Source organism: Coloeus monedula, assembly GCF_965178545.1.
Source record: "Coloeus monedula genome assembly, chromosome: 1".
In the NCBI taxonomy this organism is placed as follows: domain Eukaryota; kingdom Metazoa; phylum Chordata; class Aves; order Passeriformes; family Corvidae; genus Coloeus; species Coloeus monedula.
This window is the reverse complement of record NC_138781.1, coordinates 136391206-136452153: the sequence shown is the minus strand read 5'-3', so window position 1 is coordinate 136452153 and position 60948 is coordinate 136391206. Positions and strand designations below refer to the sequence as shown.

At 40.4% G+C, this 60948-nt stretch overlaps 3 protein-coding genes across 10 annotated transcripts; 2 read left to right on the top strand and 1 right to left on the bottom strand.

Annotated features, from left to right (window-relative positions):
- Window positions 1–3121: 3121 nt before the first annotated feature.
- On the bottom strand, window positions 3122–31623 carry PTDSS1 (phosphatidylserine synthase 1). Of its 8 annotated transcripts, none has more exons than XR_014226967.1 (13): window positions 31366–31623; window positions 26066–26157; window positions 24523–24567; window positions 22309–22433; window positions 19137–19295; window positions 16394–16545; window positions 14357–14498; window positions 13306–13413; window positions 11704–11769; window positions 8733–8832; window positions 7509–7577; window positions 6915–6984; window positions 3122–5595 (listed from the first exon to the last, which is right to left on the bottom strand). XR_014226967.1 is itself a non-coding variant. In XM_082294150.1 (13 exons), exons 1-13 carry the CDS (start codon window positions 31542–31544, stop codon window positions 5483–5485), a joined length of 1425 nt encoding a protein of 474 aa, XP_082150276.1. In that variant the 5' UTR covers window positions 31545–31623; the 3' UTR covers window positions 3122–5482. The 8 variants fall into 8 exon arrangements, 4 of the variants coding, with proteins under 4 accessions (XP_082150276.1, XP_082150277.1, XP_082150278.1 ...); XM_082294150.1 differs by having other exon boundaries at window positions 13301–13413; XM_082294151.1 differs by having other exon boundaries at window positions 3122–5592; window positions 13301–13413.
- A 257-nt stretch (window positions 31624–31880) lies between these two features.
- MTERF3 (mitochondrial transcription termination factor 3) lies at window positions 31881–47412 on the top strand. The gene is made up of 8 exons (XM_082290235.1): window positions 31881–31894; window positions 32303–32651; window positions 34833–34985; window positions 35963–36152; window positions 39161–39308; window positions 40550–40621; window positions 43385–43546; window positions 45280–47412. The coding sequence occupies exons 2-8, from the start codon at window positions 32324–32326 to the stop codon at window positions 45472–45474; spliced, it is 1248 nt and encodes a 415-aa protein (XP_082146361.1). The 5' UTR covers window positions 31881–31894; window positions 32303–32323; the 3' UTR covers window positions 45475–47412.
- Window positions 47413–47970: 558 nt separating this feature from the next.
- UQCRB (ubiquinol-cytochrome c reductase binding protein) lies at window positions 47971–52594 on the top strand. Its single transcript, XM_082278906.1, has 4 exons — window positions 47971–48049; window positions 49201–49272; window positions 50991–51157; window positions 52356–52594. The coding sequence occupies exons 1-4, from the start codon at window positions 48031–48033 to the stop codon at window positions 52431–52433; spliced, it is 336 nt and encodes a 111-aa protein (XP_082135032.1). The 5' UTR covers window positions 47971–48030; the 3' UTR covers window positions 52434–52594.
- Window positions 52595–60948: the final 8354 nt, after the last annotated feature.

Below are 60948 nucleotides of genomic sequence, written 5' to 3'. Positions count from 1 at the left end.
AACAAAAGTACTTTCTCCAGACCCAAACCAGGTTCCTAGAGCTAACCTGATGCTTTATGCATACAGCTCTCATGTACAGGGAGGTTACTGGCTTCATTGGTACAATATAACTGCGAGCAAGCCTGAAAGCCTACTCACTATCTTCACACTGTCAATGGTAAGCTGTGCTGACAAGTCTGAAAGGTGTATCACTTGGTCCAAAAAAAGCTGGAAGTAGCAGAGCCTGATTACCAGCTGGCTTCTGGGGGGGCTCATACAAATGAAACCAGCACAGGGGAAGGCACCTGAGGTGCACCTGCAGCCATAGCACTGACAGATGAGTGAGCAGGCATAAAGATAACAGACCACGTACCCTGCTGGGCATAAGCCAGGAGTCTGGTTGTCTTTGTACTTTTCAGCCCACTGTATGAAGAGCTTATGCTTTTCTAGTCCTACTTTCTTTCCGTAATATGCATGTGCCCAGTTCCTGACAAGACACACTAAAGCTAAAGCAAAGTGAGTAATGTGAGCAAGGTGTTTGTCCAAAACACATTTCCACTCAACTGAGAAACTGCACCTTTAGGGAACTACCTTAAGTTGCTGAATTAGGACCAGGGCCTGCCATGGCTCCAGAGAACAAAACTGTGGTGTGGATAAGAAGGAAGAACACATTTGCAGACAAAGGGAGCCAGAGTACTGCAGGAGGTGTTTTGAGCACACAAGAACTAAAATCAGCTCAGAAACCTCTGGTTAAACCTGTGTGTTCCTTAGAGTGCTCCAGTATATACCAGAGGGAACAGGCAGCTCAGGAGAGTAGTGCTTAGACCCATGCCTATGTTAACAGGATGTAGCTGAATGTGAGCACTCAGACACCAAAGTAAGCACACCAACACCTGTTTCAATGATGATGCCAGCTTTTGGCTCCAGCTTCTAGTCTGTGCTGAATCATATGATCTTAATAGTGTGCAAGTTGTGCCAGAGGGCGACTAAGCACAAATGAAGCCACTAGGCCCATGTGACACTGCTGATTAAGCTATACCCTCAACAACTAAGAAGACATAAAACAAAGATTGATCCTTCAAATGTAGTAGAGCTCCATGCTTCTAAAGGAGCACATTTTTGAAGTGTTGCTTCTTAAACAAAGTTTCTTCCACTGTTCCAATTTTTTTTTCCAGTATTTTTAATGCTTTAATGAAGAATGAAAAGATAAACACTCCTCCCTCCCCAAAGTAGTAAGCAGTGTTCTGAGAGAGGTCGCTCTCATAAATTTTTTAATCAGGTAGTCTCCCACCCTTCAGAAGAGGTTTACAAACTGAACACTTGACTTTTACCTGTTCTTCCTAGACTGTGAACAAGCTTAAGTCCTTAAGTTAGGCTATTCCTAACTTAACTACAACCTCAGAATTTATGGCCTCTCTGTAAACCAGTATTCTAAAAGAGAAGTCATGTTGAAGAAAAGCCCTTCCCAGCAAATCAGAAAGTCATGTTATTCAATGTCTATACAGAGAATGAACTGAGGAAGAAAAGGAAAGCCATGCTGCTTTACAAACTATACATCTTACATCTGGCTCTGAAGAACAATCAACACCTCACAAGAGGTTCTAGGTATAACAAAACTGGAAACTGCTGTTGTGGGAACTGTCAGCAGAGGAAGCCAAAGCAAAGAGTTTCTAGACACTCAGTGGCACCTTTATACTGGCTGTTTACTTGACGACAGCCTGTCCTATAGTCCTTGTAGAGAAGGCCTCATTTCTTCTTTGAAGGTCTGTCATGAGACCATCTTGCAACTCAGCTCTCCCATCCAATAGTAAATAAAATCCAGAAAGAGCAGTTAAGACAAGAACTTATCTTGTACACTAGAAAAACTTCAGAAACGATAATGCAACTGTTCATGTTATCAGATCTGCTGCTCCAAAATAATAAATTACAGCAAAACCTTAGAGTGCACTGTAGGCTGCTCAGGAACCACTGCATTTTTCAAAATTCATTTACTTAGAATAAAACATAACAGCTTCTAAAGGCAGTATGTCATCATTTCCTATGCCTTACAGGTACAGACAAACACACACTGGGTGACATGGGTTGATTTACTCAATTATTGCAAAATACAATACTTTGCAATCAATACAGAGCAATTCTATTCAAAAATTATTAAATATGTGGTAACATCTGTGTCCTCTTGTGATAACAAAGTAAAAAAAATTAAAGTTTTAACAGCTGGAACATCAAGTGATGATCTTCACAGAAGAGTAACAAAAGTATTGGTCAAAACCACGCTCCAAACATTTAATTAGATGTGGTGTATGATCTATGCAGCAACATTAATACTGGAATTCAGTATTCAACATGAGCTCTGGTTCATTGTATACCTGTATTTTAAAACTCCCCATTTTTTATTTAATCTACTACTTAAAGTTCTTGCCACTACCCTCTGCTTACACCATGCTGCCTCGAATTAGCCTCCCTTCAATGACTGACATTGATGGACAGCCTCTGGAGGGCCAATTCCAATCTCTCCATAGCAGCACGGGAGATCACTAGAGGGCAGAGAAAGAAAAGAACATCAGAAGCAGGGAAGTAGGAATAAGAGGCTGTGACAGAACAAGTAGTTAAAAACAGGACAGTGCATCCACGACTGCTACAAAACACTATTCAAGCAGCAGAACTCACACATGGATGCTTGATGTTTAACAGCTCAGTGATTTGTCATTATAGGTGTTAAACACATACAGAATTCAGCAACAGCACAGTAATTGACAAAACTCAGATCACTGATTTTACAGCAGTGATCAAAAGCACCTTTCCAACGCCTTTCAGTGCAAAGCTCACATCCAAAGTGATGGGCTGAAAATACAGTTGTCAGTCAGTGGAGGACTTGTGAGAACACATGTGAATTCCAGCCAGAACTGCTGATAGAGGAGACGAAATGCCTTTTTTCAAGCAGCATGTGAATAGTTTACTTAAGTTTCCCTTCTCCCTAGCCACCTCTCTCTTAAAGTGAAAAAAAGAAAAAACCCCAACACACCCCCCCAAAAAAACCAAAATAAACCAACCCAAGAAAACAAACCCCCAAAACAAACAACAAAAAAACCCCCAAACCAACACCCTCCCAACCCCTGCCAAACCAAACACCACACGACAACCAAAAAAACCCAACAAAACACAAAAAATTTTAAGTAAAAAGACTTAATTGGAAATAATTTAAAGGTGTTGTCAAACAACGTTTTCTCAAGGCCAAGGTGTTGTGTGAGTATACAGAAGTCAGCTTCCAAAAAGATGACATTGCAATATTTCTCTTTCCAGTATTTTTAGGGTGCAGTTTAGCAATGTGAGCACCAGGTCTGCATTTACAAAATGTGTGCTTGTCCCCACAGGCAGGTAGATGTTGTAGTTCAGCATCTGTTTACACATGTAAGCTTTGTATACATAGTTGGTGTGTATACCCCTTGCATGTACAAAATAGGTTCTCACCTTCAAAAACCACAGTATTTAAAATACCTAAACCATCAGACTTCAAACCTCTTGCTTTGGTATTGAATCAATAGAAAATTTACAATGCCATTCTTCAGTCTTACACAGACTGAGTTTTTAACCAAGGAAATAAAAAAAGTAACAACTCTCAGTATCCAAAGAAATCCACAAATACATTCAGCAGTATGTAGTACATTTTACAAGTACGAAGGCAGTATATGGAATTGCTATAGTATGAATGAAAACCAAGTAGTTGTAGGAGAGCCTAAAAGTCTTAACTTATTTTTTCATGAAACATTAAATGTCACTGCAGCAATGATGATATAGCAGCTTCTACTTCATTACTTTCCAAGATGTACACTCCATGTTTGATTGAAAAGCAGGATAGGAAATTAAAGGCCTCTGAGGAGCTCAGCAGCAACACTTAAGTGCACTGAAAACACTGATCATCTATGGCACATAGGAATTGATGGATTACACAGGATACTTTCTTCTATTTACAGTATCATACACTTGTATAAAGTCTCTGCTGCATTTTTTCTTTAGTACTTAGCCTGAGGCAAATCACAGTAACATTACTCAAAGAAAAAGGAAATCCCATTTTCTCATAAAGACTAAGTAACTAATGGGTATTACTTATCCTTACTTAAGCTACCTACCCCTCTGAATGCCTTGAGTCCCAAAATTTAATTGGCACTAAAACATTTTGGTAACTTAATACAGAAACTGATTGCTCATGATTGCCTACCTCTTGACTTAATCATTACATTCACTGCTGGAGAATTATCCACTTTGCTGGATGTCACAGTTAATACATTAAAAAAACTCAAAAGAACACCCAGACAAAAAGTAAACCACCCCTCTCAAAAAAAAACCTGCAAGAAAGAGTGACTTTGCTGTTGAGTATCTGATGCATGACAGGAAACACCAAAAAAATGGGGTATATCACAGTGACATCATGCTGCCTCTCAGACACCAAAGACTACAGCAAATCTTCACAAATAATTATGTTTATGGAGACAGTAAGCAACTCAGCTTCAGCAAAAAACTGCCTTATCACCAAGCTCAGTAGGGCATGCGAGCCTTCAAAGCAGTTCCTGACATCAGTCTGAAGACAATAGGATTTCTGGGTCCAGCTGGGATGGAAGCAAATAGAAGGAAGTAGGAAGAAATATTGTACACAATGTGGCACAGATGACAAATGACATATTTACATTTGAAAATGCAAAACATACTACAATAGAAGAGGCAAAACAATGAAATAACATGACCTCTGTCTCTGAGGACAGGAGGCACGGCCCTGTACTAAGAAGCAGATTTTTATGTATGTATTTTAAAAATTTAAAAAAATTGAATGTGCATGAATCAAGCAGGACAACAATGTAGAACAAAAAAACCTCCTGTGTTTGAAGATCAATTTCACATCCTTTACAAGAAACCTGGACCCATCTCCTTCCTGGCAAAACCCTGACACAAGGCCTAAAGACCCTTTAAAGAAAAGCAAGCAATATGAAATTTTTAAATACTTACTAACATTTGTATGGAAAAGTTTTGTTGTGAGACTGAGAAAGAAAGGCAGAGTTGCTTTTAGTCAAAGGGTTGCATACTCTTCTAGAAAACAATTAACACAGTAAAACAACCCCAAAAAAATTCAATCAACTATGCCAACTGACTATCAGTTTACTAACCTTTGGGTATAAGTCCTCAACTAAGATATTAAAAATGAACTTGCAACATCTGAACACAAAATAGGGAGTACCTGCTATGACAAAATATCATTTTTTTCCAGTATACCCTTCATGAACTTTTGGTGCCACATGCTGAAGAAAATAGATTTACATCAGTGAATGGGAAGTGTCATCAGGCAATGACCTGCATGACACTGGTGGCTCCATCTTCATCATCCTTTTCTTCAACACTTCCTTTTTTAAACTTTAATTTTAGAATTGATCTTCCATTTGGTAATTCAGAGCCAGGTCTGATCATCTTTGTCACCTCTGGTCACACTGTAGGATGTCTTTAGATACCATTCTTATTTCTTGCCAATTCCATTTGATACTTTTGATTTGGAATGTCGATTCCTCCTTCTAGATGAATGGCTTTCACTATTGACTGGATGTTTTGGTGGGCTACTGTCAGCACCTGCTGAGAAATAAATATTTATTTAATACATATAGATATTTATATAGTTGACATTGACAAGCTGCTATCTGAAAGACAGTAAGGCTTTTTAGAGCTACAGTGTTTACAGTATGGATTATTTCAGGCTAATACAAACTGGTTGATACTTGTACTCCATCTAGTGGCCTATTTTTTTTAAAGCAATTCTCCTGTAAAATTCCACCCCCACCAAAAATCAGAAGTTTGCTACAGCAGAGGATAGCGGTGAAACATCTTCCATTTTAAATCATATCAATAATTAAACCTGCACATTTTTCTTAGTGGCAGGTACTACTATCAGAAATTAAGAACTATGTAAGCAAGGTCTTTTAAGGATCTTTCAAGAGTACACTTCTAGATTTCAGTCTTTCATATGACAGAACATAAGTTTGATTCTGAGAAAAAAAAGACAGACAGTGGGGACCAAAACAAGGAATCAAGAACAAAATGTGAAAGAAGCTGAAGCCTGTAATTAATGAAGTAACAGGAAGTTGCAGAGAAAGAGTTTTTTTGGTCAGATTTCTCCAGCATGCATAAATGGGAAAAACATTCTGAGTGCAAATGATTTTTCCCCAAAATATAAAAGTCCACAAATTTACTAAACTGAGACTAAACATCCAGAAAAATCATGTATGAAATATAAAGAAGATCTGCTGTAGGTGCTTTTCAAGTAGATGATAAATAGGAAATATTTTTAACTATACAAATACCTGGAACATAAACTCTGACAGATATCAGAAATTCACACATGGAAGTTATTTGTTCAATAATCAAGACCACCCGAAAAAGCCAGTGGAGGAGAGAGATAACTAACCTCTAGTGTAGGGAAAAGTAGTCAGAAAGAAGCTGCCTTTGCTTAGTGCAGAGAAAGCAGCTTATGATCATAGCACTGCACTGACAAGGTAACTGTCAGTAAGAACACCAGCTCCAGGGCACATTGCTGACTATTTCTTAACAACAAAAAATAAAAGTACAGTTCACATTCATGTGTTTCAAATCAAACATGCAAGGTTCAGAGAGAAAACCTGTCTGCAACAGTTATGAAATGCACCTACACCTACAATAATGGCCTGGAGGAACAGGAGAAAAAAATCAGTTGATACATTAAAAAATAAATACATTTCCAAGAATCAGAATTTTAAAAAGGCAGTGAAGCAAAAAAGCTTTGCAGATGATTTATCTGCATTGCTCCTGCAGAGATGTTAAAACAAGACCAGCTGAAACTAGGTAAGTTTCTCAAGCCTTGTTTTCTAGTGCTGAGCCTTAATGATATTTCAGGAATATAACTACAGAAGTACCAATACCTCTGCTGAATTTAGAATGAAGCCAGGAAGCATCTGGACTGTATGGACTGTCTTCACTTTCTGATAAGGTCTGCAAAAACAAGGACACATGTCATTGGGACATTGGTAGTTCTTGTCATCAGTACTCCTCCCATTTGCAACTGGACTTATAAAGTGTGGCAGAAGTCCTCACAAAACATTCAGACAGTACTTGGGACTTTTCCCTTCCTAGTTAGAAGGCACCACATAGATGACACAATAAGAACTCACCACTTGCCATGTGATCTGTTGTGTAACCAAGTATTCTTAATATTCCCCTAGCATTCCACCTGTACAATGGGAACATTAGCTAACCATTCATCCTTGAACGCTTTGCTAAAATTACAGCCTCATTTTGAGCAACTAAGAGGACAGCATTCTTTAGAAACCACAGTGTAATTTGGGATCTGTCCAAGGCCTGCTGAATTCAGAGTTCTTTCTATTGACTTCAGTTACACTCTAGACCATCCCCCCTTATCCCCATTTATGCTAGCTCTGGTAAAGAATTCCAATACCTAAGGCTTTGGAGTTTTAATTCTGGAATAAAACAAAACCAGGTTTCTTTTGTATGGGTACCTTTTCTCGGTAGCCGTAGTACTCTGCGTACCAAACCATACCATATAAACACAGGAAAGTCGTGAAGGCCTAAACAAGGAAGGAGAAGAACGAAAACAACAAAAAAATCTGTAAAACTTTTTCCAAATTCCTTGGCCTCAGAGTCACTGGAGACACTGCATTTAGACTTTCATGCTCTGTTTCTCCCTGCATCTTCTGTCAGGATGAGTAATACTCATGCATCAACTTCAAGCTACACATAGATCCCGCCACCATGGGGTATGGAGAACAATTCTCAATGGGAGCAGGAAAATACATCCAGATCACCCACAGGAAACACTACCAGCAGGATTTCTGTCCACACTCTGCACAGTCCTCATGCAAAGGCAGTTGGTAGGCACTTGTAGGTATATTATCAGGAACAACCAGTATGGGAGAAAATCGAATTCTCCTTCTCCCTGCCCCATGCTTCAGGCTACATTATGTACTTGGTTTTGTGGTGCTCTGATTTGAGAAGCAATTCAATACTTTTCTCCTCTGAAGTTTCAGGAAACAAATCATCATGCTAAACAAGAGAACAATAAATTCTGACTCCCCATCACCTGTTCAAACTGTGTTCCCAATTAGAAGGGAGAAGTATTTATCTGTCAGCCCATTATAAATGCCTTATTTTTCACTGACAATGAAAAATGTGTTTGGCATCAGAGGTACAAGTCTGGGAGGAGAAACGTCCATTTACTGTTATAAAATGGGCATTTCATGCTGCATTTGCAGTAATCACACAAGTACAGAAAGTTACAGGCTTAGTTAGAATGATTTGCTTGATAAATGAGGGCTGTTTATGTAGCTGTTAGACTTGAGTGTGGCACAACATGCATTGCTTATTAACACTATCCATTAACTCCTGTTTATTTCCAGCAGGCACTACAGCAAGCTCCACCAAAGTTAGGCTCAACTGAACTGACATCATCTCTCATAAAGATAAAGCACCCTATAACTAGTGTTTGTTTCATTGTTAAGCACCAGTAATCTGCTATGTCAAGAAATGAGAAAAAGAGTTATTCTACTCCCTTCAAAGTGAGTTCTAAGCAATCTAGCATTTGCTTTTCCTAGGACATGCACAGAGCTCTTTACCAGCATTCCCCCACAATGATCCCCTGCTGCCAATGTTCCAGAGAGGAAGCTATTTAGATGCTTTCAATGCTTTTGTCATGCTTTATGTTTCACATGAGAAATCTCACTTACCACACAGAGAAGCCAAAACACAACATACAGTATTTGTGTTTTGGAAAAAAGATCTTGTCCAAACTTTATGCACACAATAGCTTCGAGGAAGGCAATTACCCTGTGGGTAAATGAAAGCAGGGGGGAGAGTGATTAAAAACACTAAGAATTTAACTCACATGTTCACAACTCAGACCCCAGACTGTCAACTCTGAACAAGCACTACCCTCTAGCGAGCACACACCTCCCTGACATCACCATTAACTGAAATTCTTTAGAAAATGTCTTTCCTTTCTGTACTTTTTTCAGCATAAACAGCACACAAAAAGTGATTGACTGGCAGTTCACTGTTCCATGGGGCTCCAGGGGAAAAGAAGGAGAGTGTGCCAATAGCAGAGAATCTTTGTGCCTACCAGTGTGCTTCAGCTCTCACCAGATACAAATTTCTTTTCCATGCTGAACATCCAACAGACTCCCTTTGCTGGATGAACTAGAACTGTGCTTTGTTTATTTCTCAACTAGATATAAATTTAGTACAATTCTAAATTGTCTACTTGTTTGCTTCATATGTATTTCCCATATTTTCACATATGAGAAAATTCATATGAAACAACATTTCAAATTCCCTGAGAATCCATGCATTTGCTCTAGTTTATCTGTAAACTCAGAGGATTTGGGGAGAAATGTGAGAGGAAAAAATTCAGTTTTTACTTTCCTCTCTGACATCAAAAGAATCAAAAAAAGTATCTTCATCTCTGTCCCTCCTACCAGGTGTTTACATCTTTTCAGGTTCAAAGCTATGAAGGCTTGTCCACCACTTGTTTATGAATCCAAAGTTCCTATCATCTGCCATGGAAATAAATTTAGTTTGTATAGGTCCTGAAGAGAAAGCTCCGTACATTTAACAACACAAGTGTAGAAACGTGACACTGAAAATGAGCAGTAAAAGTGTAGAAAACTGACTCATCTCAATTTGACATCTCAATCTGAAGCAAATAATGAAAAACACTATTGAAGTGTAATACTTTTAGCTTGTTCAGTAGAGACTTTAGGGTTGTACATCCGAGCAATGCATGAAAACTCCTCCTCACCTACATGCAGACACACTTAACATCAGGTCAAGTGTTCCAGTCTTCCAAGCTTGACACCGCAGGACACATTCCCTAGCAGCATTCTCCATAACCAGTTCACAAAAATGGCTCTACTGCCTCTCAGAGAAGACTCAGTTTCCCCCATGAAAGGGGGAGGAAAGATGTGTGCCTGACTAAACCACTGGTATTGCAGAGATGGTCCTGGTACAAGTAATAAATGACAGCTTTCCCTGTACTATTTAATGTGACTTGCAGCATGATGAGTGGGGCCAAAACTTAAAACTGTGGAAGTTAACACCCAATTGACCAATATACAAATTAATGAGATGCATATTAGCAAAAAATTGAGAGCAGTATTACTCTCCTGGGTCACCAACTATTTTTCTTTCTTGGTTTTATATTATTCTTACTGATCCAGCTGCAGAGCAAAAAATAATTAAACCATCTACAGGAGCAGGAAGAGAAAGACCACCATCAGGTAACTAACGTGTCATAGGCTTATGATACACTCAAAGGTATAAACAAAACAATAGCCTATTTTCAATAAGGACTCAAAAAAAAAAAAATACAGCTGTTTGCCCTGCACTTATACATTCTTTGTTATTCCTGTCAAGAATACTTGGGTTAAGCACATTTTACAATAGGGCAGCTATTACAGTTTATGAAGTGGTAAATCAAGAGAAGGAAGCATGCTAACAGTGAAAGGTGTTAGCGTCCTACTGAAGGGTGATGAGAGTACTCCATAGAACTAAATATGCTAAGTTTTTATTCAGTCAAAATGGTCTTGTAATATCCTAACATATTCCTTTTTGAAAGGCTTCATCTTAATGAAAATAGTGCAATTTCAGCAGGGCTGTTGCATTGGCCTTGTTCATGCTTTACATCACTTACTGTGCATCTATCAAGAGTGATGCAATAGTATATGTCAAGTTGAAAGGAAACAGTTTCATACAAATGAAAGGCACTAATTTTAATTATACCCATAGTTAGGCTGTTAAAAATTCCATTTTTGCCTTTAGAACTGTCTTGGTTACCACAGATATGAATATTCTATCTACTTCTTTTAATTGCTTCAGAAATTATCTTCTAGATAGTCAAAATTACTGGAAAATTTCCTCTTTTTCAGCAATCAACCGGAACTCCTAGTGATGCTCTGTTTTTTTCTAGCAGATTACAGAAGTAAGCAGTAGGAAGAAGAACACTTATTCCACACACACTTCCCACTATTAGATCAGACTGTGGGTGGATGTTCTATTGCAGTTCTTGTTAGGTGATCATACAGACATATTTGGGTATCTATTTATTGACACACATGACATTTAACATGTTCAGTGAGAGCTTTCAGCCAAGGATGATGGGTTCTGTAATCCTTAACCATTTTTCAGAAGCAACCATGCAAACTTTTCATTTAAAGGTGTCCTCTAAGAGACAAAGAGATTGCAGCCAAGGTCACCATGGCTCATAGTACACTCAGAAATAGTGGATAACTGTGGTTTGTTTCACTGTCCTCTGCTGTGATGCTGCTAACAGCAGCAATGCCCACCTTGGCAGACAGGGAAACATTATTCTCACAACAATGAAGCAAAGGCAACCTTTGCCTTTGCAAATCAAGCAGAGGCAGAAGATTTGTCCTTCTCACCTGACTGAGAATATGGGCAGAAAGGCCAATGCTACTTTGAAGGAGCCTAGCTTTATCCAGCAGTTCCTAGTTCTTCCTTCTGTTGTCCTTACTCATTCCACCACTTCCCATGATGTACCTCCAAATTCAGAATTTTCCTTTCCTCTGAACTTGCAAAACCAAACCAAGACAAAGACTGGCTTCATGGGAACTGCCTGTTCCTATGCTGGACCCACACTTAACATTTGTCCAAGTGCTTCAGAAATGCAGCAAGAACACTTACCCGAACACCCAGCACTGAGTTCCCACCCTCTTGCACTGTGTGTCTGTGAGGTAAGCATAATATTGCCTGAGAAGGGAAGCAAGAAAATTATTCAGTGAAGTTGAAAGTCCCCAGAATATTTACATTTAGAAAGCAACTTTGTGTTACAGACATATCTATAGTGAAAATGAAGTGCTGATGGTTAAATTCACATGCAATCATTCTGGATGTCTACCAGATGGTTTCAATTCTAGCAGGACAGATTATCACATATATCAAATAGCTTGAGACAACACAGAAAACAATCCTGAGAGCAAAGACTGGGGAAGTACCCAAACTAGTAGGCTAGCAACATTTGTCTTCTGCCTCTCCACTGAGTCTCCAATTCTTACAGGCAAACTGCAATAGCTTCAAAAGAATTAAGAGCATCCCTAATTTTTTTCCACAATTTGTCTTTTATTTATTAACAACTGCATTTTCTTGAGAAATGTGGGTTTGAATCTTGAAAGAATATGGCTATTCCCTATCTTGTTTGAATGGTCTAACCACTGACATATTTTTCTCTCAAGAACAGTAGAATTTTTCACTATTTTGAAAACAATATGGAAACCATTCTGCTCTGTTCTCTATGCTCCAGACATTTAAGAATTTAGAGAGTGGAATTCCAAAGAAATGGAGTCAAAGTTCTTGTTCTCAGTTTCTGATTTCCACTGACAGATGGGGAAGACAAGTGTTATTACTCCAACAATACAAGGATGGCCAAAAATAAAGACTTCTATAGGTGTGCAACTGCTACAAAGAAAAAAAAAACCTTAGAAGTCCACCTATACTAGAGCTCACAGGGTGTTTAGTGTGATTTAATTAATAGTGTGAAATCACTGCACATAACTTAAGACACTAACAACAGTATCTGAGGAATAAACCAATTCGTGGCTGCCATTTAGCTGTCCAAGGTAACATCGCTTTTTACATGAATGGAGAATTCTCTGCTTCTAACTTCAGATCTGTGTGCATTCTGTCTACCTCCAACTATGTAATAGGGAAAAAAAAAAAAAAATTAAGGGACTTTGCTAACAAGGTAAAATCCCACACGTGACCAAAAGCAGATTCATGTTCCTATACAGCTGTTACTCCTGCATATATACTGTTCTGTTCTTACAATAAGCTACTGCTTGATCTTTTCTTACAACATGCTAGTATTTCCTGTAGACAAACAGAATAAGGAGCTGTTAGAAAAACCAACAGCTATACTTTTCCTCATCTACAGTTTTGGGAGCACCTGACTCATTAACTTGAATACTTTCATATGCAGCCCTCGAGGATAACATATGCAGCTAACTCACAGAACAGGGAGATGCTACACAAACAGGAGAAGGAGCAGACTGGTTCTGCATCCCTATGGCAACACAGTTGTTTATGCACATTTTACCTCAACAGTTTATTTGTCAGGAAATACATTTTATTGAAAAGAGATGATTGCTTTTTTTTTTTTTGCTGGTGGCAAAAGCATGCCTTTCGTGAAATGTGCCATACTTATTCACAAATGATATGTAGTTCTTGGATATCTAGAAGTTAAGTCACTTTAAACTGAAAAAAAACCACCAAAGCAAAAAATTACCTTACAGTGGGTGCCGTAATGATTCCTATGAAGAGAATTCTCCCCCAGCTTAAAGGGTGGCTTGCTTGGAACACAAAGATATGTTTCAAAAAGAATGTGTTCAACTCAGTTAGCTAGATTAAAAAAAAAAAAAGCTGGTTAATAGTGTTCAACTTATATAACTCCTAATGAGTTAGTACAGAAAATATGCAAAGATTAATACGGAAACTAAAACATAGAAAGAAATCTATTTATATTCTACGATAGTCCTGCTGGTTAGATTGAACATTGAAAGAGTAATTCCTGCTCTAGGACAAGCAAGTAATAGACTAGTAAAACAAAAAATTCTCCCCTAGACACCTCTATGAAAGTATTTTCCCCTCTTTCCAGAAACTCATTAAGGGACCAGACATTAATGCCCACTGCAGAGGTCTTCTGATAACTTGCATATCCTAAATCAGATATGAATGACAGCAACTTTGGGAGAAAAGCAGAAGAGATCATATATTAAAAATTAAAAACCTCCATAAACTATATTTATGGTTTTCCTTTAAAAAACTAAATTAAGAAATTTTTAAAAAATCACAAAAGTTTTAGTTTAAAGCTATCAAAGCATTTGTGACATATTATAGTCTTGCTGGATTGATGACAATATTCTGAGTATCACTGATCCATTCAACAGTCAATGGGAAAGGAAAAAAAATAATCCAAAAAAACCAAGGCCAAACAAACAAAAAAACACCCCCCACAAGAACCAAACAACCCCCCCCCAATCAACACAACAAAATCAAAATAAATCACCATCCCAAACCCCCACTGTCTAGAAGTTTTTAAATCTGTGTCAAATGCAAAATGCCAATATAGCAACATTTGGCTTTTTCCACAGACTCTGTAATTACACTCCTGAACTACCACGAAACTCCCATGAAAGTGCCGTGACCAATTCTGCATTATCAATCCATTTAACTGTGTATTTCAATAGCAGACATACATTGCATTAGAATATTTTTTAGTCTAACATAGCCAACAAGTAAGTGAGCTGATGGCAGCTTTGACTTCATGGAATTTATTTCTTACCTGCCAAATGATCATGAAAAGGTAGATTCCAGCCACTCTCTGAAATGAAGACTTTGGGTCAAACCAGCGGACATATGTCCAGCTGGCTGGGGTGAACTGTAATACAGCTCTTTTGATTTTCCCTGTGGTTGTGTGAATGTCCCTGGAAAAAAATAAGGGCTGGAGTAAATATAATGAATATGCCAGAAGGGAAAAACAAAAAGGCAACAGCCCTGTTACTGACGTTTTTGAACAATCACTTTTTTTGATCAACAGCAGAGATCTTCACAGACACAACTATATACCAGGCAAGGGGGAATTCAGAAAAATAATCTATTAAGCATTTCAGTCAAGGTGCGTATTCTGCTATGAAAGTCCACTCTTCTCTATCCTCAGTCAGTAACTAACTAACTACACAACACGTTTATCATTCTCTTCACAAAGAAACAAGGACAGCAATTCTGCAACCTCCTTGGAAGATCTAGAGGTTTTTTCTTCCTAGTCTATGTTGCCACTGCTCTTATCCCAAACACTCCTTGTTCTAGAGCTCTCTGACATCAATCCTTCAAGAATCTGTCAGATTCATTATTCATTAACTGTATAAGGGGCTGGCTCCACAAGTTTAATAATACTACACTTCCAGCACATATAACCCCTGCTGTTTTGACATTAGATGCATGTGGACCTCCTGGAGAGGTGTGATAGCGCTGTTGAAAACTAGAAAGCATTTAAATTCCATTTTGAGAGGGGATCTTAATGGAGGCTCATCTGACATGTATTACCGATTCTTGCTTTTGATAATATTAATTCAGATGAGCAACAGCATCCAAAGAACAGGGCATCTAAGAAAAACTCAGAGCTTCCTTTGCTGAAGGAAGAGTAGCAGGACTAGAAGTCAGTTTTCATCCTGTTATTCCTCTGGCCCTTCTGGACAAAAAAAGACTCAGATTTCATATTTCCAGTATTTGTGTTCTTCTAGGCTGGAGGGAGCTTAAGTTAGGGAGAATCTTCTAAACTTTAAGATCTCTATCTATTAAATGAAAAAAAAAGAAAAAGGAATTAAAAGGGCACAAGCTTCTTATTTTTGCAGCACCTTCATGTTGAAGGTCAGAAAAATCTACTCATGCATTTAAAAGAACATGAGGAAAATTATTCCACAAAGACAATAAAGACTAGTGCCATAGTTAGTCTGTTGTTTCAACTTTCAGTGAATTCTCTAAAAATAGAAGGACCATCAACTCTGATAGAAATGCAGGAAAACTGAATTCAGACTAAAGGCTGGATGGTTCTTAGAGTAGTTAACAAAACTGTGAGTAAAAAAAGAAAGCAGTACAGAGATTCACACAAGGTACAAATTTGGAAGTCGAGATCTGAGTTCCTTTTCCATCTCTCAAGGCAATTCACTGCACTTGATCCTGTTTCATCTATACCATTGGTAATAGGCAGATAACCACACTTGCTACCAGCTAGCAGGGAAGAAGCAGGAGAGGGGCTAAAAGCTATGGAAGAAACCACACCTGGACAGCTAGGAACTGACACTTACTAGGTCATAAGCTGTTGCCCTTTTACACAACAAATGCCTCTTTATTTTACAAGTACTCCATTTATTTTAGAGGGTCAGCAATGAGGCAAGGCAATTACCAGCACGAGTACAATCAGCCCCATGCCCCTCCTGCAATTACAACTAATGCTGACAGATTGCCACACTAATGCATCACCAAGGTGAGCCCAAATCTAGTTTAAAAATGTATGATGAGAAAACCGTCACAATTTGTTTTGCTCCCTGACTTCCTCAAAGTTTTATGTATACAAAAGAAACTGAAAATGCAAATAGCTTTACTATTTTGTATTGTCTATCGGCATCAATGCTTGTAACTAAAAATTGCAAAAGAAAATCACATATACAGTCATATTTACAAACATATGCTGTACAGGAACATTACTATGAGATTGACATTTAACATGTAGAATAAAATTGCAGCACTGTTAGCACAGGCAGATTCCATGCTATTTTTATACATGCAAAACAATGTTTATCAAGCTTTAATTTAGACCTACTTGAAGCTTGCCCAGTGATAGGTCCTCATCTCCAAGAAACGACAAACTACCATGCCCAACCAGATGCCACCCCCGTTACAAAGCAGGATGTCCAAAATGACTTGATCCCACCAGCATTCAGCAAAATTAGGCAGAAGGTGCATGAAGAAGAGCTATAGAATACAGCAAAAAGATTCTGGGTGAGGAACAGCACAGAATTCATATAAATTTAGTTTTTAAGTACACATTCAAAAATCAGCTTTTCTGTTCATAGCATACTTCAAGGACGTGAGCCACAGCCACTGAAATTTGATGGACATCCTCCCATTAACTTCAGAAGGCCTTGGACAGAACCACGAAAGACATCAGAAGTTTCCTTCTCACTGTTTCCTGTTGAGGCTATGCTGTATATAAGGGTATCATCAGCTGTTGGCCTCTCAAAGATGATACACCATACATTAATAGAAATGTATGAAACAAGCAGAACTACTGAGTTTCTTGGAGGAAATAAGGTGGTTTGTGCTTCAAAAAAATAAAATGAAGAGAATCTTTGTTTCATTTTTGCTAAATAGTTTTAAGCAGTATGTTTTCCAAACCAGCAACAAGATGCAGCAAGTAAAATGGATGCATTTGTAACAGCTGTCAGTACTAAAGCATGGTGGTGCTCAGGACTTAAGATTTTCTATTTCAAAACTCTTTCATTTATTATTTTCAGAAAACTTAGTGAACGCAAAAAGATTAAGAGTTCAACAACATTTCAGACAACATTTCAGCAAGCTTTGCTGCTATACTTGATACAGAATGGCTCAAGAATTTAAGAGGACATTCCACTCTACTGATGGAGTGAGGAGAACAACTAGCTGAAGTTAAGGCAAGATATAAACATATTTTACCCAGAGCTAGAAATGTATTCAGTGCCTCTCTTTCTCCTTTAAGAAAAAATAATTCTCTTTTTCTATGAGAAAAAACACTGCAATCCAAAAAATAGACTGGAAAAATTACCTATGGACAGGAAATCTAGGTAGCCATGTGTTAAGCAGTCCCTCTGCAATACTCAAGGAGATAATTAACAAAACACACAGCAAACTAAAAAATGTATCTCCACAAAAACAGTACAGTTTTTGTCAGTTAATGTACATACACTGAGGCTGTGGAAGATTATTGGTATGATTTTGTAATAAAGTATCTTTTGTTAAGAGCTGTAAGCATGAAGTATTGAAAAAATCAGATTTGAGAAAAGGAACAAGAATATTTTCTGTATACAACAAGAATGAATGCTGGCCCATTTACAGTACATTACAGTGACTAATGCTGGCAATGACAATTCCTTTGAAAACTCTTGAAAAAGTGTATTAAACCCACTTGTTTTTCTTTGACTAAGCTATGTGAATTTCAACCTTTTCAAAAAAGAAAATTTGAATTTCTCTTCAAGATGCGAGGGATACAGTGTTGTTCATTATCCTGTTAAAGTTTCCTTTTCATCTTTCTAATTAATTTAACCTGAGAGGGGCGATAGCCTACAAATGTCAGTCAGATCCAAGCAAAGACACCAGAAGTTACAGACAAAAAGGCAGCAAAACCCAGAGCACAGGTGTTTGCCTGACAGTCTCTAAGGTTCTCTAGCTGCTTCCTCAGAATTAGAGACCAAGGTCTGCCTGCATCCCAACTTTAATCCAACAGTATGGAGCATGAGCCAAGTCTCCCATTTCGGAACATGGAGGTGGCTGAAAGCCATTAATGCAAATAGGAGCTGCTCAGCTCAATCCCTGTGTAACGGCCCTGATAACTTCTGGAGGTTTCTAATTACTCTCCTGAATTATCTAATTCATCAAAAATCCATTTGAGTGGTGATAACATATCTGTATGTTGAACATTGTCCAACACGTTGTCTGTTCCAGTAATCTGCCTTTCAACAAGGGGAATATTAGACACCTGATGCTGTGTCAAATTGAAGACAAGGGTTGTGAGATGAACAGGAAGAGTATGAGTGAAACAAATCCAAATATATTCTTTTGCAGAGGGAAAAAATGAGTACAATAACTAGCTAAGGTGTTTTTTGCAACTGGGTACTTGTGAAATCCTATCTTAAGCAATCTTAAGCAGCACAGTATCCTTCAATGCCACAGAACAAAAACATGTTTTGAAGAGGAACTCATGGCACCAGGATTTTCAAACCCAAAAGTTTAATTTTAGACGAATACATTCTTATCTATGTCTCTGAATTAGAAATGCTTTGTCAGATAAGCCAAGCATTCTCAAGACAGCAAGCTTTACAGAAAACTGATTTTAAAGACTAAGTTCAGGTGTTTACATCAAGAAAATCCCTCAACTCCATTTCACTTGTACGTAATGCATGACTGTACACAATGTGTGATATTGTTGTATGTGAGCTAAAGGGACCATGACAGTAGATCACAGATATTGCAAGGTGAAAAAGGAGAACAGTTGCTCTGAATCAGGAAATATGTGAAGTAGAAAATGTAGCATGATCCCCATAACAGCAGAAAAATAAATTATGAATGGCATAAATAGGCTGGCATAGACTTCCCTTCTATTCAAGCAGTAATAAATCACTTACCTAAAACCCAGCTTGCTACTGTCTGCTAATTCAACTGCATCAATTACTCAGCATCAGGTTTATAAGACTTAAAATGTAAATCTATACTGAGAAGTAGAGTCATCCTTCTAGTAACAGTCACGCTTCCCCCAAGAACAATTCACATCTTGTATCTTTGCTGATAATTAAGATAAAAGAGGGGCGTACCTCAGTGAGTTCCCAGGTGATGCTAATAGTCCAGCACAGCCCATAGCTGCGGATCAGCAAAGCCTTCATAGCCCAGCCCCAGAAATGTCCAAAAGCAAATATATCAAAGTGGCTGAGGATTCTCTCCCAGGTGATAACATGACAGTTCACTGCATACTCCTGTCATGAAAATAAAAAACCCACAACAAAATTACTCCATCGACACACAACTTCAGAAAGAAGAAACATCTTTCTATTCAGTGCAACAAGCCTGGAATTATAAGTGTATTAAAATTAGCATTATTTCATGTTCTTATCCTTCTAAACTCTGGCAGAAAAATTCCAGTATTAAGACTCAGTGCCACCATGGTACAGCTCTAATTTAAAGGGAAATAGAATAGACCTTGGTGCCTGAAGAAGCATGTAAGTAACAGAGAAGCAACAAAAATAATAACAATAAAACCAGCAAACAATACTCCAGAAAATACTTATTTGCCTTTCTTTCGAGTTCGATTTGAAACCACCTTTCCCCACATTCATGCTGTCTGGTATTCAGATGTGGCTCATCAGTGGCTAATCCTCCCCAGTTTCTGATGTAATGTTACTCATGCCAGTGTTTACTTGAGTATCTTTTGTGTCTTATTTTCTTCATGAAAGCAATTTCCCAGAACCCATTCATATCAAGGAAGTTCAGTCACAGGCCTGGACTGAAAAAAAAAATTAGGAAAAAATCAAAGGGAACTTGCAACTGTTTTGTCACAGATGAGCAGCAGATTCCTTAAGAATATTAATTAATATTCTAGTCAACAATGACAAAGGAATTGGGTTCTCTTAACATGTTGCATAGCAAGTGCTAGAAATCACTGCCCAACAAGAAAAAGAATTTGTATGCCAGCAGGAGGCTGCAGCTGTGGGGTTCTGTCTTGTCACTGAACACAAACTGAACTATTGCTAACAGGAAACACACATTTTAAAAAAATCTCTGCTCTTCAGTCCTCCTAAAATACACATTGCCACCTGCAGGTGACAACGCAGCACTGCTCAGTGCTATTGAACCAAGAATTGTCTTTCAGGCCACAACTATTGCTAATCCTGCACCAATGAACACTGATCACGTTGAAAAGGAGATAGCAGAGAAAGATTTAAATCCTGGCCACCATGAAGAGAAAAACGCACAATTTCACACAAAATCTTCTATCAGCAGACAGATAAGTCCCACTACGGGATGACAGTTAGAGGTTATATAAGCTACTATAAGTAACCCTTACTGCTGGTGCTTTCTCCAGCACGCCTGTGCTGCTGGTCAGAGAAAGGTGCACCGCCTGTTCTAAGGATGGCAAACCTGCAGCTTTAGTGCACCAAGAGAACTGAAACTGGTTCATTTGCCAGCACAAGAAGCATGGAATGCACAACAGAAGGTGCTGGCTCCTTGCTACACCACCATACCTATGATCAGTGAACACAATGAGGCTACTCCAAAAGTAAGTTTTTTTCTTGCTTTTTTGATTTTATTTTTACTGTGGCTTTTCCCTCTCTATCTTATCTTTCCAGATGCAGTTCTGCCAGCCATACAGGGAAATGTGTTGAACTTTTGTTTATACCCAAGCAACTTTGCCAGTCCTGTGCAAGCGACCAAGCTGCGGCCTTCATTATAGCTGAGCTTCAAAACTTTACTCCAATTTTAAATGACAATGTCAGGATTGCAAAGCAGACCAGGGCAAGTTTCCACTGACTGCCACAGTCAGGGAATCTGCTGTACTGTGGTTCAGTGCCAGCAGTAATACCAGTCCTCCTCTAGTTAGAACCTATTTCTAATTTAAATGACAGGAGAGCCAGGTGAATCTGATAAACCGACAGATTCCTTGTCTCAGCTCCCTTTTGCTGCTCAGCAACACCACTGATGCCTGTGCTGGGGCTCCATTTACCCACATGTCCTCCCCCCATCCTAAGGGCAGCTGCCCATGCCTCTCCACCACCACAGGTGATTCCTGCAGAGCCCAAAGTCACCATCCTACTCCTCATGCTGGAGTTGCACAACACGTATTGCTGACAGGCTGAGGTCCATTCCCTGAAGCATCGGGTTTTCCAGGCAAGGAGGCTGCACGCAGATCTCACTACCAATCAACTAATGTAAGCTTACTGCACCGTAAAGATTTCCATTCCCCCATGTGCTACAGGGCAGGAGTTTGCAGCCACTGTTGATAAGGTGCTGTGCACTGGTTTGCATAAGCAGTAAATTGCCACGTGTGAAAGACAACCACTGAATTTCCCTACTCATGAGGAATGAGCCCTATAAGAGCACTATACAACAGGTGACCATGGTGGACAGATGCACAAACCCAAGGTCCAGGGAGCATGTTGGTCAGGTGGTGAGGAGTAACTTGATGCAATAGTGAGGAGGGCAAGACTGGCAACTATTTCCTCCCCATACAGTAACCCTCTTCTGCTTGGTGCCCAACTGCTCACACAGTGTTCTGTTTGCCTCCCTATAAAACTCACACCCTTCTCCCACGCCTCCTTTTACAACCTCAGCTCTCTGTGTTTGTGTCCCCACCTGAAGGGGAATGTTCTTTGTATGGAAAACTCTTTGCAAGCTGCTCAGTAAGCAAAAGAACAAGCCTGGCTTTCTGTGCCACTCCAGATTATTGTCTATGGAAATAATTTCCCAATGGTAACAGCATCAGTGCTCAGCTGACTGACTGGAAGGGAGCAGAGTCCTGCAGTTGCCATACACACACATGCTCCACAAGCTCCATAGCATGACAGTAATGTACTAAGCTCAGAGCAACAAGGCAATACCAAAGTTCTTTGACTGCAGCATTGTGGCATCAAAAAACCTGATCTGGGACACACACCATACAGGCTTCATTTAGAAACTACCTTGCTAAGTCTGTTTTCAGTATCCCTGCTCATGTATATTACCAAAAGGAATCCAAAGCCACCCCACTGCAAACATATATCATATTGCACACTCATCCAAACATTTACATTACAAAAAACCAAAATACTGAGAAGACTGTTTTTCACATCAGCTGATTTCAATGTAAATAAATTGTAGTTGACACAAAGGACTTGTTAACTGTCAAGTATAGGAACAAACTTGCACTGCTCATGCCAGCAAATTCAGATTTATCCCTTCCTACTCATGTAAAACACGCCTAAAGCATGTACAATGAAGTGCATGGATACATACCATAATATCTGCTTCCCTTGTGGCATATCGAAGATTAGGGTCCAGCCAGTACATCACTGCTTTTACCTGCTCAAAGTTAAGGAAGAGCACGAACACCAGGAACAGAAAATAGAGCACACTGAGACCTGCAAAAAGACTCAGTTTTAAAATCATGTTCACTCACAAAACCGCTTGGAACACAGAGTCCAAAAATCTGCTTTCAAACAGTTGTTCTACAAATGAATTCCTATATGCAGCACCTACATGCAGAAAAGCTGAAGAGACACCAGTCAGATGGCAATGCCTGAGCACTCAGCCCTTCATATCCCCTCCTCTGACAAGTGATATAATACATGGTAGACTGCATGAACCCAATCAAAAGAAAATCAGTCTAATCAGTTTAGACATGTGTAGCAGAAGGCTGTGATCAGGAAGCTCTTTAGTAAGAGATACATTAGGATCCAGGATTGCATTAGCTCTGTCCCTTTGCTTTAAGTATTCTTGGTCTCACTAATGCAAATTTATGCAGATTTCAATATAAAGATCAACTTAATAATGCCACCTGGAAATTCTGAGCTGCTCTGGCAACATACAATAATTATAAATATACACTAATGCATATCTGAGTTACTTTTGTGAGCTGGAAAATTTGCTTCTTGAACCTTTTAAAGATAAATATGATCATCATTTATTTTCACACCATTATAAATTATTAAACACTATTGCATTTGGGAGTACCAGTTCTCTCCTCCCTGTCTGAATATGATTTTTTTTTTTAAAGAAAAACTTGTTACAAGTTGAGTCCTAGGTGCAGATCTGTGGGTAGCTGAAGCTGCTGTTGGGAGCATATCTTTACATTATTCACAAGTTCACAGATATCCAAGACCACATTTGGAGGAGGTGTATAACCACTATTTCCACAGCCTCAAGCTTACTTGTATCCTGCAGCAATGTCACAGAAAGCAGAAAGATTAACGTGAATAAACTTAGGATCTACCATCCAAGATAAATTACAGCAATCCTAAAAAGGCATTTTAAGCTATAACCAGGACTCACATGTTGGTAGTCCCCAGCACATGCTAGAAATATCTATATGGTCCTCTGCAGTCGCAGAAACAGAAGGGAAACAAATGTCACCCTGCTAAAGGAAGCACAGCCTGCAGGCCAGGGTGCATCTGGAAAGTTTGAGGACACACCAGTCTTGCCCTTCGTCTACCGAAGGGGCCTGAGAACTGAAGCACGGCTAAATGAACCATGCCAGAAGAAGAAGAATTACACAGGGAAAAATGTTGCTCCTGATTTTGCATGCAGCCTTTTCCCAAAAGTACAGGGGTCAAGCTCTGTCAGTATCAACATTGAGAATGACCTTTTACTTTACATGTGCTGAAACTTGCAGTGAGCAGTAGGATCTGTGTTTCCTAAACTTCCCAAGAAGCAGGTTTGTTTAACAAATACTGTCTAATCAGCAGTATCCTCTCACTGTCAACAGATGAGTAATCAGCTACTTTGGGAAGCTACTTATTTTTAGATATAAGGTGGCAGGAGAGAGAAACATTCAGTCTGCCTAAAAATGATCAAATGTGCAGTCTAGCATATATTCTGTGAACCCTGAATTATTTGAAATTAAAATTCCTCATGTTTTTGCTGTGTAATTCAGATGTTTAAGGAGCAGGATTTCACTCGGTTAGTTTTGTGGCTAACAGAATTCTTTTTCAAACCATGAAGGCAACTGATATTTACAAGTACTTTTAATGCAATAAATTAAGAATATGAATATATACATGTCAAGAATATGAATAAATTTAATGCTATGCAATGATACAATTTAATAAGCATATAAAGTAATAGCATATTTTGCTAATAATGAAAAGAAACCACCTACGCAACTGGATTTAGAAGTCAGACAGTATATGGAGAAGCTGGGCTTGGAAGAGATGACAGTAGGAAAAGTGTGGGGGAAGGAGATTAGGAAGCACAAAACAGGATTAAAACAGAGTATCAGAATGAATAATCCCTTTTTGGTGATTTCATTTACACTATCCTGACACAGAGGACCTACAACAATATTCCCAAACATTACTAAGAATAGATTATAAGCAACTGCTCAGAAGTGGGAGGGAAGTGACATTCACACAAGTTTGATGCACAATTATGTTTCATGACAATTCCATTCATCAGAAAGTTAAAAAGGCAGGTCCTGCAAAATCAATGCAAAAGTCAGAAACACAAACTTACCAAAAACCATCCTCCATATAGCAGGGTGAGGACGTGTAAAGGGTCCTATAGACAGTAAACAAAAAGAAAACAGTTAGTAAGAACCACAAAATTTATTTTTGAGTATGTCTCATGTGAGTACTTGGCATGAGCATGGATCAGTTCTTCATCAAACTATGTAATACACCCAAAAGCTGGAGCTCTACGTTGTTGAAAAACAAAAGAACAGCAGATTTCAGAGTGGAAAAAGAAGACTGCCAATTGGTAACATGAACACAATTTTTCACTGTTTTTATGGAGTCATTTCCAGAACAGTAGCATGCTGTTTGTTCAGCTGACACCACATCTCAGGTGTCACCTGAGGATGTCCTGACCTGGTTTCCAGACTGCAGCTTGCTCCCAGTTAAGACATCCCACACAAATTTGTCTGTGTTAACAAAGAAAGATGGTGCTTAGCCTTCAGACCAACAAGAAATGTTACCAAACAGGCCTCCCGAAATTTCCAAAATGAACATCATATATAGCTGACAAGAAGGAAGACACCTATGCTCTTTACCAGTGTCAAGTTTTATTTACTTTAGAGCCAGCGATGAAACTGATTTATTAGATTAAAAACCTCTCAGCTAATGTGAAGAGCAGAGAAGATAAGTCTGGTGAAACTGGAAAACATCTAAAGATGAATCGTACATTTAGGTAGCAAGAAATGGCTCAACAAGTATTTTCTGCACATGCTGCAGGCCACTCTTTCATAAAGTTTGTTTTTCTCTGGCATTCAGTTTTTCAGGCAGCACTTTGTGAAAAGTGTGCATATAGGATTTTTAACATATAGGAAAAACATGTCCCAACTCTGTAGTACAAAGCTGTCCTGAACACAATTACTGTTTTTTCCTGAACACTGCCAATTGTGAGACAGTTTAGACTTGAGCAAAGAATCATGATTTTGCTGACAGCAATAAGTAAAAATTAAAAAACTAAAACAGACAAATCAGGTAGAAGCATTTCTTTCACAGAATTAAGTGACACACGAACTTTCTTACATTTTTGCACATTCTGCTCCTCACATAACTACTAAAACTTTTGTCCAACTTGAACTTCTACTGGGCAACTGTGGTTTTACATTGTAATGCAACTTAAACCATTTTTTCTATCATTATCTTCTGGTAAGGTGCTTTATGTAAGGTGTTGTGTCTGAGAATTTTTAGAATTACACTTCTGTTAAAACACACTGAGGCAAAGTCCTCAAACATTATTTAAGGGTCTGTTAGCATCATTACTTAGCAATCTGAGCAGTAACTGCACATCTGCAAATAGAACACTGATTTTGAGAACTCAACTTCCTGGTTGAATACAGACTATAAATAATAAGCTATAAATAACACTTATCTCTGCTCAGTATGACTACAACCCATTTTAGACTGTTCCTTAATATAAAGCAATTCAAAAGAGTAAAGAAAAAATACCCTGAAAATTGGTATTTAAATGAAAGTCAAAGTAAATATAGTGGCAATGAAGAGTAATTCACATTTAAAAAACATGAAGTATAAGCTGTGTAAACCTTACTCACCATTAGGAAAAGCTAGAACACTGATGATTAGAAAGAAGAAAATCACAGAGAGGATACCCCTCCAAATATTATCCTCTGGTACAGAATCATCCCTAAAGAGACAGACAACACAGTGTTGAAGTACACTATAAGAATGAAGTCAAAGGCTCTCAAGATATATTATTTAAATAAAGAATACATAGAAATTAAATCTAAGAAATATGCATGCTAATTATATAACAAGTTAAGATAGTAATCGCACTGAATGATTTTCACACTACACTTCTGGGTGTCCCTTTCTTACAAGAGGGTTAAATATTTAATAAACACATGCAAGCCATTTAGCACTGTTAGAAGTCAGTGTAGAAGCAAAGACCAAATTTAACATAAGGTGAAAAAAATCTTCCTGCTTTAATGTTTATAGAAACATCATCAAATTACTTTTGCACAGCAAACAGACCTAAACTAAAACCTCTGGAAGCCTGGATGCAATTCCTAGGTTTCCCTCTGCTGTTTTGGTGCTACTTGCAAAACCTTTCACTTCCCTTTGCCTATCCCTAATGCCAAATGCCTGAGATGAGGGAAAAAATAATGATCACAATCAGTCTTTAGAAATAATGAATATACATCTTAGAATCTGTAACAGAGACAGCACAACTTAAAAGACCCAAGGAAAAATATCAATTTGCTTTTAGATCTATTAAGCCAAAGCTCTGAATATAATATCAGGTATTATTTGTGCTACTGTTACATTATAGCCAGAAGAGAGACCTACGAATTCAGTTTGGAACTCCAAGGCAAACTTGACAGAGCTCTTTGTTTTCAGGCAAGTAGAATATGGTAGCAAGATTAACAAAATAACCCTCACCCAACTCTTCTAACCAGCAGACAGCTTCTGGGATAATAATACAAACAGAAACAAACTTCAGAGTATCGTAGTATAAACAGCAAATATTTCATAATGTATCACCACTACAACTGAAGTCAAAGTTTTACCATCTGGATAGTTTTCATGTACTTAGGATCAGTTTATCCATTTAAGTATATTTCTTTATTTAGTCCCAACACAAGAACAAAAAAATTCCCAGCGACTTTAAAGATATAAAGCTGTTCCTGGCAGAGCATCTGTCACATTTCTGGATGGTTCAGTAAAGAATCCATGACAGCCTAAATGCTCTCCACATTAGATACTTGCTGCAGTTACAAAATATTTCTCACTTAGCCAAATTATTTCTCTTTTCCTTAAAACTGAACCTTAAGAATTCCACAGCAGGCTTTCATCACTGTGAGGCATTTAAGCACTGTGTTAGTTTAAATGTATGGAAGGAAAAAGTGCATTAAACACAAATGGTTTCTCTGCAGGCCTGTGGGACTCCCCACAGCATTTTTTTAAAACCAGCCGAGTCCAGCTTTACCAGTCATTTTCCAGCAGCCATGCTGCACATGCTGACAGTTTATACCAGCTATAAACCCCAAGTCCCAGAGCTTAACTCTGGCTCCCTTGGCAATCCCAAGAACCTTATGCCATCCAGTGCTCTTCCTCGCCAGAGCCTCCGGCTCTGATGGCTCAGACAGCAAAACCACATCCCTCTTTTAACACATGCAAATAACACACGGGAATGTGCTGTCATGGCTGCCACCAAAAGGATGACTTTTTTTTTTTTTTTTTTAGATAGTACAAATAACTACAGTCTCATCACAACAATTCATCACAGCCAAGAAAGAAGTGAAAGACATTGTGATCACATCACGTAATTGCTGCACCAGGTGGGATGAAAGGTCCTCACCTTTGCATATCAGGATTCTGAGTACTACTCAGCTTCAGGAAAGCTGTCTTAGTCACATTGGCACCACTTCCCCCCAAAATCAACAAAGATGTTTGCAGTGTTAAACTGCATTTCATTCCAAGTGAGTGGCAAGGCTTGCATTTGGCTTGCAGATACATTTCACAAGGGACAGATACCTCATCTTCTTGCCAGAAGCAGGTAAGAACAGGTGGGACCAAGAAACTTGCTGCTGTGCACTAGCTGGTATAAGAATTATAGTGTTTATGTGGAAAAACTATTTTGGGGAATGCCAAAAGGAAAGATACAATCACAACTAGCTGCAATCAAGAAAATGTGCTAAATCATCTCCTCACTTAGCCCCAGAAACGTTGACTCTGATTTTGAAATACAAGCATTCATGCAGCAAAACCAAGGTTTCTAATGCTTACGTGGGAGGATAGATGGAAATTCTCTCAATTTTAACCCACTTTACAGAGGCATTTTTCAATTATGTGGCTTTTTAGAGAAGAAATAATAAAAACCAAAGTGTATAATAACTGCATAATCTTTATCCCTCTTCTGTTCTTCTCCAGAGCACTAGATCACAAAAACGTCAACTAGTGAGTTATTATATCACACACAAAAAAACAAACAAAAGAAAGAGGATACTCAATCAAGGAAAAAAACTAGGACACTAAATTTGGAATGTGGGAGAGGGAGAAAAAAAGTCTTCCATAGACTCAACCAAACCTAGATACACAATAATCCAGTTTAATCAAGTCCATTAACCAAGGGACATGGAAGGCAAAAGCCCTACATTCTCATAGGTCTTACTCCTGCTTCCACAAACCCCTGCACCTTCACACCAGAAGCCACTAGTCTGTCACTTTCCTCAGTCCTACTGTGTCCCACAAAATATCCCCTCCAGCACTCACTCCTGCTAGTTGCCTCTGGGCTCAGAGAAGGCCACATATCTCTATCTAGGGTAGAAGAGGACAGGGAAAGCCAAAGCCACTCCACATCTCTGCCCCAAGGTGCAGGATGGAAGCAGAGGAGCCTGCGGCTGGCTCACTGAGCAGGAAACCAAGGAAGCTGCAGCCATTGTCAGAAGCACTGGAAGTATGTGCTTTAAACAGAATACCCTCTATTCCCCACTTTAACATAGAAAAATTAAACACACATTTCTTGTTCTAGATTATTATTATCATCATACCTGAAGATTACTGCTATCTGAAGTTCAGTATCACCCTTATCAAAGACAGTATCAGCTACACTCAGTGATCCTAAGGAGGACTTCATGGCTTGCTGCATACAAGGGAAAAGCATTTTCTAAGTTTCTCAAAACCTTCCACATACTTTTGAGACAAAACAATTATAGAAGAGACAAGAAAGACTTTAAGGAACACAGCATTTCCTCTGTCTATGGTGAAGTTCCTGAAAAAATAAATTTTACTTCACAACATCAGCGTGAATCTATCATAGAAAATCCCCCACTCAACAAACTGACCACGAGAGCTACAGAGCAACTGACAGCACAGGGGAAGCAAAGAATCACTTGTGACACTGTACTGGGAAGTCTACAGTGCCTTGTGCCCAGGAAGTGGAAAAATGAACAGTCAGTGTAGACTCCATGCCATAAGCTGATGGAAACAGAAAGACCAGACCTGGGAGAACAGATTGTAAAAGCATGTGGGGAAGATCTCCTCTTCCCCAGTTTCTCAAAGAGTGCATATGGTTTGGATAGTGCCCCAAATAAGGCACAGAGGCAGCACTCTGATATCATTCAGGAGATTTATGAAACTCCTATAATAGTTGAAAATAGCAGAAGGAAGAGAGGGGAGAAAGTAACATCAGTGTACCTTCCACAACCTGAGGAGAAATAGAGAAGAGTTAAAGAGAAGTCAACTGGTATTTAAACACAGGAAGTGAGACAGAGATAGAGGGAAGAAAATGAAACTGAAGAAGTCAGTTAGAGAGATAGCAAAACAAATGGAAAGACAAACCAGCAATCCTCTTGGAAAAATTCAAACAAACATCTCAGAAGTGAAGCAATTTTATTTGGGCCTAGAAGACTCAATAGTGCTAAAATTGCTTCTTGGCTCATCCTCTGCTTGAAAGAATGAACGGCAAAATTCCTTCCCCAAAGGTGAGCAACCAGTACCATTAATCCTTCAGAACGACATAGTGATGAGAATCTCTTAGTGACTCACAAGTTTGACCTAAATTAGCCCTTCAGAGAGAAAAGTGATCAGGCAAGTGAAATGAGGGCATGAGGAGCACTTGTAGCAAAGGTCTGTAATTAAACATTGTAGCAGAGCACAGAAATATGTCTCTGATTTTAGAGTTAGAAGGGATCCAAGCAGAACAAGGGATGTGCTCACTGAAAGTATCTTCCTTCGGGCCATACACATGTAGAAACAAGAAAAGGCATACCTCAGACCATTTGCAGTTACACTGTTTTACTTTTCCTTATGCTCCTGTCTCAACTTCAGCCAGGTTTGGCCATTATTTCACAGCTGATGAAAACTATACATTTGTATTCTTAGAATAAAATATAAGATTACACACTGAACTGTGTATCAGGCTTAGCGACAAATAATGATTTTTCTTACATCAAATGGAGAGTTGTCATGAAGAAACGTTTTAAGGTCACTTTTAAGGGGAGAATTCACCACCATAAGAGTTTAAGCCACAGGACCATTGAAATCCGTGATTGTGTACACACAATGCCACAAAAGTTTAAATGAGCCTAAAACATACTGCACTACCTAGCCAAAACCTCTCAGGAATCACTGCCTACAGACTACACAATTTAATCTAAAGGATGATTATGCAATCATCTTCACATCCAGTAGGAGGCAATAAAAAGTATGCACAACTTCAAAAAAATACAAGATACCTAGACTGCACTGCTATACCCTTTGCTTTCCAGTAAGGCTCCCGAAAAACCTGTCCATTCCTAGCAGTACTGCCATGAATGACTGCAGGGGTAATGCCCACAGAGCCTTTCGTGTGGTGCGCAAAGGATGTGGCAAAGCCCATCCGTGCCAGCGCCTGAGCCAACCTGAGACTGGCCACAGCCAGTGTGGGGTACAGAAGTGATGCCACAGAACAGTCACTGCCGTCCACTGCACACCTGGTAAATCATCTACATGAGTGATGTTACTGCGGGGCTGCTCGATAGCCTAATAAAGCCCACTTTTGGCAACTCCTTGTAACACATATTTTAGTAGAGACTTCAACAGAGATCCTCAAAAGGATTAACAAGTTCTCGGGAAACCCAGTGGGGATAAACCGCTCTGGAAAGGAGGGGAGGATGCCCGCTCTCCCCCACGGGCCTGCCGAGCAGGGGGCGCGGGGCGCCCGGCGGTGCAGCACCCGCCCGGGGAGCGCACCGCAGGCCCGGCACGGCACGGCCCGGCAGGAGCCGCGCTGCCCCTGCTCGCCCCGGGGCCGGGCACCGACCGCCCCCCATTCCCTGCCCGGGAACCCCCTGCACCCCGGGGCTGCCAGCACCCAGGGGCGGGGCTGCGGCTCCCCGCGGCGGCCGCGTACCTGGTGAAGGCGAAGGCCATGAGGCTGAGGATGGTGAAGCTGAGGAGGGTGATGGTGTGCGGACGGTAGAAGAACTCCAGTGTGATGTCCTCCACCTGCTGCTCGTTGATCATGCGGAAGTGCAGGCGGTAGTTTACGTCGTCCTTGCTCAGGGTCCGGCTCCCCACGCACGACGCCATCTCGCCCCCTCTCTCCCCTCGTCTCAGAGCAGCTCTGGTTGCGCGGGGCGGCGCGGCTCGAACCAGCCCGGCCGCCCGCGCCGCGTCCCGCCGAGCGCAGCCGAGCGCAGCCGAGCGGGCCGAGCCGGGCAGCCGCGCCCGCCGCGCCGAGGGGCGGAGTTCGCCCTGCCGCGCCCACGCGGCTAGGGAGGGAGCAACGGAGCGCGGGAGGGGGGAGGCGGAGCCGCGCAACAACTCAGGCAGAGGAGGACGCTGCGGCCTGCTCCCCCCTCGTTTCCTCCGAGTGGTCTCGCCCGGGCTGGGCGGGCAGCGGGGCGCACACGTGGGCCGGGCCGCGCCGCGCGGCGCAGGTGAGGTGATGGCGGCTCCCGCTGGGCCCGGGCCGGTCCCCGGCACTGCCCCTTCTCCCGCAGGCTGCGCGCAGCGGCTGCCGGCGTGGGGAGGGCGGCGAGCGCGGCCCAACCCAGCCTTCCCGCCCTGTGGCGAGTGTGCGGTGACGCGGCTTTACGCGGAGGGCTCCGTCCCCCCGGGAGGGTTTAGGTCCTGGCTGGGCTTCCCCCGTGCTCCCAAGGGAACGGCTGTTGTGCAGGGCGGCGGGCGGTGGCCTTCAGACCCGGCTCCTCCGTTTGTTGCCCGTTCAAACCCTTGAGGCAGCTACCTGTGCTTTGTAGTGAGGAATTGCTGTAACGACCAGGGGATTCACGCTGCCGGCGTGGCAGGAGCGCCTGTGTCACTGCGCACTCCTTTTCTCCCAGCAGGATGCTGTGCTGAGGTGCAGGATGGCTGTGTGGGCTCGGCAGGTCTCCCGCTGGTGCTGCCTGCTGAACTCGGCCCGTGCTGTTGAGTTTACTCGGAGGCTCAGGAGTCGCGGCTGCACCGCACAGGCCTGCCGGGAGCTTGCCTCGGTGGCTGTGCTGCCCGCTGGAAAGGAGGATGTTCTGTGGAGACTGCAGGCATGCAGGCACGTTTCTGTAGGAAGCTGTTCCCCGCCCGACAGCGCCAGGGATGGATCCTTCTCTTCTCCCGAAAGTAACTTGCCTTCAGTACAGCTGGAACAAGGAAAAGCAGAAACATTACCTGATCTGAATGCAAAAGCACTGGACGAAGGTAAGAGGCTTTAAGGGATACCATTTCTCCCGAATCTTCAAATTATGTTTTTAGTATGCTGCGGTTTAACCCCATCTGGGTTCTCCTTTTTTGGCCTGCTTGCCTAGAATATGTATCTGGAGTTCCTGACTTTCACTTATTATTAGCTTCGTAGTTAATTCAGATTTTTATGGTCAATGTAGCATGCAAAGAATACCTTTAAAGTGATATAAACTGTATAATGTTTTGGGTAAAAATGTAGGTCTGGAGCTGCCGTTTGAAGGACTTTTCATAACCCTACCTGCATCAGCTCAGCGTTTGCCTTTTCCTCACAGATGTACTGGCGCAAACAAAAGGGTTTTGATTTGGGGTTTATAGGGTGTTTGGTTTTGGTTTTTTCATTGAGCGAGGCTGGGAGATTCCACGCCTCAAGCAGCTCACACAACACAGCCGTTTGAGTGATCAAGGAAGAACAACAGGAGGCAGCAGTGTAAAGCCTCCTTAAGCACTGCCCTGATGAGAAATGCTCGTCCAACTGTCTTCTGAGGAAAGGAGACGAAAGGAGATAAGCACAACGTTGCCTTGGTGTTGTTGCCCTGAGGAAATTTACTCACTTTTTTTCCTACTTCTATCTAAATGAGGATTATAACATTTCCATTCTTTCAAATTACTTTGGGTATGCTGAGGAAACTTGCTCTGAATTACTAAGCAGCCTTGTATGTTCAGATTCTGCTTTGAGCCCAGCCAACTTGGATTGTACAGAGCTTATTTTTGGGCTGTTTCAATGCTGCAGTGGAGACCTGTCTGTGTAGCTGGTTCTGAAACAGTTCTGGTCCAGAATGATGGGTCAGCCAGCTTGTGTGTGGCTGCATCTGTGGTGCAGTTTATCCACATGCCAGATTTTTATCTCCAGCAGACTGACTGGAGAATGTGTGTGTGTGTAGCATTTTGCCCAGCTGACAGTCTATATAATGGAATAAACACAGTTGATGGCTTTTGAGGGTTTTGGTAACTTGAAGTATGATTCCCAATAGGAAGTATAAAGACCTTAAAGTGGCAATAAAAGACATGCATGCTTCTGGAATTGACTATATTGTATATTGGTTCGATCCTCAATAAGTTGAAAGAAAACACTTGATATTCCTATAGATTCCTAGGAAGTTCCTGTCTAATGTGTCAACATTGCTGAAAACATTTTATTGTGCTTTTGTTTCTGAGCCTGTGAGAAAAAGAAGTGACAAGACCTTGAACAGCTATCGAGCTAGTCTGTGCAACTCTTCCTGGAACATTAGGCACATCCTAATTACTTTGGAATCTGCATGAGTAGAGTTCTGGTGTGCCTTTGTTTTCTTGACATGCAAGAGTGTTACCCTGGTCTCTAGGAAGCCATTATACAAAGGTACAGGGCACAGAAAATCCCCTTCCTGAGGAGTTTATAATCAGGGCATCTGATCAGTAATCAAAGTGATGATTGAGGTGGATGCTAGCAACCAGCCTGCAAATGGTAATCTTAATCTTACTGCTGTGAGCTCCCATCAATGGAAAAATAGATCTGTTTAGAGAATTTTTTTTTTTTAAAGACCCTGAGTTCTGTGACTTGGAACACTTAAGGGGAAACAAGCATAATAATGTTTGCTTTGAAACCTTAGTGAGTAGGAAATTGTTCCTTTTGCTATTAGAGATAGTGGCAGTCAGCTGCCTTTCTGTAATGGGTAAGACACGATAGTTTGGCTGGAGTTGGCTATGAAAGTTAAAACAGCTGCATTTCAGGCATCAGATTCAGGAAAGCCACAAAGTAGTGGGCTTGTCAGGTTATGAAAAATAATCTTTGCAGTAGCCTTTTATCTGGCTATGATCAAGCAAGAGTGCACTTGTGAAGGCATGAAAGACCTTTTGCAGAAGGTGATGTGATCTGTTGTCTGCAGTGGTCTAGGCAGCAGGATGAAGGCAGGCTTGCTGGGTACTACTCTCAGATTTGGCCATATGAGTAAAAGTTGATGGGCAGTGACCAGGAGATGGAACAGAGACAAAAACTGGGAGTAGAGTCTATGTTTTTATGTTTTCAAATAATAGGTTGGCTGTTTATCACATGTACAGTGTTCCTGCATTTTGAAAAGGATTTTAAGAGATTTGTGTAGCATTTGGTGGAAGCAACTTTGTCTTTCACAAAATGCATTTGGGTCTTCTATATTTGTTTCTTAGACTGGGATGACATCCCACCTTCATCTGCTTTGGAAGTGATTTCCGAGGAAGAAGCTGTACAGATCATTGCAGAACCTCTTCTCCCCATTCAGTCTTCCACGCTCCGAGATTACGTTGATCACTCAGAAACCCTTGAGAAACTTGTCCACCTAGGTATGTGTGATTTTGTTTGTGTGGTCTGCCTATGACAGGAGCTTTGGAGATCTTTTGTGCTTTGCTCTTACCGGTTACCTTGTAAACTTGAAAATGGGAACAGTGACCAATAGCAAAAAGCAACAGGATGTTATCCGGGGTAGATGGACAAAGAGAGGGGACTGTGTCACTAGCAATGCCATACTACTGGGAAACAAAGCTGGCTGGTGTTAGTCCCTTTGTGCTGTGGGTGGTAGAAGGAGGCATCTCCCACAGCTTCAGGAGGTGGGGAGGACTGTGTAACTTAATTTGTCTTTCTTCTTTTGGGCTGGTTAAGGATGCTTTAATTTGCTGCAAAAGAATTTGCAGCTCTCCATCCTTGGAAGGAAGGAAAGAGAATGGTTGCTATGCATAATCTTAGGAGTGAGGCACAGCACACTGGAGAGGCAAGAGGGAAGGGATTGAAGAGAACCTTACTTCTCATCAAAAAATACTTGGACTACAGAGATACCTGAGTTCAAGGTTGTTGACCACCTTGTTGCCCAAATGTGCAAGGAATACTAGAAAGAGGTTGGAGAAATTATTATTTGAGAGGGGGAATCTGTCCTCACGTAGTAACAAATTGCTGTGTGTGAGTCAGTATACAAAGTCACTTCACTGCAAAATTGTCCCCTTCCCTTTTGTAACAGATTGGGAAATTTCATGCACACATACTTCTGTGAAACAAGAGCAGGTTTCTAAATGTGGCACGTGCAGGATTCACTGCAAATGTCTTCCTTCAAAAAATAAACTCAGCAAAAGCTTCTAAAATGACCACTTATTTTATCTGGGGTCTTTCCACAATAAACAAGGTGTTGTGGCCTTGCTGTGTTGAGCAATAAAAGTATGCAAAATCAGTGCAAAAAATTGAGTAGTCCTATAAATTCCAACATGCCTTTGTGAAACATTTACAGAAAGCAGGGTCTGTGTTTAATTAAAACAATTTCTGTTTGTTGTAGGGGTTGACTTATCCCAAGTGGAGAAACGTCAAAAGGCAGGTCAGCTGTTACTGACCTTGGACTTTGAAAAAGATGTAAAAAAAATACTTCTGTTTCTTAAGGATGTGGGTGTAGAAGACAATCAGCTGGGACCTTTCCTGACCAAAAATCCATATATCCTTGCTGAAGACCTGGAATCTTTAGAAACCAGGTGAGCCTTTTAAGTAGCAGCAGGGTGTTAAGCCCCTTGGCTTGAAGATCTGGTTTCCCAGTTGGCTTAACCTTGTCTGAAGGAACCTGTGCTGCCTCTGTTCTTACTCAATCTCTGGCTCCGTGTTCTTGTGCCTCCCCATCTGCTGGCACTAACATGTGGTGGTATCATAAGTCAGCACCTTCATCCACCTGAAAACTGCCTATCAACAAATTTTACTGCTCATCCCTGTCTCTCTGCCACAGGGGAAGCAGTTTGCCATCTTAGGCCGCTTGCTTTACTCATGTCAGCTTTCATTCCAAAATGTCATCCCTTAGGCTTTACATAAATTTGTAGAACAATATTAAACTCTTCAGTCACAATTTGAAATCATGAATTCTCGTGAATTCTGCAATAAAAGAAGCAGACCAGATCTCTTCTGTGTTGACATCTAATAGCAGCAGGAAGTTTTGGTGATGTTTTTTTCCTGTTGTCCAGCTGAAACTGAACACAGCACTACAGTGAACTAATTTGTGTGTGTCTGTGTTCGTTCACACTTGTATGGCCCTAAACTGTTCTTCAGTCCTTAAAATTAACTTTTATTTATAATATTACTCCAAATTCAATGTTTTTTTTCAGAACAACTCGTGTGTATGTACATGCCTTTCTTAATGAACTCAAAACTTCCCAGTATTCAAAAATCCCAGAGAAGAAAATCTGTTGTCTTGGCTCTTGCAGGTAGTAGCATTTCTGTCTGAAACAGAAGTCTGGAAGTACAGATATTTAGAAACAGGCACATGAGTAGACTCTTGTATAACGTAGACCTGACTTCTTTCCCCTCTGTTCTTCTAACCTCCTGTTCAGTAAGTGGCCTTTCAGAAACAATATAAAAAAAAACCCAAAAACCCCTGTGTCATTTTCCAGCAGTAGTTTTGAGTCTAGATATCAGAGCATATAGCTTATGCTCTTCTGAAGAGAGGTGTTTTTTTTGTGATAAATATCCTAACTCTTCCATGAAGTCATATTTTATTTTCAGTGACACTCCTGTGGTGGTGGCTGGTTAGTGAAGTAGGGGCTAAACAGAGCAATCTGATTTCTTGCTAATTTTCTGCAGTATGATTCTTCAGTAAGTTTGCCACTGGTGAATGCTTTCCTGCAAGCTTTAAAATAAGTGTGCTGTAAAGGCTGTGAAGTGAGTGTGTCTCAAATAGCTGTCTTTTGAAAGCTGAGTATCACCTTTGCATAAACAGTTCGGTGCAAATGGATGTGGTATTGGTTACATCACTCTGGAATGTTTTATTGCTATGGATTCCATGTTGCCAGGAAACAAAACACAAATTTCAATAGGTTTGGCATTTTACTTCAGATAAACACTGTAAAAGTCAAAACATTCCATAATTCCTAACAATTTTGACAGTTGCAAATCAGTGTCTGTACTGCAGCTGCACCAGATGCTTTGTTTTACGCTGGTGTTAATGATGACTTAAAACTGTTAACATGCTACATAGAACTGCTGATCCCTGTAGTAGAAGGAGGGCTAACCTTGGTGCCAGCACTCACATAGGTATCTCAAACTTTGGCCAGGTTGGAGAGTTGTGTTCCTTTAACATACTAGTTTCTAGAGTCAGGTTGTTACAATCTTGCCATCCCTCTTTTAAGTTTCTTGCCTTTCCAGGAAGAAATGCTTCAGGTATGAATTTTAATGACTTGTTAACAGAAAGCAAGTGGAGTCAGGACAGACGAAAGATTTTATTTTTAATCTGTTCATTTAGCTGTTTCTGGGATGCTTGGAAGCTGTGCCAGTTCCATTGTCATTGTCTGGAGCCTAGGCTGCTACCTTCTGTGGTGGGGTGCCTGCTCAGTTAGGAATTGGTCCTCTAGAGCTTGTTCTTATATCTTCCGTCTGGAAGTTTTTGGCTTGTGATAGCTTCATTTTTGAGCATTTGTGGAAAGAGGGAAGTTGTAGTGACTGGAAGGTAATTTTATTTTTTTTCTCTCCACAAGACATGGTTTAACATAGAGCCCATTTTTTGCTGAATATCTGTTTCTGCAGAATTTTCTGCAATCCATTTAGTATTTTAATTACTACCAGATAAAACCAATTCTTGTATGCTCTAAGTTGATCTGACTGCAAATATTTCTCATATTGCAATTACTCTTGTATATAACCAGATGAAACCTCTCCAAATTGTACTTTAGTTTTTTATGTGGTGGTATCTGGCTAAATTGTGTCTCTTTGTGTGCTGTATTTCCCCTCTTCATTCCTTTTTTTCTGGAGCTATGGTAATCATCTACTACAAGTAGTACTTGATATAGGATTTCACTTTCACTGAATTCAACAAAGTTTGGAAAAAGTTTTGACTTGGAAAGAAAGAAAGAAAGCAAGCAAACTCTGCTAAACTTCAAAACTTTAGTCAACTCCTTTTGCTTTCTGATGACCAGATGTTTGTTACTCACTCATTAGACCAGTGACTGAAAGTATGGACCTATTACAGCAAACATAACTTCAGCTGATGAAGAAATGTATTTTTCGACAATATCTCTACACATAGCATCATTGTATGATTATTGCTACTCCAAGGCAAAACAGGGATGTATGAGGTATAGTACTCCGTTCTTTCAGCAGTAGAAATGGAATTCATTAAAATAGCAAAATGCTGTATATATTTTCTTGTCCATACCCTATGATGATCTATTAATGTGTTTGCAATCTAGGAGACAGGCTGGTAGTTAAATGTAGGTTAACACAGTTATCTGCTTAAGTACAGCTGGAAGGAATTAAAATCTGTCTTCAGTATTGACATTCTGCTCTGAGGTTTATTTTACTTCTAATTAATTGGAAGGGAGGGTATTTTGCTTTTACGATAACTGCAGATTTCACTCTAATTATTTTTGGCAGGGTTGCATGTTAATGCTAGAACATCTGTCCATTTATAAGATATCACTGAGGAATTTAAGCAAGTACTGAATAAATGGAGGCAATAAAATTTTCATCACAGGATTTTATTTTGTTTTTGTTCTCTTTCTAGAGTGGCTTACCTAAAATCAAAAAAATTTGGTAAGTCAGAAATTGCTCAGATGGTCTCAAGAGCTCCATATTTGCTGTTGTTTTCAGTGGAAAGACTGGATAACAGACTGGGTTTCTTCAAAAATGAACTTGGTCTCAGTGCAAAAAAGGTAAAGACTCAAGTGTTTAGGTATTTTTTTAGTGACAGTTGTAAGGTCTTGGAATATGAATACTCCAAGTGTTTGGACGTTATCAACAAACATGGTGTTATAATCAGTAATGTCACCAGAGGGTTACAGGAGGGTAACATGGTTTTAACTGTCTGTGGAAGTGATAAGGACACCTAACATTCAAAGGACCTGAAGTACAGTTTCTGAAGATGACCTGCTACAGGATAGTGTCAAATAAGCATGTGTATGTCCAGTTTTATTATTTGAGGTGGTTCAGAGGACTGAATTAATTACTGAAGCAGCAAGCAGCTTTTTTAACTTCTGGAAAATTATTTGGTGCTCTTCATCTCTTTAAGATACTGTAACATACTTAACTCATTATTTAAAAAATACTCTAATCTGTGAATATTATATCAAGATAAATGCCAAATTATATGCTCAGCTCACCAAGAGTGACCTCTGGGTTTGCTCATGAGTGCATACCACATTACTTGCTTAGCAGGTATTCAGCACCTTGCTTAGGGATCTTCAGGGGAGGTAGTAGCTGCACTTGCCTGGAGCGAGTGGGCGGTGTTAGTTGTGTCCTGCAGTAGGTGGGGATTGCAATGAAGGTAAAATTCCAAGTGGAATCTGGGGTTCTTCTATTGGCTTCTATTAGCTGAGCAGCCATAGCTGTTACAGTGCCTGTTGCTGGCCTTTCCATGTTTGAGGTAAAAGAACTCCCCAGAAAAGGGTTTAGTCACTACCTTGTACTCAGGGTGGATTACAAGCAATCAGACACCTTAGGGAATGTGGAGTAATTTCCTGTAGTGCTGTTAAACTATGGCCTAACCAGATCCTGAAGTTAGTTCCACTGCCACTGGAAAACCCTTTTATAGCCTCTATTGTGTAGTGTGTTGTTTATTTTTTCTAAAAAGATGGGAAGAAACAACTTGAGGGCTGAGAGAAAATGGGCACTTGAGCATACTTTCTCCTTTTGATGCATGCTTTTACTCCCTCTTCCTGTCTGCTTTACAACAATTGTATTATTTTTGTTTTCCAAAAGAACACATTTGAGTAATATTTTGCATCTTAATATACTGCTGCTTCATGCAAATTCATCTTTGGTGTACACATAAAATAAAATACATCCCTCTTCCAGCTGCAAAAAAAAGTTTATATAGGATCTTTCTTTCACAGATAAATTTACAAACAAGCTTTCAGGAATACTCTTTTGTTTATGTGTTTTTTTCTGATTGTAGACAAAGGATCTGGTAATTCGTCTTCCAAGGCTATTGACTGGCAAATTAGAGCCTGTAAAAGAAAATCTTCAGGTGAGCTTATGAATAGATATTAGAAGTGTATTGTATACCCATATAGTTTAAGAGTTGTCAGAAGATAAAATTCCTGGAGGGGATCGTGCACAGAAAGAATTTAATGAAATGATTTTAGCGGTGATATAAAATAACTGAAGATTTTCTTAAACAATTTATTTTCCTCTATAGTGTGCAAGCTTACCCAATACATGGAGCATTATCTTACTCTGTCTTCTACTGTGACGTAGTGCCTTCCTGCCAAAAGTTGCTATATGATGACATAAACTGTTACCCATTTTTTAATGAGTAGAAAAATACTCAGTCTTTTTTTCTCCCCCTTAATTATTATGGTCTTTTTCATGGATTGTTCGTAAGTATTTAGGAGCAAGAAATGTGCAGTTGATTCTTTTTCTCCTGGCAGGTAACTAGTCTGCCAAAATGTGCATTTGACACCTATTGTCTGATAGCAGATGGTCGTTATTAACAACTGTTGGGTAAATAACTTCAAACCCATGGGGACTCCTTTCCCTTTTGAAAATGTAACCATGTATTGGTTTAATTACTGTGCTGTAAAGCCATTGAGGCCAAACAGCATGATGTAGTGTAACAATTTGTGAAATTCCATTATCCTATAACAAATAACTATGAATCAAAATGTAAAGTTTTCAGACAGACTCTCTGCTCTGAAACTATTAAACACTAGAAATCTTGCAATCTGAAATGTGTGTGTGGTAAGGGAGGAGACTGGAAAGTAGCAGACTGTTCTAATTAATTGTGCTTTCTTTTTAACACACAGTGTTTCCAAAGGCTAGGGATCCATTATTAAAATTAATGTGTTTTTAAGATCCTCAGTTCTATGTGACTATCTTGTTTACCTACCAAGAAATACGCAGTGTAGCACCTCTGTTTTTAAAATGTGTGAGAGAGGGAAAGAGAGGAAGGATTTTTAGGTCCTCACTGTTGGAATCTACTATTTCTTAAAAGCTCAAGCCTTTCAAGGGGTTGGATTCAGAATCTGTGTTCAGACCTTTATGTCCTAAACTGGTGGTGGGAGGGACAGTACTTGGAAAGTGAAATCGTGTACCAACAGCTCAGAAATGATGAGGTTGTATCCCTCATTCTGAATGGACTGTTATTTAGAAACAAGTGCTGTAGCTGATAACGCTTGTCATAAGACCAGTCATGGACTAAATGTGCTGAAGGATGGCTTAGTCCATCCTCTGAGAGTTTTATCAAGCACAATTACAGATTCACTGACAGGGTAGAACCTGAAAGCTTGCATTTCTACTGCTTATTGTGGGAATAATACATACTTTGTTGAGTATTGCTGAGGCTTACACAGTAAGGATATTAGCATGTGTCGCCTAGAGAGTTATTGAATATTAAATATGATTGCTGTCAAACTGAGTGCAGTCAAAGCAACTTACACTTGAGCTCACCGATCATGTCAAGAGGGAGCTGTTTCACATCACAGAGTAGAAGATAAAAGCTCAAGATTCTTGCCACAATTACCTCTACTGTGGGCCCAGCTTTACATCTGCTGTGATTTAACACAGGGGTTTTAACTCCGGTTGTGTACCTTGATGCAGGAAGTTACCCCTGCCAACTCAGGTCCATGGAAGATACCACTCATGGGCAAACACTTATTTTCATACTTGAATGCTGTCTTAGTTGATTGGTATTTTGTGTGGTGCACAAATATTTATAAAGCAGAAAAGTTAAAACCAGGAGTTAAAAGACCTGATTATAGTTGCCTCTAGAAACAATTCCCTGTAAGTCCTAAGGTAAATTTGAAACCGAGATTCTAAGCCCTTCCCTTTGACTTTTACAAGCAGTTTTGGAAAAGAGCTGCAGTCTTGGCACATCAAACTGGGCAAACAAAAACACCACCTTCTTGCCACTCGAAGTGCCTTAGTTTGATATGAAAGTCTGGTTATGTTAACTGGCAAGCACACCCACTTCATAACTGAAAACAAGCTGCTTGTAAGTGTCACTGGAGGATAGAAGAAATGACTGAGTTAACAGATACTCTTGTATGCTGAATTCTTTCTCAACAACTCAATGAATTGCTTGCCATTCTGCACTTTGGGAGGAGTGCTCATGAATTTATTGAAAAAATGTGTTTTGTTTTCCTTTTGGGAAATCATAATTGAAGTCAAAGCAGTCTCTGAAAAAGACATCTTACTTTAGACATTAATGAACTGTAGAATAAATTGAATACACCACATATTCTACACATCTCTTTTAGGTTCAGCTGTCTTAAGTTGAAGACTATAGAAATTATACTCCCTATTATAAAAATGTAACTTGGATACATTAGCAAAAGAGGCAACACATTAGCAAAAGTAGGCGCTAGCTATTTGATTGTTGTGTTTTACAGAGCTCAACAGCTTCACAAAAAGAAAGTCTCTTGACAGCTTGGTATTGAAAATTATAAAGGACTCCTAGGAGAGAATTTTTATGCTTGTAACTGCCATACATATGGAGACGCATTTTTTTTCTTCATATCTCAGACAAGCTGAAAAATACATAACATTCACAGCAGTCATCTTTATTTTGGGGATATTCTATAAACAAATTACCCTTTAATCCAGAATGATAAATAATTTGCATTGTCTGACTTGAGAAGAACTGGAGTGGCAGATATTACTGTGGTTTGCCTTCTTGTTGCTGTTTGACAAAGGGTAGAAGAATTTTGCATTAGTTTATTTCAGTGGTGCATTAAAATAAGCTAAGTTTCCTGTAGCTGACTTACGAAGACAAAATTGTGCTCTTTTTCAGGTTTGTCAAATTGAACTTGGTTTTCAACGTAATGAAATTCAACAGATTGTGTATAAAACTCCCAAGATTTTAACTGCAAGTAAAAAGAGACTCAAACAGACATTTGACTACTTACACAACATAATGGGTATTCCCCACCACATGCTTACTCACTTTCCTCAGGTGAGCTGTTAATCTGGGAATAAATTGTAGGTGCTCTTGTCACAGTGCTTCACTAATGTGCTGAAGGTGGAGCTTTGCTGTATGCAGGACATATGTGAATTCTTCAACTAGCCTATGGCTTTTACTCTAATTGGGATAACTTTTATTAGCAATCCAGAAACCATTGAAGATTTCAGTGTGGAAGAGCTGCTTTTTTTCCCCATAGCGTATGTGACATCCCTACCCCCAGTCTTGTGAATTTATATGTTTTCAACAGAAGTAGTCATGTTCATCTCTTCTGTATTCATGCAAGAGAGATTACTGCCTACTTAGGGGTTTGCCTGTCGTGAAATTCTGCCTAAGAGACACAAGAGAAGACAGATTATGCAGATCTGTTAATTAGATAACATATATATATATATACACACACACACACACACACACAAATATTAACATTTCTTTTAGGTCTGTCTACTTAAAAAATAAGCTTTAGAGATTTTAGAATCTGAAAATACAGTGTAAAGGTAAGAGAAGTTCTGTCCATTAGGCAGTCAGATTCTCATTGGTCTTCTTATTGCTGCAGTAATTGCTAAAATACCACAGGACTGAAAATAGATTAGTTCCCTGATTACTATTTTGGGGTTTTTTTTCTACCTCCTCATTACTGTTACTTCCTCACAAATTAAAATCTGAAAGTGTTAGTCACTTCATTCAATGCTGACATGCAGTTGCACTATCTTCTTACCAGGTAAAAATGAAAGCACAAATTACAGCTTCTGAACAGCAGTAATTTTCTTTCTAAGGCAAGTCCAGGTTTTTTTTGTTCTCCTGTCTTCTGACTCCCTCTTAAAATTCAAGGAAGGCAGAGGAGGAACAGTAGTTTTGTTTTTCCCTCCTTTTTCAAATTGGTTTGCATCCTTATGGAATTCTTCTTTCATCAATGTAGTCTCTTCTTTTAGTAAAATCTCTGCTTGCTCTGTGTAACATTCCCATTTGCACCATTATCTCCTCTGTAGCATCTCTCTCTATTCTGTTGTACTGCTCAGAAATGAACTTAGATCTTTGCTTTTATGACTTAGCTGTGCATCTCGTCTTCCGCATTTCCCTCTCTTTTTAGATGTTCTGCTGATTTCTTTTCTGTTTCCCCTACTATTGTTCTCATTTTTGACTGTCTAGATTTTTTTTTTTGTGGCAGGTATCTTCAAAGGTAGGCATTGCTGTGCAGCAGAAGACAAAGGGTTGTTTTGAACCACCACACTGTGCCTTTTTGGCTGTGTTATGATGACAGGAGTCACAGCCACTCACCTTTGCCCTTGCCACTGTGCTATTTTGTTGTTTGTCTTATGCCATGTGGTCACCTCTTCATGTCATCCTTGTAGCAATGCTCATTTGAATCTGATGCTACAGAGAAATGTTCCCTGTTATTGAATATCTCCACTTTCTTGGCTTTGATTACACAAAAGTAATATAGTTGTTCTATAGAATCGACTCTCAAGCACAGTAGGTTTTTGTATCACTCCCTGTTTTCTGTTGTGTGTGTATGTCAGCATATTGTATTGAAGTATTTTTTTAGAGTTTAGATAATTTATGTATAAATGTAACCTACCTGGTGTTTGACATAAATTAAAGGAAAATAAGTGTATTATTTGTTTTCTTCCTAGATCTTCAGTTTGTCTAAAAAAGGCTCTTATTTTTGATGCCTCAGAGTCTGAAATTTAGACAACCTAAAAACTTCTTCCCTTTTTTCTTCTTAGGTTTTCAACTCAAAGCTATTACGGATCAGAGAGAGGCATATGTTTCTTGCATTCTTGGGAAGGGCCCAGTATGACCCAGCACAACCCAGCTACATCTCTCTGGATCAGCTAGTATCCTTGCCTGATGAGGTGTTTTGTACAGAGATGGCCAAAGCTTCTATGCAGGACTTTGAAAAGTTCTTAAAAACACTTTAATTTTTTACATGTGTTACTAATTATAGAATTAAGTTAGGAAATAAACATACTTTATAAAACTACTTCCCTTTAAGGTCTCTTAAGTTTTTAATTACTGGTGTAAGAAGTGTGTAGGATTTAAAGGCTCACAGTAATACTGATAGTAACTTAAAAACATATTTCAGAAGGATTGAGTGAATATGTTGATTGCTACTAATGCAAGCTTTGTAATTAATCTCTAACTTAATTCAGAGTGGATGATGCAGCATGCTAACTGAAAGGTAAATTCGAATGGATTCCTCTTTTTTTCTTTTGATAATGGCAGAATTTTGGGAGATTGGAAAACTGGCTAGTGATTTATTCCCTGTCTTGCCCTCTGTTGTCTTCTTTCACCCTCTTCCCCAAAAGTTAGGATAGCAAGATACTGGGGTAGTGAGGTAGTGTTGTGTTTACCTGCTTGAGGTAATAATGTTATTATTTTCCTTGTAAGGTAGAAAGAATCACACCATCACATGTGTGAAGCTCCTCATACAGAAAGGAACTCTTTCAATAGGTTACAAAGGTGTTTCCTTGTGAAGCTGGCTGCCGAAATTAGTATCCTAAAAGCTGGTTAGCAATGTAAAAAAAAAAAGAAAACCAGCAAACTGAATTTAGGCAAATTATAGAAAGAAAATAAAACTGTTAGTGTCCCTGAAATCTAGAAGGACATTATTTTAGTTACTTTTCCCCTTGTTCAGTTTTTTTCCCCCGCATACCAATGAGATTTGTGTGGCTTTAATATACAAGTAAAGATATGAAAAGAGGCTGTAGTATATATTAAGGTGATAGAGATAATCTGTTGTAAAAGCTGAAGTAAATGCTGACATTGGGCATCATGGGAGTATTAAAAATACTTAATCTTATCATTAAACAAAGCACTTTAATACCGAATTATTAAATGCTTCACACTGTATGTGGGAAAAATTAAAAAGCTGCCTAAATCCACACACAAACTGTCTGATATTGTTTAGAAGTTTCCATTCCTTCAGTAAAAACAGTTCAGGAAACTGAAATGCAAATGTTTTAATTTGGATTGAAGTTTATTTAATGACAAACCTCTACATTTTAAAACTTCATTGTTGAAGCTAAAACTAGCAATTTTAATGCACACAGTAGAATAAAATTCAAAAGGTTAAATTCTACTAATAGGTGGGAAATAAAGTAAGGTTAAAGAGATTTAAAGAATGAGAATAGTAGTGATCTCTGGATTATGACTTTGGATAAATTCTTATTGATCCAAATTAAGAATTTGAAAGAGAAGTGCTTGAAACACATTGAAAAACCACATTCATTGTCTGCAATATATATCTGAGATGCTCTCTTTTTTCTTTTTTCTCATGTTTCCTATTCCATTGGCCTGGGATGATTGTTTGAAATCCTCTATTAAATAGACTGTTCTTGGTGGAGATGCATAATAAATTTCATGGTGGCTGAAATGTGATGGCTAAGCACTTTCTCCCATTTCCTTCTGTTAAATAAAAGTAACCAAGCCCAATATGCTTATTTGGATTTTTGATTGTATGAAATGCTAATAAGAAACTGTTATCTTCAAACAATCTTGTAAAAAATAATGTTTATAGTAAAAATGTTAATAGGAAGTATGTGGGTTCATGTTTGAGTTAACTTTTGCAGATTTGCTCCACTAGCCTTATTACTATGTATTACCATGTCATAAACCATTGTAATAGAAATTTTATTGCAAAGTATATGTATTTTGAATGTCTCAAACCTTGAGCTTTAAATTCCTTTAATATTTTTAAATGTATAAATGATTGCTGCCACAGTTAAACCAATTTCTTTGAAATGTTAAATGCACAAGCTTCTGCCACAGTAGCTTCCCAGAACCACGATGAAGAGTGGAAGCAAAGCATTCAATGGGAGTGCTAAAAGGGAAGGGGAGAGAGGAAAGAAGAACGTTTTGTGGACCATGCCAAAAACTTTGTAGCTTTACGATTAAAAAAAAAAAAAAAATCTTGAGCAGAAAGGTTTGGCGTGGAATTCTCCCCCCGTCCCCTGTTACTAAAGGGGGCTCTTCTCGGCCAGGGCTAGAGCCGCCTGCGGCTGAGCGCCTGAACTCAGCCCCTGAGGCTCGCTGGCTGCAGTAGGGCACCGCCCGCGCCCTGGGCTGCAGCCGGGGCCCTGCTCTTTGCTCTCCGGACTGGCACTGCCCGCTGCGTTGCCCACCCCTTATTTCTGGGCTACCTCCACCTCCGCATTTTGGTTTTTTTCAAAACGCAGTGGTCCCTTCCTCAAGGAATGGCGGGGCAGAGGCAGCAATCTGTACCTCAGAACGCAGAGCCGCTCAGCTGGCGGCTGCGATACCTGAGCAGAAATAGGTTTCCGATTCTTGGCGTGACCGATTGGTGCTTTGTTTATTGTGCTTTACAAAGCTAAATTTTATTGTGTTACTACTTTGTAGCTGTCACCTCTACCCGCCACCCCCTCGCCACGGCGCAGGCGCGGGTGCCGGGGCAGCATTGGCAGCCCCGCTCCGCCCCGCGCGTTACCCAGGAGGCCGCGCGCCGCGCCGAGGTCAAGATGGCGGCGAGGGCGTCTGGTGAGGCGGCGGGGCGCTGGGGGTGCGCAGCGGGGCTGAGCCCGACCCCGACCTGCCTGCGGCGCTGGGCTCGCCCCGGCCCGCGCCGGGCAGCGAGGCGGGCCGTGACGGGGAGAGGGGGAGCCGGGGAGCCCGTGTGCACCGTGTGCCCTTGACGGGGACAGCGAGTGCCGCTGCCACAGTCGCTGGGCGAGTCTCCGCGCCGGCCCTTCTGTGGCAGCGGAGGGAGCCTGGCTCCGATACTTTGAGTTTTCTGAGTGCAGAGAGTGCTCGGGAGCACTAGAGGAACCCGTGGCCTGCTCATGAGGGGCCTCGGGGATCGCTGTCCTGCGCGGATACCGACTCCGCGCACAGTTGGTCTAAGGTTATTCCTTGTCTGGCCCTAAAGGACGAAGGAGTAACTATGGCCTGCTGAGGTAGTGCTCTAATGACGTACTGGTATCACACGGAGCACTGGGGCTTTTGGAGGGTGTTGTGCCGTTCGTGGGCTTCTAGACCCCTTGTTGAGGTACTCGATTATGTGTAAAAGCACCTCTGCCATCCCAAACCACATTTAAGGAAAGATTAGCATGTATATGTGGTGTGGAGGTTTTATTTTTTGTTTGGTTGGGGGTTTTTTTTTTGAGGTTTCAGTGTTGGTTTCGTGGTTGACTTTGGCAGCTCCTTGAAAAAGGAATAGCATTCAAGTATCTGGAGAGGAGAGCAGAAGGTTAGCAGTATAATAACCAGTGGCCTTGAAGTCGCATTAACCCATAGCGAAAGTCAGGGAGGTTAGATAAATTATTTGAAAAGCCTGATGGTTTTATGTAGACACTATGGGTTTGGCTCATGTAAGTGTTACGGAGCCGAAAAGTTTTGTTGCTGTGTTTGACGAGGAATTGGTAGCATTTTTCTAAGTCTTAAAGCAGCCCAGTATTCAAATTTAGTGAAATGGGTCAAATTCTTGCATGTAATGAGTGTCCTTCGACCTATTTAGTGTCACTTATGGGAGACTGAGAAGTAGAGGCCAAGTCATATATGATCAAATTCAAACTTGATGCAGTGTTACATTAATACATGTGAAAGAGGCCAGCAAATGTTTGCATACTGCCATAGTAACGTGTAAATGTTGAATTTTACCTTGCTGTGCAACTGATGACGGTCGCATTCAGTTGCAGGAGGTGGTCGCATGCTAGACAGGCTTCGCAAGTGGTATTACAATGCAGCTGGGTTCAACAAACTTGGTAAGTGTTTCATTGAGTTTTAAAAGCTGTACATGTAACAGTTCTCAGAATAGTTATGGTTTATAACTGCCATATGTTTGTGCAGGTTGGCGTGCTTTTGATCAAAATTAGTTACGACTTCTGTAGGGAAGAAAGTTGGCAAGAGCTTCAGTTGTTGTGATTTAAACCTTTTCTGTTATTTCGGTGTTTGCTCATGTTCCAGCGAACTGACTTACAACAGCTACGGTCAAGCTGGGGTAGTTGAAAAAACTTTCACAAAGCAGTCCTGAAAGCTTGATTATTTGCATTTCCCCACCAAGTCGCTTTCACTGGCCAGTGTCTTCTAACCCAAAGAAGCTGGAGGGGTTCCCACTGATAGTAGTCAGCCTATCTGCAGTACTTATGTAAAGTATCCAAAGGGCAAATAAGATTAAAGTTAGTTTTGCCCTTTGTGTCACCATAACTTCAGCTGGCATGGCTCTGGCCTGCACAGTGGTGGAATAGGTGTCAAAACAGGGCTTCCTTAAGGAGAAGAGGCTGCCTTAACAGTATTTCCTTCAGCTTATCCAGAGTTGTCACCAGGTTTGTTTCAACCATCTAGATTGAATGGATGACAAGAGTGGAATATTCTTGGATGACAAGAATCTGAATATTCAGATGCTGCAATTTATTGCTCACCACAATACAAGCAAATCTTTTAAAGGAAGTTGACATTCCTGCCCTGGGGGCGTTAGAAAAAATTACAAGAAAACTGTAGATGAGGAACCTTAGATCCTTCCTCCAAAGATGGAGTGATTAATTCCTCTTTGATAATGCCTGTCTGCTGAAATTCTTACTTCTGCTGCTTTTCTGGAAATGCAAGTAAAAAAATCAGAGAAGCACCAAATTTAATACAGTGATTAAACTAGCAGCAGTGCTCCCTGTGCGTTTGAAATAAATTACAAAGCTGAATTTCAGAATACATGACTCAAAAGAAATTTTTGTTTTATTGAGACAGTACTGCCAAATCGCTCACATGAGATGAAAACCTTTAACCACAAGTCAGTAGGTATGTTGTAGTAATCTGCATCATCTTGGAATGCTACAGAAGTAGTATTTTGTCCTGTTTGTTAATACTGAACCTTACAGAAAAGTTGGTTGAGTTTCAAAAATCCTTTGTTCCACAGAAGGTGTGGGAGTGTTCTTGGTTTTGAGAAGACTGGGTGCTTCTCCCTGATTTAACTTCCGATTTGCAATTCACACACCAACACAGAGCTCCAGGTTTCCTTATCTTCATATGGTCAGCAGAGATTTGGTTATCATGAACAGGGGAGTTTAGAAAATAATTCTTCAGTACTGAAGGAGTCTCATCTGTGGCTGACTGATTCTAATGGATTCAAAAACCCTTAACATGGATAGTCATCGTAAATAGAGATATAAAATTAGATGCACATAAGTTCACCCCTTAGATCCAGAGAAGGTTTTGTTCTGTATACATATAGTCTCACGAAACACATTGATTTAAGTACCCATTTTCCTTATTCCTCTTTAACAAAAGGACTAAAAAAAGTAAATAGAGTATGTGAAAGTCAGCATTTAGGATTGCATGTTTTCTGTGAGCAATTAGTGGCTATCGTGGATTGGTTTTGTTTTTCTTCATAATTTTGCATTGGAAGTATTTTGCCCATGGTACTTGAGTCAATGCTAAATCTTAGGGAAGAACATTTATTCAGTGATCCTGTAAATTCTTCTTGGTACAGGGTTAATGCGAGATGATACATTGAATGAAGATGATGATGTGAAAGAAGCATTGAAGAGACTTCCAGAACATCTTTACAATGAAAGAGTATTTCGCATAAAGCGAGCGCTAGACTTAAGCTTGAAACATCAGATCCTTCCAAAAGACCAGTGGGTGAAGTATGAAGAGGTACGTGCACGGAGTGTTTCCAAGGTGCTGGTCTTAAATGGCACTGCTGTGGTTGGCAGTTGGGCTTTTCATTCCCTGAGGAGATACATGCTTACATGTCCTTCATAGTGAGTGAGTCAGTCAGTATCTCATGGAATACCTCTGGAAAACACTGCTGATTACAGTTTAAAAATCTGTTTTTCAGTACAAATTACTGAATTTTTCTCAAGATGACAGAAGCTTAAGCTGCAGCTCAGAATCACAGCATATTTGCATTTAGGCAAAATATTTCTTCTATCAGATAAAGAAATACAGTGTAAATAGCTTTGGGATTCTTACAAAAGGTCTCCTGCTTTTCTGATTAATTTCTTGATCTTATAGAAAATCTTGAGCCAAAGTTTTTATTCATGAAGGTGCCAGGGAAGAATAATTTGAAGGGAAATCTTGCATTAAAATAAGTGTCATCTTGTAATTTAAAAAACAAACTACACTTTCCTTATCAGATGTAGCTACGTTTTATTTTTTGGTTGTGAATTGATTCACAGACTTTGCATCACTGTCCACCTCAGCTTTCTCCAGACTATCAGGCAGAGAGGAATTTTTTTGTTACGCTTTTGACTACAGGAGAGTATAAAGGTATTAATGCATCTCTGAATAAGCAGAGGCTGTTTCTTGTGGTCTCATGGGTCATATTTAGGTAACTGCTGCATTGAATAACTGGTTACCTATTTCCTCAAGCAGCAGTTTGGTTTGTGTTAAACATGGTCAGGGTGTTCCATCAAATACAAGTTTACAGTGCTGGTTAGAAGCTCAAAAAGGGAATATCTGGAGTATTATTGTTGGGCTTTGAACTATGCAAAGTGGCTATTGTACATTACTGTAGTTGGACTTCAAACTAATTAAAGTGGATCTTGCACATTTGGTTTTCTGCCAAAAGAACACTGTTTTAAAGGCATAGCTGGAAGCATCGTTTTGCCTGTTAATGTTAATGAGGCATTACAAATTAGTGGTTACTGCAGTAGAGAACTTGTCACTGCAGACTTGGCAGATAAAAAGTTCACCTTTTCAGGGTAAGTAAGGCTGGATTTCCTTTTTTTTTTCTTGATAGGTTGGTGTTTAGTCAAACCTGGGGAGGAATGAGAAACAAATAGTCTGTAGGAATGACTTGAGATGTTTCTGGACCTTGCTGTAAGTTTAAGTATATTCTCTTCTTTTTCAGGATCACCGTTATCTTGAACCATATCTAAAAGAAGTAATCCATGAAAGACATGAAAGGGAAGCGTGGAACAAGAAGTAACTATTGAACTACTTCATGCAAATATCCGTGTATTTCTGATATTTTTAAACATTTGGTTGTATAAGTCCATAGGGAGGCAATTGTGAGGCTGAGGAATACTGTTTCAGCTTGTTCATTGAGTCTGATCATCCAACTAAAATAAACATGTCAAACTATAAAAATCTTGGAAGAGTTCTTTCTAAATGTTAACAAGCTAATGTTCGGATCTCTCCTGTGAGCATATACATTACACATTAGTGGTATGCAGTCTTCATTCCAGCTTTTGATTCAACTCTTTTCATCATACAGCTGTTTTCTGCAGTGGAAGAGTTAGGTAAGAAACGTTCAAGGCTGTTGGTGCTAGTTGCTCTCATAAACTAAAAAGGATTTGGTATTCATTCTTCACTTGTCACTGTGGACAACAATACTGAACCAGTGTTTGATGTTACAGTGGTATTGTGAGACAGCAGAATGTAATGTTCTGTGCACCCAAGCAGATATGTATTGTAAAAATGGAAAATAAAGATGATTCCTTAATCATAAAATAGGAAATGTTTCATTAACTTTTTATACCATATACATTGTTAAGCCTTAAAAACTCTTTTCCTGTAAACTGTAATGACTGTCTCACTTCAGCTTTTTGAGACAGTTTATTCTTGAAAAGAGTAAAAGTGATACTCTGATGTGCTTTAAACAACATAACACTTAACACAGTTGACTTCTCGTGTATTTTTCTTCATCACCTAAAGCATGCTCAAGTTATTAGTGATCGGTATCCAGAAAGTACTGGCCCTTACTGGCCGAAGACCTGGAGTTTAGTCTTCCATAGTTTAATGGTAGTGTTAATTTGAGACAGATACTGATGTTAGACATGAAATTCAAAGCCTGTCATATAACCTTCTGTACAAAGTACACAATCTTGCATGATGGCCTCAAGGTTTGCTTTTTTCCTTTTGTTATGCATGCTTGTCTGCCAAATGCAATACTCGGTTTACCGAAAGAAAAAGGAGCAAACCGCATCTGCAGTTTTGAATTGGTATGACCAGATAAATAAAATACTGGATTAGAAGCTTTTAGCTTTGCTCATCACTCTGTTACTAACCTTCACCTGCTTGCTAAAGTCCCTTACATCTGTAGGATGGATGCAGTGATCCTTGGGTGAAATACCTCAAAACTTGACAGCCTGATGTGGCAAAACAAAATTCTGCAAAAATATCTGCACTGCCAATATTCCTTTAAAGTCTCTGTGGAGATTGTATTAAGAATTTGAGGTTTCTTTTTTTTTCCTGTAATAAAATCTAATGATTGAATCATACATAATTTGATGTATTTTTGGGAACTTTACTTTTTTCTTCCAAGAGACAAATAGGGCATGAAGTTTCACACTTCTCTTTATGGAATTATTAGAATATAGTTTTCTAATGAAATTAGAAGTATTTCATTATCCGATAGAATTATATTAGAAGACTTAATTATATAGTGAAAATAGTACTTGAAAAGCATAGCTGGTCAAATTTCTACAAAGGCTAGAATTCTGTGGAAAGACTGTGTCTGCTTATTTGAACACAGGTTTGAATAAAGAAAAACAGTCTCTCAAAAATTACTTGGTGTAGACAAACGGGCTTTGTTGGCATTAGGCACTTAAAAATAGGCTGACCTTTGAGTGAAGTGCAAAGCAGCCATGCCCCAGTTGGCCTAAAGCATCTGAAATCACTGACCCTCTTACTCTCGGATGTAACATATTCAAAGAGGCAGAGGTGAGTAGTAGAAGTTAATAGAAAAGTCTTTCTGAGTGATCTTTATGGCAGCTCAAGGGGAAGAGGAGAAAGGAAGCCATGTTAAGGGCTTGCCTGCTTGCTGAGGCTTGATTTAGATGAGTTTTCAGATGCTTCTGACTTGGATTGATAATTTTTAACTTTAAATTTCCATAATGTGCAGTAGTCTTCTGTTGAAGTATTTTTAAAAATTTACTGATTCTTGTCTAGTTGTATCTTAGAAGGCTATTAGTAAGGAAATTGTTATTTGCCGTTTTTTGGCAGAGATGTGTGTGTATTTGAAACGTTCAGGAGTATCTAAAACTGGATCATATTCTTTGTGCAGGCTGGGTGCCCCTCTGAATGATTCCAGCCTGTGCAGCCATTAGCTTGCTATCTGCGAAGTTGCCTCATTTTAAGGAAAAGCTTGGTAACAGTAAAGGGGGTCAAATAGCTAGAGGTGAAAAGAAAAAAGTCTGATGAGGAAGGAAAGAGCATTCTGCTTTGGAGAACTGGAATTTCTTTCTTCTGCTGTCACAAGGTTTTTCTGTAATAGTAAGGAAGACACTTGGTTCACAGAAGCTCTCTAAGAATTTTGCTAAGTGTTTAATATCTAGGTGTCTGGAGCTACATCTGCAGAAGTGCAGAGTGATCACATCTATGTTTAGGTTCAGTTCATTGGTTCTGAAAATATTAGGTGCAAGTATTGGTGTTTATCCATACACACAATGGTTACTACAGGTGGTGGTACCAGGAGCAAATTTCACAGGGATTCTCACAATCCTTATTTCTCTGGTGGTAAGTGCAAACATACTTACATAGAAGATTACATATTTGTGGCCTGTACCTAATAACTTTCAGAAAGCAAGGTTGAGTCATGCACTGAAGAGGTTTGAAAAGAATTCCTGAATGAGAAGGGTGCCTATTGGGTAAAATGTGAACCTGCAATTTAAGGTCATATCATCATGTACAATGCAACAGCAAATCTTGCATTTCCTTATTCCTGATTTTGAAGCCTTCATCTTGGTTAACGTAGTTTTTTTGATATAAATTTTGTCGGGATTCCATAAATTACTGAGGTGTTTCTATAGTTTTAGTTCACTACATCCAGATTGTGTGTGTAAAATTAAGAGTCAGAGCTGACATTGCTAATCCTGCAGTTTGATGACAGTTTTAGCTTAAATTATTCATCACTTTTGTGCTTCACTTGAAGTTCTTTTATTAAATACATAGTGAAATATAAGAATACGTTTTGATTGCTGAAGATCATGCTTGTTATGTCAGACTGAATTCTTTAAATTTTGAATTGGTCAACCCCAAAACAATGGATTTTTTTCAGCACTGTAACAAGAAGCATATGCTTGTTTTACATCCAACTTCCATCCGAAAGAGAGCTACAGCAGATAAAAATCCCATAAGAATTTCGATGAAACATCATGCTTGTCATTTTAATGGAAGTGTTTTAGCATTAATGTGGTAAACACATTCTGACTTGAGGCATTTTCTCTCTAGATAGCAAAGGTCAAAGATGACCTTCAGGATTTCTCCACATTGTTTGAGGTCAGTTTTCATGGACTGAAACTGTGGCCAGGGCAAGGGCTGCTCCTGGGCAGCAGAACAGACAGAGGCAACCCCTCCAGAGTGACACCAGGGTGACCTCCTTTGTCATAGCCTCTCTTAGCTGGTGCACGGCCCAAAGGGCTAACATCTTGAAAAATTGTAGCCCACAAACTTCATTGAAACGGTTTGTGTTATCATCTAAGTACCCTTGAATGGGGCCTGATCCCAAAACTGTTTCCTCAAACTCCACTGCAGGCCATGTGGAGCTGTAAGCTTCCTGCAGTGTCAAGTAGTTCCTGACTCACCCAGAGCCTCTGCTGTTGTTGCTGGGATGCAGTGACAGGCAAGTCTGGTGTCCCAAGGGGCCAGAAAGCATCTGCACCTCTCCCTTCCTGGCAAGGTGGGTGTTAACGCACGTCTGGAGAAGGAGCCCTCAATGCCTTCTGCTCCCTGGTGATTTAATGCTAGCTTATGCTGGCAGCCTGTCAGTTCAATGCCTTTTTCTTCACAAAAGGTGTGGATTCACAGTTCCCTTCTCTGTGAATATTTACATATTTTTTCATGTTTTCTGGGGTGGAAGTGGGGCTATTAGTCCTTTTGGCTGACTCTCTTCTGCTATGAAAGATTGATAAACTGTACCAGGAGACACTAAGACACATATTTGTTGGTTAGAGCTGTTTTCTAGGCTGGTTTATGAGCTGCTTCAAAATAAGGGCAAAGCCTGACTCCACCTGCCTAGAGGCACTTGCCTGCTTGGGCAATTACTGCCCACCAGCTTCTGCCCTGCTCTCTCCTGTAGTACCTGAGCTGTGGCACTGGATCAAGGAGATACGTCAAGGGCTTGAGTGAGGAATGCAGAGTGGGTGAGGGGTTGAAGTAGACCCAAGATTAGGAAACCATGTGCAGGGATCTGAAGGAAGTATAAGGAAAATAAGTTTACCTCAATCCCCTTTACTTGCTTTGGGGGTGCATGGTGAGGATGAGGTGGAGTTGATGCATTTATGTGCAAAGGTATGGTTTAATGCATTTTGGGAAATGGGACCACTGAGTATGAGTATGTGGAGAGAGGTATGAGGTGGTTTGACAAAGGCAAGGGTGCTTTTGTGTGTCCTAACTTTGGGAATGCCAAGTTCATGGCACTCATTGAGGCTTAAGTTTTCCCTAAAGAATATTTAAAGATCGTCCATTGAACCTTATTGCGAGTGGAATCCAAGCTGTCCTTGTCCTGCCTCCAGGGTGCCTGGACATGGCCAAAGTGTCCATCTCCTGTGGCCCAACCTCATCTGTTTCTTTCACGAAAACCAGAACATCTTCAAGAAGATGCCCCCGCAGCTACAGGGTAGGTTTGAGTTTTGGGTGCTCACATCTCTGCAGCAAAAGAGGAGCACTGGATCTTTCTCTTCCAAAGCCTAAGCAAGTGCTGGAATTGCTGTTGCTGTTTTATGAGAGTGTGCTGTTTTGGTTCCTGTGCTGGGAAAGGATCTGGAGCCTGAAACCCGATCAGAAGGAGGTAACTCAGCACAGCTGGGCTGTGCTCTTCTCAACCCTTCCTGAAGCAGTTCCCCACTGGCCTGCATGGATCTGGTTCTTTGTGTCTAAATCTTCTGGATTGCAAGGGTAGGCTGGATAGTGAGACACGGAGTTAAGCGCTGCTGCACTCGGTATTACAACACCTAAGCCCTTTTATGAAGCCTCATACTCCCACTGCGGCCTAGCAGATTGAAATGATTGTTTATAAGCAGCAAAGTTCAGAGCCCAAAGCTCAGATCTCTTCAAGGCACTTCAGAGGGTTTTCTGTCTGCAAGTTGTGTTCCCCGGTGGAATATTAGTTTAAAAAGACACTATTATGAAATAGTCATAAAAGCAGCTTGATCTGTTTGGTTTACTTCAATTAACTAAAACTTCTCCAAGTTCTCCATGTTTCTCAGCTGCAGTCTCTCATCCTGAAGAAGATGGACTAAAACTCCATCAATGTGCAAGTGGGCCCCCAGCAGTGCTCTGCACTCAGCCTGCCTGCTGGAGCTCACCAGACTGTCATGGCAGTGTAGAGGTGGCTCTGATAAAAAGCAAGATGCATCCTGCTGCCAGGTGAGGCTTGGCTCAGCTCTGCTCGGTGCTCTGCAAAAGCCAAGGTACCAGAGGAGGGGTGAGATCATAATTTCAGAGCTCTATCAAAGCAGTCATCCCTGTCTAGGAGTGCTTAGGCTCCTAGGGCAGGGCAAAATCAGGACATGGGGCTGCGCTGACAGCAACTAGACATGCTTTATTTATATATTTTTAAAAAGCAACAACAGCAAAAAAACTTCTCAGGAAAAAGTTTCAAAAGTAACAGAGCATATTTCTGTTCAGAATTACAGCTGTCTTTCAGAGAGGCTGCTATTCCCAGTATAAGACTGGTGATGCAATTATGACAGATCAGACAGTTAGAGCTGTATTTTAATGTTTGCATGAAGTAGTTCATGTTTACCTCCAAGAGCATTGTTATCACCCCTTCTGTTGCCCAGATCTTCAGGACTACTGCTGGAAGCAGCATCTTCTGCTGGACGACTTTCAGGTTTGCAGCCATTCCCCAGAGCTGGTTCTTGGTACAGAGCTTGGATAGCAGAGTGCCTGGCTTCACACAGCTTTGTTCTTATCTGGTCACAGACTCTTGCTCTTTTTCATGGAATGGAGGGATGTAGTCACCTTCACCTCTGGAACTCTGGGGGATCTCTTTCATGAATTTCCATCCTTAGCTTTTCATAAGTATATCAAACCCAGGGGTGTGTCTGGGCATGTCCAAAACAGCCATTAAAGCCTTATTCAACAAGCTACTTCAAAAAGAACATGAGGACGTATGCTTTGAAAGGGGACTTCTCCTCCAGCTGCTTCCACCCAGCACTTTAAAAACACATAAGACACAATAAAGCATGTGTTGACATAAGTGAGCCTCAAAAAAACGATTGGATTATTTTGAAGGAGTATAATCATAAGCGGGGAGAGTTATCATCCTTCACCCAGCAAAACAATTACATCAGTGCAGCTTGGACTGGGATCTGCCTTAAGATCTCCCAGATGTTGCAAATGGTTTAGTTGCCGATCAGTTGCTCTGGGTAATTATAAACTGTTAGATGGAGGAGGGGAGGTTGGTTCTCAGAGGAAACAACATAAAAGCTTTTTGGGGAATTGTAGAGAGGAAGATCCACTGTTCGCAGCTGACACCCAGAGCCACAACAGTCTCTGCTTATGCCTGTCTTTGCCAGACCGGTATCATGGACATGTCTCAGAGCCTGTCTTAGGCCTGAGCTGTGGCATGCTGCATAGAGATGAGCCCTGCAGCAAGGGGTTTGCTGTGGACTGATCCTAGCAAATCTGCTCAGAAATCATTTCAGCAGAATCTCCTAGCCTGGAATGAGGGACCTGCTGCCCACCTCACCAGCAGAAGCCCATCTGATCCTGAGGCAGCAGATGGCAGCCCTGACGTTTAAATGGAAGGAGGGAACCTGGGTAAAAACTGCCACCTTGCTGGCCCTGGGGGAAAACAGCTTTCCCAGCCACAGGGCCGGTTCCCTGCTCAGACCTGGCCTGTGCAGCTGGAGGATGGAGCCCCAGATGAGGTGTTGGTGCTCTGCTGCAGCACAACAAGAGTTCAAGACTCTGGGACCTGCAAGAAGATGGGGAGCAGGTCCTTGACGCTGTAGCTGGGTGGCTCAAACACTTGCCAGAGCCTGTCCCCAGGTCAAAGGTTCATTTTTGTGCCATTTCTCTGAAGCATTTGTTGTTTGTAGCACAAAGAAGCTGTGGGCATGGTGAGCTTATTCCAGGAATAAGCCCTGGCTCCTCTCATTGCAGGTGACTGCTACCTCCCTTAAACACACCAGCAGGTCACTGGGCTCATGGAGCAAGCTCAGGTCACTGGTGACCCTCTGCTCTGACCTTTGAAGGACACAGGAAGGCACCAGCATCATGAATAGCCTTTGGGAATCAGCTGGGAGATGCTTTGGTCTCAGAAAGAGAAGCGATTTTGGAAATCCCCTGTGCTGGTGTTTCCATGGTGAACTGCCTTTCCGAGGTCCCTTCTGAGAGTCACAGAACACAGTCCCCCTGGGCTCCAGCCATGCCATCTCTCCAAGTGGTGAGTAGCTAGGGCGTCCATCCAGCTCCCTGCAGTCCAGGGCATGTGACAGAGCCACATTTTCCAGCTTGCAGCAGTACATCAGGCTGTGAACAAGGACAAGTGAAAACATGGCGAGGGTGAGGAGGTTGGGTGGGCAGCCAACCACCCTCACATTCCCTGCCTGGGCTGGTAAGCAGCAAACAATGCCAGCAGCCAACGCTGCCCAGTGCCACGGCAGAGGGAGCACAGGCTCCCAGCCCACGGCTCTGGCCTCTGTGACCAGCACATTGCTGCTCCATCAGCACCTGCTCAGAGGGGCTGCTGACCCCCGGGGCAGACAGGGGTGCGTGCAGGGAGGGTGTGCTCAGCCACCCCCCTTGCAAGGGCTGCGCAGTGCCAGAGGTGCAGGTGGCTTCATCAGCACACAAGGGTGACAAGCTCAGCAGCAGGTCAGCTACACAAAAACGAACCCCTGGCGATGCCAGTGCCCCAGGTGGAGGGGTGGCTTTGTCCTGTACACAACGATAACAGTGGGGAAAAACACATCACCCATCTCCAGCATCACCCATCAAGGCCAGCTCACCCTGACACAAGGGGGGACTGTGCTGTAACAGTACAAGCACCACCAGAATGTCCTGGCATTGTCTTCTTCCCTTTTTTAATTTCATTTTTCAGGATGACAACACTTTAGAGGTTTATGACCAACAGGAGAATTTACTACTAAGTCATGTACTGATGTAATGAAATCTAATATATGCTGTGTAATGAGTTATGAGATGTTATTTAGTTTCAGGGTTTTATTACTTCAATCAGTTATGACCATATTTCCTTTTATATGATTGCTCACTCTTTAAACACACCAGATGACTGTATAAAGAACACCTAATAAAGTCTGGAGATGTTAAAATATAAATGTTTTAATTTTTGCCATAAATTTGTTTCAATTCTACCAATCATGCCTTTTGCAGTGGAAGTGGAGCAGTCCTTGTTAGCAGTGCAGACCCTGGTAGTGTTGACTTGTTCCTTTGTAGGAAGGAGCTGGACAACTGTGCTTCATTATAAAGCACAGTTAGTCACCAACGCTCATCCGTGGTGATTATACAAAGAAATGGAAAGGTTTTTAGAA

What these genes read in the sequence shown, in the direction of transcription:
- MTERF3 (XM_082290235.1), top strand. Translation starts at nt 32,324, where the DNA reads ATGGCTGTGTGGGCTCGGCAGGTCTCCCGCTGGTGCTGCCTGCTGAAC. An exon ending in TGCAAAAGCACTGGACGAAG is followed by an intron (nt 32,652 to 34,832) that starts GTAAGAGGCTTT and finishes TTTGTTTCTTAG; the next exon opens with ACTGGGATGACATCCCACCT. An exon ending in CTGTAAAAGAAAATCTTCAG is followed by an intron (nt 40,622 to 43,384) that starts GTGAGCTTATGA and finishes GCTCTTTTTCAG; the next exon opens with GTTTGTCAAATTGAACTTGG.
- UQCRB (XM_082278906.1), top strand. An exon ending in AGCTGGGTTCAACAAACTTG is followed by an intron (nt 49,273 to 50,990) that starts GTAAGTGTTTCA and finishes TTCTTGGTACAG; the next exon opens with GGTTAATGCGAGATGATACA. An exon ending in AGTGGGTGAAGTATGAAGAG is followed by an intron (nt 51,158 to 52,355) that starts GTACGTGCACGG and finishes CTTCTTTTTCAG; the next exon opens with GATCACCGTTATCTTGAACC.
- PTDSS1 (XM_082294150.1), bottom strand. Translation starts at nt 31,544, where the DNA reads ATGGCGTCGTGCGTGGGGAGCCGGACCCTGAGCAAGGACGACGTAAAC. An exon ending in TGTTCTAGCTTTTCCTAATG is followed by an intron (nt 24,568 to 26,065) that starts GTGAGTAAGGTT and finishes TACTGTCTATAG; the next exon opens with GACCCTTTACACGTCCTCAC. An exon ending in ACTACGGCTACCGAGAAAAG is followed by an intron (nt 6,985 to 7,508) that starts GTACCCATACAA and finishes TTGTTTTTGCAG; the next exon opens with ACCTTATCAGAAAGTGAAGA.